Source organism: Saimiri boliviensis, chromosome 3, assembly GCF_048565385.1.
Source record: "Saimiri boliviensis isolate mSaiBol1 chromosome 3, mSaiBol1.pri, whole genome shotgun sequence".
Classification (NCBI taxonomy): domain Eukaryota; kingdom Metazoa; phylum Chordata; class Mammalia; order Primates; family Cebidae; genus Saimiri; species Saimiri boliviensis.
The window spans coordinates 119,133,469-119,205,402 of NC_133451.1; the positions used below are offsets into that span (position 1 = coordinate 119,133,469).

Sequence of the window (71,934 nt, forward strand, 5' to 3'; positions counted from 1 at the left end):
CATACAAAGAGGAGCTGGTACCATTCCTTCTGAAATTATTCCAAACAATACAAAAAGAGGGAATCCTCCCTAACTCGTTTTATAACACCAACATCATCTTGATACCAAAACCTGGCAGAGACACAACTAAAAAAGAAAATATCAGGCCAATATCCATGATGAACATCAGTGCAAAAATCTTCAATAAAATACTGGCAAACCAAACGCAACAGCACATCAAAAAGCTTATCCATCACGATCAAGTAGGCCTCACCCCGGGGATGCAAGGCTGGTTCAACATACACAAGTCTATAAATGTAATCCACCACATAAACAGAACCAAACACAAAAACCATATGATTATCTCAATAGATGCAGAGAAGGCCTTCAAAAAAATTCAACAGCCCTTTATGCTAAAAACCCTCAATAAACTAGATATTGATGGAATGTATCCCAAAATAATAAAAGCTATTTACCACAAACCCACAGCCAATATCATACTGAATGGGCAAAAACTGGAAGCATTCCCTTTGAAATCTGGCACCAGACAAGGATGCCCTCTCTCAACACTCTTATTCAATACAGTACTGGAAGTTCTAGCCAGAGCAATCGGGCAAGCAAAAGAAATAAAGGATATTCAAATAGGAAAGGAGGAAATCAAATTGTCTCTTTTTGCAGACAACATGATTGTATATTTAGAAGACCCCATCATCTCAACCCAAAAACACCTTAAGATGATAAGCAACTTCAGCAAAATCTCAGGATACAAAATCAATGTGCAAAAATCACAAGCGTTCCTATACTCCAATAGCAGACATACAGAGAGCCAAATCATGAGCAAACTCCCATTCACAATTGCTACAAAGAGAATAAAATACCTAGGAATACAACTAACAAGGAACGTAAAGGACCTCTTCAAGGAGAACTACAAGCCACTGCTCAACGAAATAAGAGAGGACACAAACAGATGGAGAAACATTCCATGTTCATGGTTAGGAAGAATCAACATCGTGAAAATGGCCATACTGCCCAAAGTAATTTACAGATTCAATGCTATCCCCATCAAGCTACCAATGACCTTCTTCATAGAACTGGAAAAAAACACCTTAAACTTCATATGGAATCAAAAAAGAGCCCACATAATCAAGACAATCCTAAGCAAAAAGAACAAAGCTGGAGGCATTACACTACTTCGGTCAATACTCCCATTCCAATAGAAATTAAATAAGTAAAATATTTTCAAGCAAAGTACTTTAACAGCCCTTCAGGCTGTAAAGGAAGCAGCTTCTTCCCGGGAGACCTTAGGAAGCTTCCAATCGTGGTGGAAGGCAAAGGGAGAGCAAGAAGGTTCACATGATGGGAGCAGAAGCAAGAGGGAGGTGGGACAACCAGATCTCCTGCGAACTCACTCACTTCCACGAGGACAGTACCAGGAAGCCAGTGCTAAACCATTTGGGAAGAATCCGCCCCTGTGGTCCAGTGGCCACGCACCAGCCCCACCTGCTGGAGATTACAGTTCAACATGAAATTCGCATTCCGCCCCAGCCCTCCCAAATCTCATGTCCTGTTCACGTTTCAAAGTACAATTATGTCTTTGTAATAATCCCGAGTCTGAACTCATTACAGCATTAACTCAAAAGTCCAGTCTCCTCTGAGACAAGACTAGTCCCTTCCACCTACGAGTTTGTAAAATCAAAAACAAGTCAGTCACTTCTAAGATACAGTGGGGGTACAGGCATTGGGTCAATACTCCTATTCTAATAGAAAGAAATCGGCCAAAAGAAAGAAGCCAGAGGCCCCACGCAAGCCTGAAACCTGATAGTCATTAACTCTCACAGCTCCAAAATAATCTCCTTGAACTCCATCCCTCACATCCAGGGCACACCAGTACTGGGGCAAACTCCCAAGGCCTTGAGCATTTAACTTCTAAAGCTCCATATCTAAAATTAAAGATGAATGAATAACGTTTTACTATATTAGTTTTTATTCTTAATGTATTTCTCTTTCTATGTTTTGTTTCATTTTGTTTTGCTTTCTGTGGTTTTGAGACAGGGTCTCGCTCTGTCGCCCTGATGGAGTGCAGTGGCATGATCTCAGCTCTCTGCAACCTCCACCTCCCAGGCTCAAGCAATCCCCCTGCCTCAGCCTTTCCCAAGTAGCAGGGACCACAGGGCACATCAGCCACACCTGGCTAATTTTTTGTATTTTTTGTAGAGACAGGGTTTCACCATGTTGCCCAGGCTGGTCTCAAATTGGAGGACTCAAGCAATCTGCCTGCTTTGGCCTCCCAAAGTGCTGAGATTAGAAGCTTGCCACCTCTCCTGGCCCTAATTTCTCTTTATAAAATCAGATTTTGTCAGAAGTATCTTATTTGCTAAAACCTTGACATCTGATGACTTAGCACAGAAATCAGGCTGGAGAAATTAATGTGTAATAGATATCTAAGTCTTTTTAAAATGTAAGAGTCAGAAACTTAAATTTTTACCTCTTTTTTTGATGGCTGTTTTTTCTAAAATAAACATTTTCCTGCCTTTTCAAGTAAAAATATTGACAATTAAAAAAAATGTCCTTTAATCATCCTGAATCGATAGAAACTAGTATCTATCTGAGTCACTCTCCATGTAATTGACTCATTGGTGTTCAGGACTGGTGGTCTCTAAGTTGAACAAGGGCAGGATGGCCCATGGCATGAGGTGGGACGAAGTGGGATGAGCCTGGTCTGACCCTCTCTACTGAGGACACCCCACGGCCTTTGCCGATGCCTGAAGCCTCCAGCAAGGCAACGTGCACACTGGCTCCGTCTTCCAGAACATTTTCTTTTTCTCTGTTCTTAGTAGTTTTGACTTGTCCACACCATTGAAGCTAAGTGTCCTTTATAACAATAAAGGTGAGAATAGCAAAAATGTCCAACTCTGTGTGATTCTTTAAATAGTATACTGTTGCTGGGTGCGGTGCTCACGCCTATAATCCCAGCACTTTGGGAGGCTGAGGTGGGCGGATCACGAGGTCAGGAGTTTGAGACCACCCTGACCAACATGGTGAAACCCCATCTCTACTAAAAATACAAAATAAGCCGGGCGTGGTGGTGCATGCTAGCTACTCAGGAGACTAAGGCAGGAGAATCGCTGGAACCTGGGAGGCGGAGGTTGCAGTGAGCGGAGATCGCTCCATTGCACTGCAGCCTGGGCAACGAGAACGAAACTCCATCTCAAAAAAAAAAAAAAAAAAAAAACTATACTGTTGTAAGCAAGGATGTCACTTTTGTCAGGTTTGGGCTTCCCTGATCTCTCACGCAACTAAGATTACATCATCCCCACAAGAAGGCTGGCCCTAAAATAGTGATGCTGAGGAGATGCTAGTTAGGTGAAAGATGATCACAAAAAAATAAGAACGAGCGTAACGTAACTTTCATTTTTAAAAATGTACCTTACATAATAGCTTGATATAAATACGTTCTATGGGAGAATAATATATATCTATGTCAAACATGTCAAATCTAGATTAAGTTAAAAACATCCCCTTGAGCAGCCAGCTGCACTTCCTTTCCCTGCAGCTCCCTTCTACCCCACCTCTCTGACGTATGTGACCACTGTTTGTTTCCCAAACGTTTTCCTAGACATCAGCACACACACACAGTTCAAATACAAAATGTTGCTTTTTCCAAAACTGTGATCATATCCTATTAAATAACCTGCCTTTTTTTCCCACTTACCTGTGAAAACGTTTTATGTCAATACATATATATATGCATTATACAGATATATATTTCTGCTGCAGTCTTTTTAATTGCTGTGGTGAATTACATATCATATGTACCATAATTGTGTGCGTGTGTGTGTGTGTGTGTGTGTGTGTGTGTGAAGGAGTTTTGCTCCTGTTGCCCAGGCTAGACTGCAGTGGCTCGATGTTGGCTCACTGCAACCTCAGCCTCCCAGGTTCAAGCGATTCTCCTGCCTCAGCCTCTCAAGTAGCTACCATTACAGGAATGCGCTACCACACCCGGCTAACTTTTTTGTATTCTTTAGTAGAGATGGAGTTTCTCCATATTGGCCAGACTGGTCTTGAACTCCTCACCTCAGGTGACCCACCCACCTCACCCCACCAAAGTGCCAAAGTCCTGGGATTACAGGTGTGAGCCACCGAGCCTGGCCTATGTGTACCGTAATTTATTTAAACATTTCTCAGACAATAATTGTTTTTCAAGATAAACTCTCACTCTGTTACCCAGGCTGCAGTGCAGTGGCACAATCTCAGCTCACTGCAGCCTCTGCCTCCCGAGTTCAAGTGATTCTCCTGCCTCAGCCTCCTGAGTAGCTGGAGTTACAGGCACCTACCACCACGCCCAGCTAATTTTTGTATTTTCAGTAGAGACAGGGTTTCACCATGTTGGCCAGGCTGGTTTCTAACTCCTGACCTCAAGTGATCCACCTGCCTTGGCCTCCCAAAGTGCCGGGGTTACAGGAGTGAGCCACCGCACCCGGTCTTCAGACAATAAATATTTTTGTTAAATCCAATTCTTCACTGTTAAAGAATACTATTTTACACTGATCTTTGCATATTCTATTCTCTTGATGAATCTGACTACTCTGGGAACTTTTTATGAATGGACTCATGCAACATGTGCCCTTTTGTGATTGGCCTGTTTCAGTTAGCATGATGTCTTCAAGGTGTATCCATTGTGTTGTGGCATGCCTGAAAATCTTCTTTCCTTTAGAGGGAGTGTGATATTCCTTTCTATGCCTATACTATATTTTGTTTATCCATGCCTCTGGCAGTGGACATGGGGGCTGCTTTCAGCTTTTGGCTATTGTGAATAATGCTATCTATGAACACAGGTGTACAAATATGTGTGTGGGTCCCTGCTTTCACTTTTTTTGGATATATACCCAGAAGTGGAATTGCTGCATCGTATGGTAATTCCTTGCTTAACTTTTTAAGGAATTGCCGCATACTTTTCTGCAGTAGCTGTACCATTTTACATTCCTACCAACAGTGCACAGGGATTCCGATGTCCACACTTCCTTGTCAACACTTGTTATTTCCTGGTTTGAATAGTAGCTATCCTAACAGATGTAGAGCAGTATCTCACTGCAGTTTTGATTTGCGCTTCCCTAATTTAGGAAAGTTGAACATCCTTTCGTGTGTTTATTGATCATGTGTGTGTCTTCACTGAAGAAGTGTTTATGTGTGTTCTTTACCTATTTTTAATTAGGCTGTTTGATATTTTTGCTGTTGAGATGTGGGAGTCCTTTGTCTATTCTAGATAGATACCTATCTCTTATTAGCCCTATGACTTACAAGGCTCAAAGAGTTTAAAGGCAAGTTCTACCTACTTTTAATTCCAATCTTGCACAAATTATTTCAAAGAATAGAGAAAAAACAGTTACCCTAACACTCATTTTATAAAGGTTGTATCCGACAGGGTTTAACCAGAGAAACAAAGTGTGTAGGAGATATACATTTAGAGTTTGATTGCAAGGAGTTGACTTACATGATTGTGGGAGCTGGCCAGGGGTGTCTGCGGTCCACAGCACAGGCCGTCAGAAAGAGGAGGGTGGGATTTTAGAGGAAAACTGAAATTGCTGTCCCTAGGCAGAATTTATGTTTTCTTTCTTTTTTTTCTTTTTTTTTTTTTTTCATTTAAGAATTTTCTTCCTAGACCAGAATTTATGTTCTCTCAGAGAAGCCTCAGTTCCACTCCTGAGGTCTTTCAGCTGATTGAATGAGGCTCACCCAGGATAATCTAGAATAATGAGACAGCAAATATTGTACAATCATCTTCTTAAGTGATGTCAGCTGATTTAACACGTTCACGGCATCACCTCATTTAGTGTTTGATGGAATAACCAGGGACCGGAGGCTGGCCTGGTGGATACGTAAAACTGATCATCACAGATGTCAAACAACGTGTACAAATGCCAGAAACGATAGTTTCAGAAACTACCAGCCAATTTTAGTCATAAATTGAGATTAGAAATACCCTTGCAAAACCACTATAACAATTACAACAAAAAAAAAATGTAACTAACCAAATCCAGCAATATGTGAAATGGAAAAAAAAAAAGTCTGAAATAGAAATATTTATCTTTGTATGAAATTTTAGAAGTAAAAGACATTTAACCCCTTATCTCTTTAAATTTTACTGCAAAGAATATATAATAAGCTGTCTTTATAGTAGAGTAATATGTTCATTATATCTATTTTGAAGATATCTTATACTCTGAATAATCCCTTGTTCCATAGTTCAAATCAGGTAACACTGAAGACAGAAAAAATTGTAACTATATCTCTTTACATTATCTCTACTTCCTTAAGGTGAGACCTGCAATTATCCAGCACTGAAATTGCTGCCGCTTCACTTTACTAAATGATACTTTGTTTTGCAATTTACTATGAATCACACAGCTTAATGTATACAATAACAATCCTGAAAAAAGAGAAACGTTTCTGGTTTATTTCTGGAATTTAAATGAAACTGGTGCTTTTCTGTTACTATTTGTGTTAATGTTTTCTAGCACTAAAGTACAAATCCAGGGCCGGGCGTGGTGGCTCTCACCTGTAATCCCAGCACTTTGGGAGGCCAAGGCGGGCGGATCACAAGGTCAGGAGTTCGAGAGCAGCCTGGCCAACATGGTGAAACCCCATCTCTACTAAAAATACACAAAATTAGCCAGGTGTGGTGGCATGTGCCTGTAATCCCAGCTACTCGGGATGCTGAGGCAGGAGAATCACTTGAATCCAGGAGATGGAGGTTGCAGTGAGCCGAGATCACACCACTGCACTCCAGCCCTGGGCAACAGAGTGAGACTCCATCTCAAAAAAAAAAAAAGTAAGAATCCATTTATCCTTTTTAATAATACTCATAAACATGAATATCTGAACTAAAACCTTCACCTATAAAATCAGAGAAATGGGGGGAAATGTGGTAAAAGCAGTAATCGTTAAAGAAATATTGAATTTGGCTGGGCACAGTGGCTCATGCCTATAATCCCAGCACTTTAGGAGGCCGAGGCAGGAGGATCACGAGATCAGGAGTTGAAGACCAGCCTGGCCAACATGGTGAAACCCCGTCTCTACTAAAAATACAAAAATCAGCTGGCCGTGGTGGTGCATTTCTGGTGCATTTCTGTAATCCCAGCTACTCAGGAGGCTGAGGCAGGAGAATTGCTTGAACGGGGACCCGGGAGGTGGAGGCTGCAGTGAGCCAAGATAGCACCACTGCACTCCAGCCTGGGCTACAGAGCAAGACTCTGTCTCAAAAAAAAAAAAAAAAAAAAAAAAGAGAGAGAGAGAGAGATTGAATTGAAATCAGATTTGTCTTTTCAATAACTAAGTTTATTATTGCCAAAGTGGTATTTTAGTTGAAGAATTAGAATAAAAATAATTCAAACTAAATTGGGCAATAATTTTCTAGAACACTGCAAGAGAAAAGTGCTTATCCAACAGATATTTATGGGATGATTTTTCTTAGTGCTGGGCTGTGTTAGGGACAACAGATGACAAATAAGATACAATTCTCTTTTTAAAGGTCTCAGGAGTCTAACGGTAACCTGAAGACCAGCGCATTAACACATAATCATATTACGATGTAATTAATGGTATAAAAATATGCACAGGGTGTTATAAAAACATGATTCTGTGGGAAGAAGATAAATCAGTAACAACTTCCTGAAGGAAATGATAGGAAATCTGTATCTTGAAGAGAACGACCCATTAACTCAGCGGGAAAAGTGGGAGACGTTCCATACAAAAGGAATGGTTTGAAAAATGAGAAAAAAAAATGAGAGAAAAGTGAACCACTGGAGAAAATTTTCCAAAAAGACTTTATCTCTGTAGAATTGGATATGTGTGGCCTTTTCCAGCCGGAGTGTTTCATCAAATAGACTTTCTAAATGTTTCTGTTATGCTAACAAGGAATGCAGTGTGCCAACTGTTCCACCATGCTACTTAGCAAGAGAGTGTTTTTCTTTATTTCTCTTGTAGAACTAGTGACGTGTTAAACACACCGTGTTCTGTACTGGACACCCAGTAAGCTGTCTCACTCCCCGGAGGACTGCACTCCCTTCCCTTCCATTCATGCGCTTCTCACGGGAGCTCCCATGCTCTTTGAAAACTCACAACCCTGGCCAGAACTGAAAGACAGCAGTGTGGGCAGCTGACTCTCGCTGAGCTCCTCACAGTGCCTCAGTCCCTGTTAACCGGACACGGGATGGGAACTTGCTTTTACAAGAAAGCCCTTCTCCAGAACTTTTAGTTTGGAACCCAAAAAAAAAAATCAGGCAAATGCCTTTCTCGTGTCTGAAGCTCTAGTTTTCCTGTGAGCACAAACACAGTTACATAGAGAGAACGAACTTACAGACACAGAAGCAGAAGAACAGAACGAAGTCTGTTCCAGGAGGACACCTCTGTAGTCTTTCTTTAAACCTCCCTTTTCTAAATGTAGTTAGTTTTATCTGTTTAGCTTTATTCATTCCGCTAGCAAACAAAACCCCTGATCACCCAGTTTCAAAGGTTTCTGCCAAATGCCCTGGCTGTTTCGCTTCTCTTTCCCTTCCCTCATTCTGTCTAGCTACAATCCCCTTGACCAACAGAGAAGAAAAGACTGATGTCACATGGGAGTAGATGTTCATTTATTACAAGCATAATCATGAAATTAATGATGATAATAACTATAACTTATATGCCTGTACTCAAGAAATGACATGAGCTAAAAAAAAAAAAATGAAATTGTCAGAATATGTCCTTCATGTACTGTTACTCTGCCTGTTCTTGGGAAACTCGAGTCACCCCGTGACTAGCCTTCTCCCTTTTGCTTGCTCAGAGAACGATACCGTAATTACAGAATTACAGATTTGCAGTATCGTTTTCTGAGCAAGCGAAGGGGAGACGGAACACATATGGTCTTCCGGAGGCATCTCAACTTCTAATCTTTTAAAAATGTTACTTCTTCATTGAGCATGTAACCCGCTTGTTTCCTAGTCTTTCGAAGTGTTAACTGTCTATCTGCCGTGAGTCAGTTAGTATAATGCACGTCACATTTAATGTGCTAACTTTGTACTCAGTATAACAGAGACAATTAAGGTTCTCCAACAGCAGGTAGACATCCTGGCAGACAGCAGCAGCCCAGTCGATGTCAGCTTTCAGGCTGACGCTGCCTGACCACCTGTGTGAAAGCGTGTCAAGAGAGGCTCACAGTGGGGCAGGTCACATCAGGTAGCCCATAAGCTTCTTTCCTACTTTGTTAAGGACTCAAATATTTATTGACTGACATATACTATATATTTATATACACACACATAAACCCTGTCTCTACTAAAAATACAAAAATTAGCTGGGCATGGTGGCGTGCGCCTGTAGTCCCAGCTACTCAGGAGGCTGAGGCAGGAGAATTGCTTGAACCCAGGAGGCGGAGGTTGCGGTGAGCCGAGATCGCCATTGCACTCCAGCCTGGGTAACAAGAGCAAAACTCCATCTCAAAAAAAAAAAAAGAAAGAGAATGTTATTGTACAAATGAACAATTTATCAAAAAGCTGTCTTGAAATCTTCAAATTATGCAAAGAAGCAAAGAAGCTGGATTGACTTTGACAGAGCCTAGAATGAATCCCACCCAGGTGATGTGTCCTACACCCAGTGAGAAATTTTTTATGATAAGCTTGTTTTGATCACTGTAATTACTGGAACCTTAATAAAAATATTCAAGTAGTATTCAACTCTTCTTACAGTGCATGATTGCGGTGTTTTAGTCGAGGCAAAAGGACTTGTTGAGAACTCTGAACACTTTCTCTGTACTAAAGGTTATATACAGTTTCTTGCATGCCATCTTCCACAATCAACATACTGGATTTACAGTTGTTTATCATCTCAAGTTGTAGTTCCTTCATTCTAAGAAGCTGGCAACAATACTTAACTATTCCGGCTAACAAAACAGTCTTCACGCTGGTCAATTCTGTCATCTCTTTTTTCCATCTTTGCTTCCTTTCTGTATTATTCAGGACTCCGTAAACAGCACAGTATAGAAATAGACATTAAACCGATTCAAGCACCAGAATGGAAATGGTTGGTTTGCAGGACTACAGAGAACACTGATGAATCTCACAAAACTGGAAGGAGCCTGCCGAACACAGAGCCTGGAAGCCAGAGTCCAGGATCACCAGGAACTTCCTTTCTTGTGTGTCCGTCTCACATCTCTGCTTGGCTTTTGTGTAGATTGACTTTTTCCAATAATAGGAAAAGTGGATCCTGGTGAACACAAATATACAGTCTCCCAGCTTAGCAACGCTAGAGAAAGATGCCCAGAAAAGCCCTGGCTGGCCGAAGCTGGCCTGAATGCCCACCCCGTAGACTGATAATTGAGGTCTGCTGAATGTAGTCATATTACTGACTAGGCTATTTTGTGGCTAGGGGCAAAATGCTCTGGGGATAAGCCTGGGGAAAGGTACATGTGGTGGCCAGGCACAGTGGCTCACGCCTGTAATCCCAGCCCTTTGAGAGGCTGAGGTGAGTGGATCACGAGGTCAGGAGTTCGAGACCAGCCTGCATATAAAAAAATCAGCCGGCCATGGTGGCATGCACTTGTAATCCCAGCTACTTGGGAGGCTGAGGCAGAAGAATCACTTGAAACCAGGAGGCGGAGGTTGCAGTGAGCAGAGATTGTGCCATTGCACTCCAGCCTGGTGACAGGGCAAGACTGTGTCTCAAAAAAAAAAAAAAAAAAAAAAGATGCATATCATACGGAGAAGTCATTAGAAGCAATACATGAGGCCAGGTGCAGTGGGGCATGCCTGCAATCCCAGCACTTTGGGAGGCCAAGGCGGGAGGATCGCCTGAGCCCAGGAGTTCAAGGCTAGTGTAGCTGGCTGTGGTGGCATGCACCTGTGGTCCCAGCTACTCAGGAGGCTGAGGTGGGAGCATCACTTGAGCTCTCGAGGTTGAGGCTGCAATGAGCCGAGATTGTGCCACTGCACTCTGGCCTGGATGACAGAGTGAAGAGTGAAACCCAGTCTCAAAAAAAAAAAAAAAAAAAGGAAAGGCTGGGCTCAGTGAGTCACGCCTGTAATCCCAGCACTTTGGGAGTCCAAGGCGGGCAGATCACGAGGTCAAGAGATCGAGACCATCCTGGCCAACATGGTGAAACCCTGTCTTTACTAAAAGTACAAAAAATTAGCCGGGCGTGGTGGTGCGTGCCTGTAGTCCCAGCTACTCGGGAGACTGAGGCAGAAGAAGTGCTTGAAACTGGAAAACGGAAGTTGCAGTGAGCCGGGATCATTCCACTGCACTCCAGCCTGGCAATAGAGCGAGACTCTGTCTCAAAAAAAAAAAAAAAAAAAAAGGCCGGGCGCGGTGGCTCAAGCCTATAATCCCAGCACTTTGGGAGGCCGAGGCAGGTGGATCACAAGGTCGATAGATCGAGACCATCCTGGTCAACATGGTGAAACCCTGTCTCTACTAAAAATACAAAAAACTAGCTGGGCGTGGTGGCGCATGCCTGTAATCCCAGCTACTTAGGAGGTTGAGGCAGGAGAATTGCCTGAGCCCAGGAGGCGGAGGTTGCAGTGAGCAGAGATTGCGCCATTGCACTCCAGCCTGGGTAACAAGAGCGAAACTCCGTCTCATTAAAAAATAAATATATAAATAAAAATTTAAAAAAATAAAAATAAAATAAAAAAATTAAATTAAATTAAAAAAGAGAAAGAAAAAAAACACACAGAAGCAATGCATGGGGTCAGTTTAAGAGCTGTCATTTTGGCCCCGTAGGCTGCTCAAAATATGGTTTTTGTGCACAGAGGTTTCATCACCGGCTTCTATGGATATATTGCCTCTAGAATATTCTTTGTTATTTTCCCCCTCAGATGGAGTCTTGCCCTGTGACCCAGGCTGGAGTGCAGTGGTGTGATCTCAGCTCACTGCAACCTCCGCCTCCCAGGTTCAAGCAATTCTCCTGCCTCAGCCTCCCGTGTAGCTGAGATTACAGGCACCTGCCGCCACGCCTGACTAATTTTTGTATTTTTTTTTTTTTTTTTTTGAGACGGAGTTTCGCCCTTGTTACCCAGGCTGGAGTGCAATGGCGCGATCTCACCGCAACCTCCGCCTCCTGGGCTCAGGCAATTCTCCTGCCTCAGCTTCCTGAGTAGCTGGGATTACAGGCACGTGCCACCATGCCCAGCTAATTTTTTGCACTTTTAGTAGAGACGGGGTTTCACCATGTTGACCAGGATGGTCTCAATCTCTCGACCTCGTGATCCACCCGCCTCGGCCTCCCAAAGTGCTGGGATTACAGGCTTGAGCCACCGCGCCCGGCTAATTTTTGTATTTTTAGTAGAGACGGGGTTTCACCATGTTGGCCAGGCTGGTCTTGAACCCCTGGCCTCATGATCCACCCTCGGCCTCCCAAGTGCTGGGATTACAGGCGTGAGCCACCATGCCCAGTCGCCTCCAACAAATTCTTAAACATTGTGTCTGCCATTGGACATAGATTACTGTGATTTTCTGTCCCATCAAAACAAATGCTGGTTTCTCTGCACCTTTCCATAGAAATAATATCACTGGAAACTTGCAGTGGTATATGAGCCATTCTACAAGCCTTTGCCACTTTCTGCCGTAAACTGGAAATGCTAAGGGGCCTCTTTTTATGCAGTACCCTGGCACATCCTGTGTAACACCAGGAGCATCCTTCCAGCAAGAGTAGCCTGACACATGCTTCCATGCTTAATGTCTTGTGGGTGATATTCAAGTTTAATGTAAAATCTCGTTTGTGGCTGTCTAATTGCTTGGTATTTTTAGTTTCTTTCCTCAGTTAATGCTGTGATTCAGAATATCTTCTTTTTACGGGGCAATCCCTCCTCTAAATTCATGAACAATTGTGCTCATTGTTTGTGCTAAGATAATATTTTTCCGTCCCAGCTGCAGACTCTGATTGTTTTGTTCTATCTCGGAAGGCCTGAGATGACCTCTTCCATGCGGAGCTCAGTCCTTGTCCCTCTGTGGGCTTGCCTGTCTTTTGTTGCCTTAGAAGAGACTTGGCCTTCAACGCCTCGTTAGCCTTATGGTCTCTACTCCACTACCTGCATCTAATCCCCAATAGCTTATCTTCGCCATTCTACGACCTGGCGGCGAACTTTCTCACTGTGGCTCCCTTAGCAGAGCTAAACTCTTGACAAACCCATAAAGCAATTGATTTTTTTGTTTGGTTTTGTTTCTTAGTGGTTCTCTGCTTGAAACGAAGACATTGAAAGGGTATTCATCTTTCTCTGTCCAAAAGCCTAGCCACTACGTTTTAACACCAGGCACAGTGGCTCATGCCTGTAATCCCAGCAATTTGAGAGACGGAGGTGGGAGAATCACTTGAGGCCAGGATTTTGAGACCAGCCTGGGTAACATAGCAAGACCCTGTCTCTAGAAAAACTGAAGAATTGGCTGGGCACAGTGGTGCACACCTGAAGTTCCAGCTGTTCTGGAGGCTGGGTTTGGGGGGATTCCTTGAACCAGGCAGTCGAGGCTATAGTGCGCTATGATTGCACCACTGCACTCTAAGCAGAGTCAGACCCTGTCTCTCAAAAAAAGAAAAAGAAAAAGAAAACAAGAATTTCATTGTAAACGCCGTTGTCACAGCGTATCAACCTGTTTTTGTAGTTTGCAGTTTTTCGCCTCCTTTGTGGCCTTCTAATAGATTTAAAAATTTCTAGCACTGTGATTCAAATTCCTTAGAGAAGAATAAATAAACCAAGAGCTATTTACTTGTAAGTCCCCATTTCCAAAGGGAGAATGAGAGGAAGCACTAAGAACTTAGAAGAAAAAGGCAATAATTATGTTTGTTTTACGTCAGCATTTAAATCCAAATGAAAATGTTGCTTTCATAAAAAATGAAAGCAATAATGTTTTAATTAACAAGGGAATACCAAGTCTTCTAAAAATAAATACTTTTCTGTAATTATTGTTAATTTTTTATCCTTAATTACTTTCTTAGAAAGGAGGACAGCTGTATGCTGGATGCTTTATGAGTACCGCTTTAAAATGTCATGATTTTTTGCAACACTGTAGCCTACCAAAAAAGCCACATAATAAATTGTATTGACAAGGTTTTCATGCTTAAACCTACAGTTTATGGTACCAGTATCCCTGAACAAATTGAGACACAATATTTCATTAGACTGGACAGAGACATATCATTGAACATACAAGAGAATATCAAAGGCCATTCAATAGTTTTAGCAAAGAGGATCAATATTAGGTTTCATTTGTGTAAAAGAATACTTTCTATATCATGGCTATATCATTTGTATTAGGTATGCTTTTCGTTTTATTTTGTTTTGAGATGGAGTCTTGCTCTGTTGCCCAGGTTGGAGTTCAGTGGTGCCGTCTCAGCTCACTGCAGCCTCTGCCTCACGGGTTCAAGCAATTCTTCTACTTCAGCCTCCCAAGTAGCTGGGATTACAGGCACGTACCACCACACCCGGCTAACTCGTGTATTTTTAATAGAGACAAGGCTTCCACATGTTGGCCGGGCTGGTCTCAAACTCCTGATCTCAAGTGGTCTGCCCACCTCAATGTCCCAAAGTGCGGGGATTACGGGCGTGAGCCACCCCACCCGGAGTTAGGTTCGTTTTTCAAACTAAAATGAATTTATTTTAAAGGGATGTATTTCAAAGATATTGTTTTTTATACGGACTTTAATATTTAGAGCCATTATATTTAGAAAAGAAGAGGTTCATACTCAGATTTACAAAGTACATCTCAGAAATGGATTCGGAGACAGTTCTGACAATAGTTCTGAAGTCGTGAATTACTTATTAAATAGATGGTGTGCAATTTAGTGACAGTAAAATATCTGGGATTGAAATTCCACCCAAACACTCCCCCATTTTCTGCCATTAAAGATATTCATTTGTCACAGAGAATCGAAAGGTTTATAGGACTTTTATAAGAGGAAAAACTGAATATTTCATGTAAATATTAATCATAACCAACTGGAGTGCCTATATTAGCATCAAAGTAGACTTCAGAATAAGTAACGTCACCAGGGATAAAAAAGGACATTACATGACAATAAAAGGGTCAATTCATCAAGAGAAGGTAGCAACCCTAAATATACATCAACTAACTATAGAGCTTCCAAATAAATAAAGCAAAAATTGATAAAAATGAAAGAAGAGGTAAGCAAATGCAGTTATTGTTGGAGGCTTCAACACTCATCTCAGTAATTGATAGAGCAGACAGAAAATCAGGAAGAATGTAGGTGTTTGAATAGCAGTGACTTGACCAACCTGACCTAAGGTGTCTGTGTAGGAGGCTCCACTCCACATCTAAACACACATGCTTTTCAGACGCACCTGGAAACGCACCGAGCTAGATGAGTACATCCTCTCGTATTTAAACTTAAACGTTCAATACTGGCATGAAAAGTATTTGTTCACTGGACAATAGCATCCGATGGTGAATATCCTCAGATTCCAGTTGTTTCTACGAATCTTGACCTTTACTCCTTTGTTTCCAAGTGGTCTTATAAGGAAAGCAAGTCTCGGACATGCTTTGTTGAGCCAACAAGAATCTAATAGCAAGTGGGCAGCAAAGCAGCCATGCTGACCACTCTCAGATGCCCGGACAAGCATATCACACAAAAGAGTCGCTCCAAGGCAGGTGCAATGATGTTTTGTTGATAGGATCAGAAAACTTCCCAAGGTTCAATAGTCGTTCAGTGAAGGGGGGATCACAGGATCGAACGGAACCTGACACCAAGGGGTTACACTTGGCTGTGGGTCCTAAGCAAGATTCTTATACCTCATTTATTCAAGAGCCTGTAAAACCTTTCTTTCCCACCACACGCCTAGAAGATTGCTAATTTCACCAATGATCTATTCCTTGTGCTAATTCACAATCCCTGTGGCTTAGATTTAGACATCAATAATGGAAGTCTTGCTGAATCCACCTCTCAAGTGTAGATTGCCGAGGCAGTTAAAATGCTTCAGCCACCTATAAGGCATAAAGTTCATTCACACTTACACATACGCTGCACTCTATGCTAATTATCAATACATTCCATCAGATTAATCAGCAGTATGTAAAGCAGTATGCTAAAATATATTACAGTAATTTAAATCAATTTACACCAAAAAAATCTCATAATAGAATTGGGCATGCATTGGGATGGGGGAAGGCTCAGAGCAGTTAAACAAATTGATGATACTAAAAGGAAGTCAGAAATGATGAGATTTTCAGCAAATCAACATTGGGGTAAAGACACTGTCTTTTAACTTTTTGTTTGTTTGTTTTTTACCATTTCTTAATAACTATAACTACCACTTTAGATTTTCTAATAACAAAGAGCAAATGGCTGTCTATATGTAACAGAACTTACCTTTTTTTCGTTTTTCTTTTTTTTTTAAATTTGAGATGCTCTCACCGAGACTGGAGTGCAGTGGGGTGACCTTGGCTCACTGTAACCTCTGCCTCTTGGGTTCAAGCAATTCTCCTGCCTCACTTTCCTGAGTAGCTGGGACTACAGCGCCCGACACCTGTTCAGCTTTTTAAATTATTTACTTTATTTTATTTATTTTAGTAGAGACAGGGTTTTCCCACGTTGCCCAGGCTGGGCTCCAGCTCCTGAGGTCAGGCAATCCTCCCACCTGGGCCTCCCAAAGCTCAGATTACAGGTGTGACCACCAACCCCAGCCAACACTTGGGTTCTAATCCGAGCTTAGACACTTACCCGTCTGTAAAGTTTCTTTGTGCCTCAGGGTTATTTTAAAATGCAAATGACATTATAATAATACTAAAAATAACCACTTGGTAAATTTGACTTCAAGATTAAATGAGACTGTGCATGTATTCAATTAATATTAGCTAAATCAAACAGAGATAAACTGAAGCTCTAATAATGAAATGTTTTACAAGTTTAAGGTTAACAAGCATTTATAGATAAGGCATGTTTTTTTTACAATATTCCATTCCCAGGACTCCTGGACTGAAGATCTAAGTTCTTCCCAGACCTACCGGGTCACAGAGCCTGGGCCTGCAGGGCCTCTCCACACTCCCCCCTCACCCCTCAGGTCCTTCCTAATTATCCTCTCTCCCGTCAGGGAGGCTCTGCCCTCCACGATGATTCCTGCAGATCAGGGAAACCTTCCCTAAATTCCAGCTCTCCTACGTGGGCTCTCAGAGCACACACCTGTCCTTCATTGTGCTAATAATAGCAGCTTTGTGACTTTTACAAGCATGGTTATTTGGCTGGTATCCTCCAACTCTGTCTTTATTCAACATGTGAATATTTTGTTCACCACAAATTTTTGCATTAATTTCGATTCATTTACATGCCATGTTAAAATATTACTAATACTGATTACTGGGGTTTTTGTTTTTTGTTTTTTGTTTGTTTGTTTTTTGTTTTTTTTGTTTTTGGCATCCCTTAAATTTGCTGCAGACCAGTGAGTTACTCACCTCAATCTAGTTCTTACCCTGCTGTTCTGACCCGGCCATTCTGCATTCCAACCCCAGGAGGCCAGTATACTTACCCACCGGGGCCCAGAACCTCCGCCCGCCCATCTAGGGCAGAAGCACAAATCTGTGTAGAGTGAATTAACGCATATTTATAGTTTTTGCATTTTAAGGGTTTTAAAGAAAATACTGATTTGTAAAACAGATAAAATTGTCAAAATACAATTTTTTTTTAAATGGCCATGATGCTTTTGGCAGAAGAATCACCATGACTAAAATTCCAGCAATCCAAGTTGTTTCTATGCACCACCCTCTTTGTGGTCAATTTCAAAAGACAACCCACTTTTGTTTCACAGTTTAATTGGTTCTCTAGCTCATTTAGGAGAAACTAAATTTCCTTTGAGCTGAGTTCATGTCACAACAGATGAGTTCATTCATTCTGGTTTACTTCTTCAGGGCCCTGGAAAGGAAAGCTGAAGGATAATGGGAGCAAAAATAATACATTAAGAGGTGCGGCGTGAAATGTAGAATTAGGTTTCTAAACCTGCTGTCTGATTCCCAAACAGAGCCACACCCCAGTGACCAGATGGAATCCGTGGTAGGGGAGGGGATCTAGGTTAAAGTATGCGCTGTGTGGTTAAGGGAGTGATCAAGGGTGGTTTCCTTAACCCAAAGAAAGGGTCCTCTGCTTCGACTGTGTGTTTCATGTAGTGAGGAAAGGGGGCTTTCGATGACATTGCAACTTATTAAGGGCTTAGAGAGGAGGCTCTGTTCAAGATTTCTCAGTTATTGAAGTATTTCTTATTGAAAACCCAAATGTTAACATTTTTATCTCCACGGGAAAAAAAAATGGCTGGTGGAAACCTGATCTGAGAATGTGCCCCTGTTGTTTCAGAGACCACAGCAAGACAACACTGAGACAGGACCGAAGTTGTCTTTGACTGGTAAGTTCGCCTTCTAAGGTAACGGACCAAGGAAGCTTTACTAAAATCTGATTTCAAACGGAGGGGCCCCACTACGCCTACTGGAGGGGATCAGGGAATAATAAATATTTCCTTCATTGAAAATTCTGTCTTATTGCCAAACCTCAGAATTGAAGCTTATTCAGAAACAGACTTAAAAAAAAAATGGAGAACTGCTCCCCGGTACATATGCAGAAAAGCTTCAAGTCAACGCTTAGGAGGTTTTTGTTGTTGTTTTGTTTTGTTGTTTTTTTGAGACGGAGTCTGGCTCTGTCACTCAGGCTGGAGTGCAGTGGCCCGATCTCGGCTCACCGCAGCCTCGGCCTCCCGGGTTCAAGCGATTCTCCCCTCTCAGCCTCCCGAATAGCTGGGATTACAGGCTCGCACCCCCACCCCCGGCTAATTGTTGTATTTTTAGAAGAGACGGGGTTTCACCACGTTGGCCAGGCTGGTCTCGAACTCCTGACCCATGTTATCCGCCCACCTCGGCCTCCCAAAGTGCTGGGATCACAGGCCTGAGCAGCCGCGTCCGGCCTAAAAGCGTAAACGTGATTCTGTTCCACGGACGTGTGTGAGAACTCACCACGTGCTAACGCCGGGCGTCCCGGCGCAGGAGGCTCCACGTGGCTAATGCGCAGCGCCCCGCGGCCGGCCGAGGAGAGAACGCGGGGGGCAGGGGGCCCTGGCCGAGGGGAGAACGCGGGGGCGGGGGGTCGGGCCTAGGGGAGAACGCGGGGGTGGGGGGCCGGGAGCCGAGGGGCGAACGCGGGGGCGGAGGATCGGGGGCCCAAGCCGAGGGGAGAACGCGGGGGCGGGGGCTCGGGGCTCGGGCCGAGGGGAGAACGCGGGGGCAGGGGATCGGGGGCCGGGCCGAGGGGGGTGCCGGGGCCCCGGGGTGAAGGTGGCGCGCTGCTCGGGTGCCGGGAGCACAAGGAGCGCGCGGGCCCGGGGGCTCCCGGGCGGCTCCCAGGGCGGGGAGGGCCACGCCCTCCGCGGGCCACGCCCTCCCCACCCCGGCGGGGCCGCGTAGGTGCGGCCGGATTAGCTCGCGTCAGGCGGAGGTGGGTCCCGGGAGGGGCGCGGGGCGCGCAAGTTCCCAGCGCGGTCTCCTTTGTCTCGGTCTGCGGAGACGTGGCGGCGCGGGAAGTGCGCTCGGCGGTCTCACGGTGAGTCTTTCCCACGGACGTTCCCGGGTGGGGAGAACCGGGTGTGTCGGTCGCCGCCGAGGCCGCGCGGGTCCGCGGGGCTGGAAGGTCACGGGGCGGGGGGCGCCGTTCGCACTCCGGGACCGGGCGGGCCGGCCTCCCCGAGGACTTCCAGGCGTGGCCTCGCGGCGGCCCGTGGCTGTCGTGGATCTGTGGCCTCAAACTTTGGAAACAGGCGGACGGGGAATTAATAACTCCAGAAAGCGATGGTCTGGTGGAGATTTCCGGAGCTGCGCTTTTTATTTTGTGTACTTGCATTAAGTTTTCAAACAAGATTAAAAGTGCAACTTAGGAAATCTAGTTGCATTTTTAAAATACATATATACATTTTAAAATATATATGTTTTTTTAAGATGGAGTCTCGCTCTTGTCACCCAGGCTGGAGTGCAGTGGCGGGATCTCGGCTCACTGCAACCCTCGCCTCCGGGTTCAAGCGATTCTCTGCCTCAGCCTCCGGAGTAGCTGGGACTACAGGCACCTGCCACCAAGCCTGCCTAATTTTTTTTTTTTTTTTTTTTTTTTTTTTTGGTACTTTTAGTAGAGACGGAGTTGCACCATCTTGGCCAGGCTGCTCTTGAACTCCTGACCTCGTGATCCAGCCGCCTCGGCCTCCCAAAGTGCTGGGATTACAGGCGCGAACCACTGCGCCTGGCTAAATATATTTATTTACAGTATATGCGTAGGTCTCTTTTATATCAACATGCTTGCATTGCGATCAAAACACCAGTCTCTTCCCGTCCTTTCCTCTCCACTTGTCTCTGTAAATGGCAATACCCTCCACCCAAATTACTCTAGCAAAAAACCTAGGAGACTCGTTTTTTTGTTGCTTTGTTTTTAAGACGGAGTCTCCTCTGTCTCCCAGGCTGGGCTGCAGTGGCGCCATCTCGGCTCACTGCAACCTCCGCCTCCCAGGTTCAAGCGATTCTCCTTCATCAGCCTCCGAATAGCTGAGATTACAGGTGTGCCCCACCGCGTCCGGCTATTTGCTGTATTTTTAGTAGAGACGGAGTTTCCCTATGTTGGTCTGGGTGGTCTCGAACTCCTGACCTCAGGTGATCCGCCCGCCTCGACCTCCCAAAGTGCTGGGGTTTCAGGCGGGAGCCACCGCGCCCGGCCCGAAACTCATTTTTGATTCCCGTTTCCCTCCCGCCCTTCCGGAGGTGGAGGTGGAGGGGGTTCTTTCTCCCGCTTTCCTGCCCTCCCTGCGTTTCCTCTCCTCTGCCGCCACCTGCTCCAAACCACTCGCAGCCCTTCCCGGGATTCCTACATCTAATGGGGTTTTTCTGTTCTTCCCAAATCCATTCATTCTCCAGGCAGCGGCCCGGCCCATCTTTTAACCTGAGAAACCGTGCTGTTTGCGGGTTGGAAAGCCTGTAATGGCTTCCCTGGGTCTTGGAATGAAATGCAAATGGTCCCGCGGGGCACAGCCAGCCCCGCCCCGGGCCTGGTCCCAGCCCCCACCTTCCCGCTCGCCGCGCCGCTGGGAACCTGGAGCGCGGCCTGCTTCCCGCAGCCTCGAACCAGCGGCTTTCGCTGGTCTCTTCCCGCGCCAGGCACTTTTCCTGCTGCCCACATGTGGCTCCGATGTCCCCCTCCTTGGGGGCCGCTTCCAGACATTCATGCTCAAGTGGCGTCCCCGCTACTTCCGCTTTCATACTCTTTTTTTCTTAGCATTTTTCTCAGTCTGAAATGTTTTGGTTTTTTTTACCTTTTACTGTCAGGCCCGCAGCAAGCTCTGCGCTAACGAGGAACTTTGTGCCTTTTCCCCTAAGTTCGTCTGGAACAGTACGTGCTGCTAAATGTCGGGTGACTGAAAAAGTCAATGATGCGCCCCGAAAGTACCTGTGCCCCAGTTAAGCCAGTGCCGCTAAGTGTTCATTCCATATAAGATTTCGTCCACACCCGCTGTTTACCCGCGTTTTCCACGTGCAGTCAGGTTCCATCTAAGGACGTTTCAGTGGGTGAGCAACCACATGCACTATGCCGGTCCCATGAGATTATAAAAGAGCTGAAAAATTCCTGTGGCCCAGTGACTTTTTTTTTTGAGACAGGGCCCCACTCTGTCACACAGGCTGGCGTGCAGTAGCCTGATCTCAACTCGCTGCAACCTCCCCCTCCAGTGTTGAAGCGATTCTCCTGCCTCAGCCTCCTAAGTAGCTGGAATTACAGGCATGCGCCACTATGCCCCGCTAATTTTTGTATTTTTAGTAGAGACGGGGTTTCACCATGTTGGACACACTGGTCTCAAACTCTTGACCTCAGATGATCTACCCGCCTCAGCCTCCCAAAGTGCTGGGATCATATCTTGATCGTGAATTTATGTAGGCGTAGGCTCATCTGTGTGTTTGTATCTAAAGTTTTTAAGGTAAAAGTTTTTAAAAGCTAAAAAAAAAAAATTAAACATAGACAAAATCTTATAGAATGATAATATAAAGAAAAAATATTTTTGTACGTTTGAAAAAATGTTTTAAGCTAAGTGTTACTACAAAAGAGGATGTTTACAAACTTTTTTTTTTTTTTTTTAAGATGGTTTTACCATGTTGGCCAGGATGGTCTCTAACTCCCGACCTCAAGTGATCCACCCACCGCAGCCTCCCAAAGTGCTAGCCTTACAGGCATGAGCCACCACGCCCAGCTACAAACTTTAAAGGTGTATAAAGTTAAAGACAGGCCGGGGGTCATGGCCCACGCCTGTAATCCCAACACTTTGGAGAGCTGAGGCAGGCGGATCGCCTAAGGTTGGAGTTCGAGATCAGCCTAGGCAACATAGAGAAACCCCGTCTCTACTAAAAATACAAAATTAGCCGGGCATGGTGGCGCATGACTGTAGTTCCAGCTGCTCGGGAGGCTGAGGTTGCTGTGAGCTGAGATCATCCCGTTGCGCGCGGCCTGGGCAACCAGAGGAAAGTCTCAAAGATAAAAATAAAAAATAAAAAGTTAAAATGTTATAGTAAGTAAAGCTAATTTATTATTCCAGAAAGACAAATTTTTAAATAAGTTTTAAAATGTGCCTGTGTGTGCAGTGCTTACAAAGCCTACAGCGCATACAGTGGTGTCCCCAGGCCTTCAGGTTCACTCAGCACTCACTCGCCTAGAGCCACTGCCAGTCCTGTGAGCTCCGTTCATGGATGTGCTCTACACAGGTGCACCGTTTTTCGTCTTTTGTACAGGAGTTTTCGTGTTTACATATGTTCATATGCACAAATACTGTTGTGTCACTGTTGCCTGCCATACTCAGTGCTGTAACATGCTGTGCACACTTACAGCCTAAAAGCGACAGGCCCTACCATGTCACCGGGTGTGCTGCCGGCTGTGCCATTTAGGTCTGCGTAGGCGCTGATGACACAGAACCTAAAGATTTATTTCTCAGAACATAATTACTGTCTTGAGTGATGCGTGACTAGTTGTTTCTGCTAACAGAAATTTGCTCACCAGATAAACAGTTTTCTTATAGTAAATTACCATGTTAATTTTATATGTCATCCTTCCAAACTTGTATATTGCTATGAGAAATAGCATAATGCTCGGAGACCTGAAAGATAAGAATTTAGCTTAGAAAGGTAAGGACCACCCCAAGCGGTGGCTCACGCCTGTAATCCCAGCACTTTGGGAGGCCGTGGCAAGCAGATCACCTGAGGTTGGGAGTTCAAGACCAGCCTGGCCAACATGGGGAAACCCCAGCTCTATTAAAGATACAAAATTAGCTGGGCGTGGTGGCTCATGCCTGTAATCCCAGCTACTAGGGAGGCTGGGGTAGGAGAATAGCTTGAACCGGGAGGCGGAGGTTGCGGTGAGCTGGGATTGCGCCATTGCACTCCAGCCTAAGCAACAAGAGCGAAACTCCGTCTCAGAAAAAAAAAGAAAAAGAAAAGTAAGGACCATATTTGAAATTCATAAAGAAGGTACCTCTCTTAGGAGGTACATTTTTTTTTTCCTTTTCTTTTTTTTTTTTTTTTTTTTTTGGAGGCGGAGTTTCGCTCTTGTTACCCAGGCTGGAGTGCAATGGCGCGATCTCGGCTCACCGCAACCTCCACCTCCTGGGTTCAGGCAATTCTCCCGCCTCAGCCTCCTGAGTATCTGGGATTACAGGCACGTGCCACCATGCCCAGCTAATTTTTTGTATTTTTAGTAGAGACGGGGTTTCACCATGTTGACCAGGATGGTCTCGATCTCTTGACCTCGTGATCCACCCGCCTCGGCCTCCCAAAGTGCTGGGATTACAGGCTTGAGCCAACGCGCCCGGCCCACCCTTTTCTTTGTTTTCTAAGACAAGCTCTCACTCTGTGACCCGGGTTGGAGTGCAGTGATGTGATGGCGACTCACTGCAGCCCTTGCCCTGCAGGTTCCACCCATCCTCCCACGGCCTCCCTTGGGAATTCAGACCTAACCATCGCTGAGCCGAAGTGTGGCTGTAGAGATAGGGTTTTGCCATTTTGCCTAGGCTGGTCTCCAACCCCTGGGCCCAAGGGATCCACCCGCCTCGGCCTCCCAAAATGCTGGGGTTACAGGCATGAGCCACCACGCCTGGCCTTAGGAATTCCTTTCTATATAACACCTTGCATTGTTAACAGCCAACTATTTTGAAACTTACACATTAAGTTACCTAAACTCTCAAATAAATTCCTAGTAAAGTAATGGTATAGGGCCGTTAAATCAGATCAACAGCACGATGACTAACGCATACTCGTGATTTCATCCCACTAGACAAATGTACTGAGCGCTGGAACCTGTATGTACAAAACAGAAGAAGACTTAGCTCCTGTAGTGCTCGCATTCCAGCAGGTAAGACAGACTTGAAGGAAAGGATACCAGAGGTCTGATCAGTGTCAGATAGGGAGCTAGGGGGACATTTAGCTTTAGAACTCAACTGAGCCTGAGAATTCAGAGAAGCCTGCCTGAGGAGGTGGTATTGGGCCTCTGAAGTATGAATGGGAGAGAAGCCTCTGCATGTTGGGGGGTGGGCAGTGTTTTAGTGAGAAAAAAAAAAGCATTTGCAATGGACCGATTCCACGATTTATTGGAAAAAGTTTATTATGGCTGAATAATGAAATGGAAGAGCTGGAGATGGCAAGAGGTGAGCTTGGAGAGAAAGCCAGGAGTCAATTAAATTGCAGTTACAGGCTTAGTATTATTTATCCAAAATGCTTGGGACCAGAAGTATTATGGATGTCAGATTTTTTTCACTGTTTGAATATTTGCAAAATACCCCATATGAGCATCCAAAGTCTAAAAATTCAAAAGCCAAAATGCTCCAATAAGCATCTTCTTTAAGTGTTATGACGGCACTCAGAAAGCTTTCAAACTTTGAGCGTTGCAGATCTTGGATTTTTCAGATTCGGCATGCACAAGCTGTGTGTTATGTGGACTAATTGGGGACAGTAGCTTTCTGTTTAATCCTAGTAATTACTCTCCAGAGGTGCTAGGATTGTGCTCCATAAATATTTTTTGAACTCCCTAGTTAATTTCACCTCTTTATTTTATTTTGTATTGCTATTTTTTTGTTTGTTTGTTTTTCAGACAGAGTCTCACTCTTACTGTCCAGGCTGGGTGCAGTGGTGCAGTCTTGGCTCACTGCAGCCTCAGCCTCCAGAGTAGCTGGGATTACAGGTGTGTGTCACCCGTTAATTTATTGTATTTTTAGTAGAGACAGAGTTTCGACATGTTGGCCAGCTGGTCTTAAACTCCTGACCTCAGGTGATCCACCAGCCTCGTGTTCTTAAAGTGCTGTCAGGCATTAGCTACCATACCCAGCCCTAATTTCACCTTTTTAAAGGACACAGCCCGGGTGCAATGGCTCATACCTGTAATCCCAGCACTTTGGGAAGCCAAGGCGGGCAGATACTTGAGGTCAAGAGTTCGAGACCAGCCTGGCCAACATGGTGAAATCCCATCTCTACTAAAAAATATAAAAATTAGCTGGGCGTGGTGGTGGGCAGCTGTCTGTAATCCCAGCTACTCAGGCGGCTGAGGCAGAATCACCTGAACCCGGGAGCTGGAGGTTGCAGTGAGCTGAGATTGCAGCACTGTACTCCAGCCTGGGCGACAAGAGCGAAACACCATCTCAAAAAAAATAAATAAATAAAACTAAGGACACAAAAAATAATAACATTGGTAGCATTTCACATATATGTAATACATATTTTTAATACATTTTAAGAAAACTTAAGCCCTTCCCTTGCAGTTGAAACACATTTCATTTTTATTATATACATTTGTTTTTTTACCAAAAGTAAATGGCACGCTTCTGTGTAGGTGTTGTTTTTTTAATGTGGCTGTTTAAAAGTATTTTCAAGCTGTTAATTTTCATCCCACAACTTCTTCCTCTTTTTTAAAAGCATATAATTTTTCTTCCTACAGAAAGACATCAGGACAATAAATAGGGAGGTCTTTTATCAGGCACACAATTATAACATTAAGCAAGAAACTTTTATAATAGAAGCAGTAACATATTCATGCTATAACTTTTATAATGTTGCTGTTAGATTTTTCTTTTTTTGAGACTGAGTCCAGCTCTGTCGCCAGGCTGGAGTGTAGTGCCAGGATCTCGGCTCACCGCAACCTCTACCTCCCAGGTTCAGGTGATTCCCTGAAGTCCTCCCGAGTAGCTGGGACTACAGGCGCATGCCACTACGCCCAGCTAACTTTTTGTATTTTAGTAGAGATGGGGTTTCACCATGTTAGCCAGGATGGCCTCAATCTCCTGACCTCGATCCGCCCGCCTCGGCCTCCCGAAGTGCTGGGATCACAGGTGCGTGCCACCGTGCCCAGCCTGCTGTTAGATTTTTAAGGAAATGATGGGAAAGTCTTCAGGGCCAAGCCACCCTGAGCCTTTATTTTGGCGTGGATTCCTAAAAGGTGGGAGCACCATGAATTTCATGTGTCTCATTCTGCGGATCCCACCTTCAGAACAATCGGTGGACACACAACGACCCGTGGGCCTGTCTCCCTGTTTTATTAGAGCACAGCCAGCCTCCTTCCTCATGTCACCTGACGCCTTCTGCGCTACAGTGGCGACGCTGAATAATTCCACCAGACACCACACGACCCAGAAAGCTAAAATCTGGCCCTTTACAGAAAACGATTACCACCCCGATCTAGAAAGAACCTGGCACATAGCAGGATCCAACATATATTATAGAATGAATAAAAAGGTAATAAAATAAGACAAGCTCGCATAGCAGTCAGCATTTGCTGTGCGCCATGATCTGTGCTAAGCACTTCACGTGCATTATTTAATTTGAATTTCATGGCAGCATTACATAAGAAAACAAGACTTGCTGCCTCACCCACCTTCAGGCTTTTAACCAACTGCCACTAACCGCCTCAGTGAAGGTTTGCCTGAGTGCCCTATTTAATGTGGCAGGCTTCTGCGTCCTACCAGCCCCTGCTAGGAAAGTGCCAGCTTACTCTCTTGCACGTAGTCACCTTGTAATGCGTGACACATATTGCTGATATGTTTCCTGTGCTCGTGAGTATGCCTGCTCCGTGGAGGCGTAGATGTTTGTACGCCTGCTTACTGACGGATCACAGACTGTGTAGCCTAAAGTAGAGCTAGCACATAGTTCCACGAGTACGTGTCAGGTGAGCAGAGTAGACGGAGAGAATTCCTGTAACGTGTGGGGACACCCAGGTAAGATCTGTTTATGACACGTCTTACTCAGGAGCTCATTCTCTGTCTTTTGGTTAGTCTATCGGAGAAGATGGAAATGTAGCCATTCGATTACTGGAAAACGTGTTCGGGGTTAGTTTTTGACAGTGGCTCTGATGCTGGAATCTATTTTAACTGAAGGTTATTATCGTAAAGCAGGTGTTTGCTGAAGACAGCTCACCCAGATCACTACTACCTGGAGGTGATTGATATAGATCCTGGTGTAAACCGTCAAGGAGGCCCCAGGCAGAAAAATATGAGCCAGCAAGTGAAGACAAGGGCCCAGGTAAGGGCCCAGAAAGGGCTGAATGGGAGAGCTGCCGATGGGCTCAAGCCGAGGCAGAGCCAGGCCAGCCAAGACCTGCAGGCAGAAACGGAGTCCGTCAGCGCGGTGTGGGCCGTGTGTGACGACGGGGTGTGCCCCGAGCCTGGCCTTCGGGCTCCTGGAGACGATGATTTCTTGGACTGTTACATAGAGTGCATCGTAAGGGGTGAGTTCGCTCAACCCAGCCTGGAAGAGGACACACTTTTTATGTCCTTGCAATACCTAAAGAAAGAATCAGAACAAGAGCTTGCTCAAAAGGTTCTCGAAGCGAGCTCCCTTCTCGATTGTTCTTTGGAAGAATATGCGAATAAAGGGGTAAAGGAAGAGCTTCCTCAGAAGGTTGTTGGAGAGGATTTGCTTGAGTATCCTGAGTACACGACCGGCAAGAAGCTTCCACCTGGAGGAATGCCTGGCATGGACCTAGCAGATCCTGAACAGCTCGCAGAACTTGCGAGCACGCAGTGCCCGGTAAATAAGGAGTGTGGCCGTCCGGGCCCCATTGCTTGTCCTCAGAGTGGATGCACCAGAAAGCTGAGGGATCTGGCTGCCCTGAGAAAGCATCGCGTCGTTCACGGGCCCCGAAACCACGTCTGTGCAGAGTGTGGGAAGGCGTTCACTGAGAGCTCAAAGCTGAAAAGGCATTTCCTGGTTCACACTGGAGAGCGGCCGTTCCAGTGCACGTTCGCAGGCTGCGGAAAGCGCTTCTCCCTGGATTTCAATTTGCGTACACACGTGCGCATCCACACCGGGGAGAAACGCTTTCTGTGTCCCTTTGAAGGCTGTAGCAAGAAGTTTACTCAGTCAAGTAACCTGAAAGCCCACATCCTCACTCATGCAGATGTGAGCAAGAATGAATGAAAAAGATGGAAAATAGTCCTTCGACAGGATAACCTTGTTAACGGAAGGGATCAGTGACAAATGTGCCTCATTGATCATGGTTTTTTTTTTGTTTGTTTTTTAATTTTTTATTTTTTTGAGATGTGGTGTGATCTCGGCTCACTGTAACCTCTGACTCCTGGGTTCAAGTGGTTCTCCTGCCTCATCCTCCCAAGTAGCTGAGCACATGCCACCACGCCCAGCTAATTTTTGTATTTCATAGAAACGAAATTTCACCATGTTGGCCAGGATGGTCTCGATCCCTTGACCTTATGATCCACCTGCCTCGGCCTCCCAAAGTGTTGGGATTACAGTTGTGAGACACCTCGCCCAGCCTAGGAAGGATTTGTTTTGTTTTGTTTTTTGAGACGGAATTTCGCTCTTGTTACCCAGGCTGGAGTGCAATGGCTCGATCTCGGCTCACCACAACCTCCGCCTCCTGGGTTCAGGCAATTCTGCCTCAGCCTCCTGAGTACCTGGGACTACAGGCCGCGCCACCATGCCCAGCTAATTTTTTGTATTTTTAATAGAGATGGTGTTTCACCATGTTGACCAGGATGGTCTCGATCTCTTGACCTCTTGATCCACCCGCCTCGGCCTCCCAAAGTGCTGGGATTACAGGCATCAGCCACCACGCCCAGCAGGAAGGAATTTTTAAATCAATATTGCAACCCCAAAAGCAGTTATAACTTGGTGTCACTAAGATGCTCCTGCACTTTGTGATACCATTTTAAGAATATTGCGTATTCCAAAAGTGTGCTTCCAACCGGAAGGTCAGTGATCAATTGACTCCAAAAGCGTAACCTTTAATATATTATCTATTGGCTTGTTGGATATAAGACTTACTTTCATGTCCTATAAATATGAAAATAACTCTGATTTTTAATTATGTAGTTTCCATTTGCTTAGCTTTTGCCTTTTAAATATATACTTCAGCCAGTCACAGCAGTTCACGCCTGTAATCCTAACACTTTGGGAGGCCAAGGTGGGGCGGGTCACAAGATCAGGAGTCTGAGACCAGCCTCACCAATATGGCGAAACCCCATAGCTACTAAAAATACAAAAAATTAGCGGGTGGGGTGGCGTCACCTGTAGTCCCAGCTACTTGGGAGGCTGAGGCAGGAGAATGGCTTGAACCCAGGAGTCAGAGGTTGCAGTGAGCCTGAATTGTGCAACTGCACTCCAGCCTGGGCAACAGAGCAAGACTCCTTCTCAAAATAGAAAAAAGCAAAACTCAACAGACTTGACGTTTAGTGTAGGTGAGGTATAATAGTTTTCTAGAGCTGCCATGGGTGGCTTAGCAGAAATGTGTTGTCTGGTTCTGGAGGCTGGAGTCCAAAACCCGGGTGTTGGCAGGGTTGGTTCCTTCTGAGGCTGGGAGGGAAGGGCTGCCCGGGCCTCACTTTTCGGCTTTTGGTGACTGTGTCATGTTCACATGGCATTCACCCTTTACCCCACATCCCTTCCCTCTGTGCCTGTGCCCAAACGTCCTCTTGCAAGGACAACAGTCATGGGATTAGCACCCATGCTGATGACCTCATGTTAACTTGACAACCTCTGTAAGGACCTACCTTCAAATAGTCACATGCTGAGAGTTATTTGCACTAATGTACAAAGGGATTGTTAAGGATGTTAACCGATTCGGATTTTTAATAGTAATGAACCCATAATTTAAATGTCCATTAAGGGGAAACAGGCTGCATAATTCATGCTACTTTTGTTCAACAGAAAATGTGCAAGTCTCCTTCAGGTAGAGGGCCGCAGCTGGAGGGGGGAGGGAAGCCACAGGATAAGAGGACATTTCCTGTTACGAATAGATGAGACGGGAGATGGTGTATTTAGTTCCTGTGGAAGACAATTCAGAGAAAGTGGTTGCCGATGGATAAGGGGAGAAACTGAAGACAGCTGATAAAAATAAAGTCCAAGATGGGGATTACTTAGTAACTTTATCATTATTAAGTAAATCCCTGATTGGAATCCTCTCATAATGACCAAAAATATGCAGCCATCAAACTTGAAATGGATCTTTCCCCCAGAATTAATGTGACAATCGGGTATAATTAAAATAACCATATTTCTTTGATTTTTAAGATTTAAGATGCACTGGAGGTCATACTAAGAGTACCATTAATTTAATGACTTTCAGGAAATAACAATACTCCACTAAGTAAATGTATCAAGATTCAACTCAATCTTTAAAATGCCAAAATCTGAAACAAATACTGTCTTTAAAACAACATTTTAACATCAATATGAACTGATTGGACTGTGGACGATGGAAATTATTTTTTTCTTATTTTTTTGAGACAGAGTCTCGCTCTGTTGCCCAGGCTGGAGTGCAGTGGCATGATCTTGGCTCACTGCAACCTCCGTCTCCTGGGTTCAAGCAATTCTCCTGCCTCTGCTTCCTGAGTAGCTGGAAGAAAGGCACCTGCCACCCCACCCAGCTAATTTGTTATATTTTTTAGTAGAGACAGGGTTTTTCCATGTTACTCAGAATGGTCTTGAACATCTGACCTCACGATCTGCCCACCTTGGCTTCCCAAAAGGCTGGGATTACAGGTGGGAGCCACCACACCTGGCTGAGATTATTTCTTAATTTGGTATAGAATGTCTAGTATCATTTTTATAGAAATGTGGGTACTGAGTCACTAATGGGAACACTGGGTACATAATCCATTTGTAATTCTGGAATTCCCTCCAAATCAAACACCTGAGTATAGAACTTAGGATGGAAATTTGGTATTTGATCAAGATGATAGAGCATATTCTCGGTTTTGGTAGATTGTGTGTGATTTGCTCTTCTTTGGATTTCTACTTCATGAATTCGGATTTCTACCTAATGAATTAGGACAGAAACCTCTGAAGAACAGGCAGAAGGCAGGGTAGGCAGAAGCCCTCAAGACCAGAGGAAGTCAGTGGTGATTACTTTTGGAAAGCAGGAAGAGATGTATGCCTGTGTTATATGTATATGCACACACAAACACGTTTTTTTCTTTTAATGAGAATATGTTAATCTGTTAAAGTTGTTCATCTTTATTTCAGAGTAATCATATTTTATACAAAAATGAGTAACACTTCTTATTGGCCATTTTGAGCTGTATTTGAATTTAACTTTGATAATTTTATTAAAGGTAATTTTTAAGGCATATTAAGCTCCATTTTTACACATTTATTCATTCCCTAACTTACTAAGTGCTTACTGTTGCCTCTGTTAGTGGCACCAAGAAAGTGATGAACTCTGCCTTAAGGTGTTCAGTTTATCAGTTCTCCTTTACACCACGTATTGCCAATCAGAAAAAGAAACCAAGAAAACAATCCCATTTAGAATAGAATCCAATGGAACAGAAGAAGTGAAAGATAAATATGTCCAAAAGTGTCAACATTGTGTCAACGGAAGACACAAGCCCGAGAGCTGAGATGCTGAGCACCAAGAGGGCTGGAGATCTTTCTTCCTGAACTGTGAACGTTTCTGAAAGGCAGACCAGGCACTACACAGCGGGAGCCAGTCTCCCCACCCCTGTTTCTGTTCAGCTCCTTTCTAGAGCTGAAGGGTCCAAAACTCAGTGTTAACGACTCTAAAGCTTAAATGTGCAAGGAACAGCAATCAGAAAATGCTTCTGTCTGGGTCCCAGGCCTCACTTAGGATATCCTGACTGAGGAACAGGATGCTACTCGGCTCGCTCCCTAGCTGTTTATTTTTTTAAAACAAGAATTCAGTGTTGATTTGTGTGAAGAAGAAAGATACTGCTCCTGCAGTTTAGCCGCTGCTGTTTGGTGGTCAGCCTCTTCCTTCAGCAGTAGTCAGCTGGATGGCCTTTGCCCAGGGCTGGGAAATCCAAGGTGTATTACCATTGCCAGTGACAGAAATGTTGGAAAGGCTCGTGGCAAAGCTGTTGTCACTGGCCCCTTCACATGCACCACACTGAAGGAACCAGGCTGTCTCCCTGTTGGTGATCATACCAGCAGTCACCACACACGGTGCCCGTGTTGAATTGGATAAAGTTGATTCTCTTGCCCGTCCCTGAATCAGTCTGCACAGTACCGTTTGCCCTGATGCAAGGGTCTGGGTGCAGATGGTCCCCGCATCATGAGTCGCCGGGTGTGGAATTCCTCCATCCCCACAGTAATCCTCACTGCCTCTTCCTCCGTGGCGGCGGTGAGTGGCTAAACGGCTCTTGGTGTCATAGACCAGGCAGAAATGCTCACCTGTCTGCTCGATGCTGATGACAATCCATAAGTCCAGAAGCGTTTGTGCTGTCCGCTCGAACCTGGCATCAGTTCTGATGAACTGTTGCATCCACATCTTCTTTACCTTGTCTCCAGTCAACGTGTGCTTGAGTCTGTTCCCTCAGCTTGTGGAGACCTGTCCATGGACGAGGGGCAGGAGTTTGTCGCGCGTCCAATGCTTCCACGCTACAGCTTCAAGTGCTTCTTGGGGCCCCTGGCTGTGGCGAAACTTGGTGACGGAAGAGTTCTAGCTGTTTTTGTTTTTAATTTTCTTCTGAAGAGGAACACTAAGAATGGAAGAGGAAGAAAGCATGTGGATGCGTTGGAAAAAAGGAAAAGGGGAAAGGTTAGCTAATGAGGGTATGTCACCTGGAATCCTGTGTTCATGGTTCAGGAAGAAAAATAGGCTCTCCACATTTGTATTTTAGATCAGAACCAACACGAGATACCTGAACACATATCCATGGAAAACTGGAAAAAAGTCTCAGTTCATCCAGCTTTTCATGTTTCCAGATACTGGCATTTGACAAACCCCAAATCCTGATAAATGAATAAATACTTTTTTCTGTTTTCAAGGTGGCATTCAGCTTTGTGGTCTATAAACAACAAACAGAATCTTACATAAATACGATCATTTAAGTTTCTTATCATGTTTGTTTAAGATGTATGTGCTGAGCCGAGTGCGATGACTCACGCATGTAATCCCAGCGCTTTGGGAGGTGAAGGCGGATCACCTGAGGTCAGGAGTTCAAGACCAGCCTGGCCAACATGGTGAAACCTGGTCTCTACTAAAAATGCAAAACTTGGCCGGGCACAGTGGCTCACGCCTGTAATCCTAGCACTCTGGGAGGCCAAGGCGGGTGGATCACCTGAGGTCGGGAGTTCAAGACTAGCCTGACCAACATAGTGAAACCCCATCTTTAAAAAAATAATAATAAAATAAAAATGCAAAACTTAGCCAGGTTTGGTGGAGCATGCTTGTAATCCCAGTTACTCAGGAGGCTGAGGCAGGAGAATCACTTGAACCTTGCAGTGAGCCAAGATCACGCCACTGCACTCCATCCTGGGTGACAAAAAAAAAATTTTTTTTTTTAAAGGATGGATGTGCTGTTTTGATATCCATGTAGTTATATGATAGCTGTCAAGAAAACCCATCATCCTTTCTCAATTATCTTTTGTGTATGTAGTAAAAGCAACTAAAATCTACTCGGCAAATTTTGAGTCATGAATACTACAATATTAACTGTTACCTTCATGCTGTGCCTTACGTTTCTTGGCCATGCTATCTAACCGCACGTTTATACCCTTTGCTTATTTCTTCCTCTACCACTGCATTTCGGGTCACTACCATTTCTGCTCTGTTTCTGTGTATTTGCCTTTTTTTTTTAAGTTTCCACATATCAGTGAGATTATGTAGTATTCTTCTTTCTGCATTTGGTTTATTTCTCCAAGTTTGCCCATGTTGTAGCAAAGGCAGTAACCCTTTTTAAAGTCTGAATAATATTCTGTGTGCATATGTGCACCATGATTGCCTTATTCATGTGTTCATGGACATGTGGATTACTTCATTTCTTGACCATTGTGAATAACGCTGCAGTGAAGATGGAAGCGCAGGCATTTTCATGCGGTGGTGACTTCATTTCCTCTGCATATATGCCCAGAAGGGGAATTCTGGGTCACATGATAGTCCTGCTTTTAGTGTTTGGAGAAATTTCCATACTGTTTCCCACCAGTAGTGTGCAAGAATTCACTTCCCTCCACGTCTTTGTCAACACTGGTTATTCTTTGTCTCTTTGATAGTGCCATTCCGACAGGTGTGAGGTAGGATTTCATTGTGGTTTTGATTTGCATTTCTCTGATTAGTGCTGCTGAACACCTTTTCATATACCTGTATGTCTTTCAAGCTATGTCTGTTCAAGTCTGCTGCTGTTTTTTTCTTTTTTAAGAGACGGTCTCACTATGTTGTTCAGGCTAGTCTTGAACTCCTGACCTCAAGCAATCCTCCTCAGCCTCCCAAAGTACTGGGATTGCAGGTGTGAGGCACTGTGCCTGACCCCTTGCCCATTTTTTAAATCAAGGTTTTTTTTGTGGTGAGTGGTGTGGGTTCCTTGTATTTTTTGACTAACCTCTATCAGATATTTGGTCTGCAAATACTTTCTCCCAATCCATAGGCTGCCTTTTCATTTTGTTAATGTTTTGTTTGCTTGCAGAAGCTTTCTAGTTTGATGTAGCCCCACTTGTTAATTTTTGCTTCGAGTTGATTTTTGTGTGTCTGGTATACGTAATAGTTCAGTTTCATTTTGCATGTGAATGTGCCGTTTTCCCAATACCATTTATTGAAGAGAGTAACTTTCCCCCCTTGCGTCTTTTCGTTGGCCTTGTTGAGAATTCTTATATATGCTTGGATTAATTTCTGGGTTCTCTATTCTGTTCCTTTGGTCTGTGTGTTTGTTTTTATGCTAGTACTGTAATATTTTGATTACTATAGTTTCGTAATATAATTTGAAATAAGGAAATGTGATACCAACTTTATTTTTCTTTCTAAAAATGTTTTTGGCTCTTTGGGGTCTTTAGTGGTCCTAAGCAAATCATAGAATTGTATCTTCTGTCCAAGCATGGTAGCTACCACCTGTAATCCCAGTACTTTGAGAGGCTGAACCAGGAGGATTGCTTGAGCCCGGGACTTCGAGGTTACAATGAGCTGTGATTCTGCCGCTGCTCTCCGGCCCGGGCAATAGGGTGAGACCCCTTCTCTTAAGGAAAAAAAAAAAAGAGAGAGAGAAAAGAGAAAAAATAAATTAAAAGATTAGTATTTTGATAGGAATTGTATGGAATCTGTAGATTGCTTTAGGTGATATGGACATTTTAACAATATTCTTCCAGTCCATGAACATGGGATATCATGACATTTATTTACATCTTCAGTTTCTTCAGCAATGTTGACACTTTTTGACATATGTATCTTTCCCTTCCTCTGCTCCATTTATTTTTAAGTATTTTATTCTTTTGGATTCTATTCTAAATGGGATTGTTTTCTTGGTTTCTTTTTCTGATAGACAATAATTGGCGTAAAGAAAGAACTGATTTTTTATTGCATTTTAGGTTTTGGGGTACATGTGAAGAACATGCAAGTTAGTTGCATAGGTACACATATGGCAGTGTGATTTGCTGCCTTTCCCCCCTTCACCTATATCTGGCATTTCTCCCCATGCTATCTCTCCCCACCTCCCCACCCCCCACTGTCCCTCCCCCATTTTCCCCCAACAGACCCCAAATAATTTTTTTTTAAAAAGACTTCTATAAAGTTGTAAAAATCATGTCATTTAAAAATAAACTGCATGCCGGGCGCGGTGGCTCAAGCCTGTAATCCCAGCACTTTGGGAGGCCGAGGCGGGTGGATCACGAGGTCGAGAGATCGAGACCATCCTGGTCAACATGGTGAAACCCTGTCTCTACTAAAAATACAAAAAATTAGCTGGGCATGGTGGCGTGTGCCTGTAATCCCAGCTACTCAGGAGGCTGAGGCAGGAGAATTGCCTGAACCCAGGAGGCGGAGGTTGCGGTGAGCCGAGATCGCGCCATTGCACTCCAGCCTGGGTAACAAGAGCGAAACTCCATCTCAAAAATAAATAAATAAATAAATAAAAATAAATAAATTGCACATTTTTTTGTCACACACAAAAAAGAAAGAACTGATGAACAAACTGAACATCTTAAGGCAGAGTACATCACTTTCTTGGTGTCACTAACAGAGGCCACAGTAAGCACTTAGTAAATTAGAGAATGAATAAAGGTGTAAAAATTGAGCTTAATATGCCTTAAAAATTACTTTTAACAAAATTATCGGCCTGGTATGGTGGCTCATGCCTGTAATACCAGCACTTGGGGAGGCCGAGGTGGGTGGATCATGAGGTCAGAAGTTCAAGACTAGCCTGGCCAGGATGATGAAACCCTGTCTCTACTAAAAATACAAAAAAATACCCAGGCACAGTGGCAGGTGCCTGTAATCCCAGGTACTCGGGAGGCTGAAGCAGGAGAATCACTTGAACCTGGCGGCAGAGGTTGCAGTGAGCCGAGATTGCACCGCTGCACTCCAGCCTGGGCGACAGAATGAGACTCCATCTCAAAAAAAAAAAAAAAAATTATCAAAATTAAATTCAAAATACAGCTCAAAATGGCCAATAAGTGGTACTCATTTTTGTATAAAATATGATTACTCTGAAATAAATGTGAACAACTTCAATAGATTAATATATTCTCATTAAAAGAAAAAAATGTGTTTTTGTGTGCATATACGTATAACAGGCACATATCTATTCCTGCTTTCCAAAAGTAATCACAACTAGTAGTTCTTAAATTATTTTGTTTGGTTATCCTTATTATGTAAGTGAAAATATCTTATATCTCATTATGGTTCTTTACCTTTCTTCTCTGTAAGAGACAGGAGACTGAGGTTTGTTCATCTTCCAGCATCTTGAATAATGAAGAACTCACCACTATGGAGAATGATAATTATCTACCAAGACTGTATTAGATAGGGATACCACCTACATTCCTACTTCAAATCAGTTTTATTTTATACCCTGTGATATGTGCACAGCTCTCACAGCGATATCTGTCTTCTGGATTTTGTCATAGCTACAATACACATTTGTGGACATGGGATTTACAGAATTGTATCCAAAAGCAAATTTCTCAGATTCTTATATTCTTGACAAATATTTCTCAAATCTTTTTTGCTGGGAATGCGCATGTGCAGGAATCTGTGTGTGCTGTGTTTTAATCACCTAATGCACTGGCTGACTGAATACATTGCCCGATTACATCCCATATTGGACACAGAACACTGCAAGTCATATTAAAAAGCCATTATATTTGCAACTCTGAACAAGAGACTATAATTAAAAGGCAGTTGGATGAAATTAGCTTTGAGAGTACAAGAGTTTAAGCAAGATTTGGTAAATGAACATTAATGGTTAACATGTGGTTTTTATTAGGTCTTTTGCCTCTTGTCTCCATGACCCTGGAGTTGAATTTCTTAGATGTTAGTGGACCAGACTTGTGAGGACACCTGTACAGAGCTATACGTTACCATGTGGCTGAAGTTATATTCGTAAAACAAGGCGCCATAACTTTTGTGACTTTAGTAAATCAAAGGTGGTAGACTGGAATGATCCCCTGGGCATTAATAAACTACTCTTTATGCTCCTAAGATTCTATGTCATTAAAAGCATATCGTGTGCTCCATGCAACTTAAAATGTTTGTTATAAAATACACACATATGAGTCAAAGAGTAATAAAACTTGAGGAAATGTTAAGTCTTATCACCATTAAATATTTAAAAAGTTACACTTGTACATGGTATGTGTATCTTGTCTGCAGACTACTGAAGACTCGGCATGGTCGTGATATTTTTATAGAGGGGAAAGCTTTATGTTTATGGAGTATGAGTATGTGCTTAACAGATCTTACACTTAGGCAGATTAAAGATGGCTGCACATTCTTTGCTACTCCTCTTAGGAGAGTAGGGGTCTCCCAGTGAGAGTAAGGGGTCTCCCAGTGAAAGTAAGGGTCTCCCGGAGAGAGTGGGGGTCTCCCGGTGAGAGTAGGGTTCTCTCAGTGAGAGTAAGTTCTCCCAGTGTGAGAGTAGGGGTCTCCCGGTCAGACTAGGGGTCTATTTCCTTCCCCTTGAGTTTGGGCTGTCTGTCACTGCTTCACTCAGTAGAGTACAGTATGATGTAAATGGTGCCATAATCGTTATCCTAATTCAGGCTTAGTTTGTAAGAGGCCTGGCGGCTGGGGCCTTGCTGTCTTGGAAACCAGCTGCCATTCAGGAAGCATAAGTACCCTAAGACCACCTTCCTGGGCATAATCCAAGCCAGCCGCAGGCAGAGGCCCCCATCAGGTAAGAAATCACGGGGAGCGAGGCTGAGGGCAACGGGGTGCGGGCCTTGTGAGTGAAGAAGGCGACTGGAGAAGCCTCCAGCCCTGATCACCCCAGGTGACGCCCCTGGAATTGAGCCGTTTCTAACCCCCAAAATGACACAAACGATTGTCTTAAGCCACTTAATTTAGAGTTAGTTATGCAGCAATAGACAGCATAAACCCTGCTTCAGGCTTGTTTTTGAAAGTTATAGTCTGCTTTATATGTGTGTGCATACGAGCACAGATATAGAGAGAGGTAAGATTTTGTTATATATATACATATAGAAAATAGGTAAGATGTTGTCGTATAACTAGTTCATGCCTAAATTCAGAAGGAAGTCTTTTTTTTTTGAGATGGAGTTGTTACCCAGGCTGGAGTCCAGTGGCATGATCTGGGCTCACCGCAACCTCCACCTCCTGGGTGCAGGCAATTCTCCTGCCTCAGCCTCCTGAGTAGCTGAGATTATAGGCACGTGCCACCATGCTCAGCTAATTTTTGTATTTTTAGTAGAGACGGGTTTCACCACATTGACCAGGATGGTCTCGATCTCTTGACCTCGTGATCCACCCGCCTCGGCCTCCCAAAGTGCTGGGATTACAGGCTTGAGCCACCGTGCCTGGCCCAGAAGGAAGTCTTTAATTAAATTTCTTTTTTCTTCCCCCACAGTCTCGCTCTGTTGCCCCAGGCCGGAGAGCAGTCACACCATCATGGCTCAACGCAGCCTCAGCCTCCAGAGTAGCTGGGACCACCACGCCCGGCTAATTTTTGTGTTTTTAGTAGAGACAAGGTTTCACCATATTGGTCAGGCTAGCCGCGGACTCCTGACCTCGTGATCCACCCGCCTCTGCCTCCCAAAGTGCTGGGATTAGAGGCGAGAACCATTGTGCACCCGGCCCTTTAATTATATTTCTCAGTTTATACACTAGATTTATTTTCAGCCCAGTGACAGTGAAGTGGCGCGTTCCCTCTTCCTGGAACAGCAGACACTGATTCTATTTGGTGGGGCAGCTTACGAAAACCTGGCCTCTCAAATTGGTGGAGGGAGAATCTCCACTGGGGAAGAACAATGTGTCTTCACAGAACCGGTTCTGAGGCTGGGCCTGGTGGCTTACGCCTGTAATCCCAGCTCTTTGGAAGGCCAAGGTGGGAGGATTCCTGGAGGCCAAGAGTTTGAGACCGGACTGCGCAAAATAGCAAGACCCTGTCTCTACCAAAAAAATTAAAAGTTAGCCAGGCATCGTCCCAGCTGCTCAGGAGGCTGAGGCGGGAGGATCGTGGGAGCTCAGAAGTTGCAGGCAGCATTGAGCTGTGAGCACACCACTGCACGCCAGCCCGGGTGACAGAGCCGGACACTGTGTCAAGAACCGGTTCCGCCACCTGGGTGGCTCCCCTTCTTGGAGGGAAACCGTTAATTCCGGCTGTTAGCACCACCCATGCTGCGCTTCACACTGACCCCAGCCTGAGCACCTGCTCGCTCTTTATTTCTTGGTAAAACTGAGATGAAGTTGGAACATTTAAAGGCCCTATTAACGGTGAAAAAAAAGTAAGAAAACCACTTGGTTTTACAGGTCACAAGCTTAAGAGAGGTCTGCCTGTTTCAGGACCTAGAGTTAAGAGAAGAGGCTCCAATGGTTCATTTCTCTTGAGACTTGGCTGAGGTTTCTGGCTGGGATCTGCCTTACCCGGTAAGCTACTTTACCTGCCATGTTTCATTGATCTCTTCATGGAAATTTCTATCCACACATCATGTGACTTCACATTTCACTTAACACTCTAACAATGGAAATGGCTCAACAGCCCCAAAACATAGATTAAGAAATGAACACGTGATTCTCCTGCTTCAGCCTCCTTAGTAGCTGGTATTACAGGCATGCACCACCATGCCCGGCTAATTTTGTATTTTTAGTAAAGATGGGGTTTCTCCATGTTGGTCAGGCTGGTCTCAAACTCCCGACGTCAGGTGATCTGCCTGCCTCAGCCTCCCAAAGTGCTGGGATTACAGGTGTGAGCCATTGTGCCTGGCCCCAAAAACACGTTCTTTATGAACGTTTCCTGTAATTCCGCTGTCAGGATTAAAGTATTAGATAGAGTATTCAACTAGAAGACCCCTCTAAAGTGAACCAAGATGGGAATAAAGAATGGATGAGAGAACACTGACCCTGGCAAGGGGCGGTTTTGAAGGTTTTGTAACCCATCTTAAAGGGTTAGAACTTTGCCTTGTAGTTAATAAAGGAAACATAGAAGGGATTAAACAAGGGCCATGATCAAATTCACTTTTTAGAAAATTCATTTAGGGTGCAGGGTTAAAGACGGATTTGGAGAAGGAAAACATGAAGCAGTTGCCATAATCCAGAGGTGAGGTGATGTGTCTTACTGGATTTAAGGCTTACAGCGCAGGCACCGAGCACCGTAGGTGATGATAGACGTTCAAGTATCTGCTTGACTAGACAGAACTAGAAGGATCTCCAGGCAGTAGTAAACACAGAAAAGGAACAGATGCACTACATTTAAAGTCAGTGACGCAAGACAATCAAAAGATAAATGCGGGCCGGGCGCGGTGGCTCAAGCCTGTAATCCCAGCACTTTGGGAGGCCGAGACGGGTGGATCACGAGGTCAAGAGATCGAGACCATCCTGGTCAACATGGTGAAACCCCATCTCTACTAAAAATACAAAAAAATCAGCTGGGCATGGTGGCACGTGCCTGTAATCCCAGCTACTCAGGAGACTGAGGCAGGAGAATTGCTTGAACCCAGGCGGAGTTTGCGGTGAGCCGAGATCGCGCCATTGCACTCCAGCCTGGGTAACAAGAGCGAAACTCCGTCTCAAAAAAAAAAAAAAAAAAAAAAAAGATAAATGCGCCTATTTAAAATGGGCATAGGGGCCGGGTGCCGTGGCTCACCCCTGTAATCCCAGCATTTTGGGAGACTGAGGGAGACGGATCACCAGGTCTGGAGGACTAACATGGTGAAACCCCGTCTCTGCTAAAAATACGAAAAATTATCTGGGTATGGTGGTGGGTGCCTGTAGTCCCAGCTACTCAGGAGGCTGAGGCAGGAGAATCGCTTGAACCCAGGAGGCAGAGGTTGCAGTAAGCTGAGATCGCACCACTACACTCCAGCCTGGGTGACAGAGCAAGACTCCATCCCTCCCAGCCTCCCCAGCCCCCCCCCAAAAAAAACCACCATCAGATATCACTTTGCACTCTGAATGATGACCGTAGTGAAAACAAGAAGTATTAGCCAGATGTGGAGAAATTTGAGCCTTCACTCACTGGTGATGAGAATGTGAACCGGTTTAATAATTCCTTAGAGTATTAAGCATAGTTGCATACATAAACCAGCAATTTCACTCCCAGGTACGTACTAAAGAGAAATGAAAAAATCTGTCCACATAAAAACTTACATATGAATGCTCATAACAGCATAATAGATAGTAGCCAAAAGAAAAAACCCAAGTGCTCGCCAACTAATGAAGAGATAAAGCGTAGTATGTCCATATAAGAAGTATTTCAGCCATAAGAAGGGGGTACTAATGTGTGATAAGACGGAGAAGCCTCGAAGACATGCTAAGTGAAAGAAGCCAGACCCAAAAGCAACCATATTACAAAGTAGCATTTATGTAATATTGTTCGGAATAGACAAACCCAAAGGAACTGGAAGAGGTTAGCAGTTGTGGGGCCAGGGCGTGAGGTGACAGGGACTGACTACTGATGGTTTTTTGGTGGTGTGTTAAAAATGTGCTGAAATTGGATCGTGTCAATGGCTGCAGAACTCTGTACTAAAAACCACTGAATTGTATACTTTAAAAGGGACAATTTTATGGTATGTCAATTGCATCTCAATTAAGCTGTATTTTTTTTTAATTATGTTTTTTTTCTTGAGATGGAGTTTCGCTTTTGTTGCTCAGGCTGGAGTGCAATGGCACGATCTCAGCTAACCTCAACCTCTGCCTCCCGGGTTCAAGCAATTCTCCTGCCTCAGCCATCCGAGTAGCTGGTATTACAGGCAAGCACCACCATGCCCGGCTAATTTTGTATTCTTAGTAGAGACCAGGTTTCTCCATGTTGGTCAGACTGGTCTCAAACTCCTGACTCAGGTGATCCGCCTGCCTCGGCCTTCCAAAGTGCTGGAATTACAGGCATAAGCCACCGTGCCTGGCCAAAGAATGAGTACTAATACATGTGATATTTTTTGTTTGGTTGGTTGATTTTTGTTTTTTCTGTTTGTTTGTTTGTTTGTTTTTGAGATGGAGTATCACTCTGTTGCCCAGGCTGGAGTGCATTGGCGCAATCTCGGCTCACTGCAACCTCCACCTCCCAGGTTCAAGGGATTCTCGTGCATCAGCCTCCTGAGTAGCTGGGATTACAGGTGTGCACCACCACGCCTGGGTAATTTTTGTACTTTCAGTAGAGACTGGGTTTCACCATGTTGCTCAGGCTGGTCTCGAACTCCTGACCTCAGGCGATCCACCTGCCTTGACCTCCCAAAGTGCTGGGATTATATGTGTGAGCCACCGCACTCCACTCAAAGCTGTTATTTTTGAAAATCATTTCTGCAAACTTTTATAGACTTCTTAACTATTTTACAGTCACCTTCATCAAAAGTAATAACGTGAAAATTCAACACCCAGGAGGTTATACATTCCATGTTAAGAACGTAGACTTGGGCCGGGCGCGGTGGCTCAAGCCTGTAATCCCAGCACTTTGGGAGGCCGAGGTGGGTGGATCACGAGGTCGAGAGATCGAGACCATCCTGGTCAACATGGTGAAACCCCGTCTCTACTAAAAATACAAAAAATTAGCTGGGCATGGTGGCACGTGCCTGTAATCCCAGCTACTCAGGAGGCTGAGGCAGGAGAATTGCCTGAACCCAGGAGGCGGAGGTTGCAGTGAGCCGAGATCGCGCCATTGCACTCCAGCCTGGGTAACAAGAGCGAAACTCCGTCTCAAAAAAAAAAAAAAAAGAAAAAAAAAAAAAAAGAACGTAGACTTGGAAATCAAGCAGACTGAGTAGAAACCCAGTTCCATCACATGGAAACTGCGTGACTTTGGACAAATCACATGACTTCTCTGAACTTTCTAATCATCTCTGAAATGTAAATAATACCTATCACACACGTTATAAAGGTTAAATGAGACAACAGATAAAAAAGTCCTAAGCTAGCCGGGTGCAGTGGCTCAAGCCTGTAATCCCAGCACTTTGGGAGGCCGAGGCGGGTGGATCACGAGGTCAAGAGATCGAGACCATCCTGGTCAACATGGTGAAACCCCGTCTCTACTAAAAATATAAAAAATTAGCTGGGCATGGTGGCACGTGCCTGTAATCCCAGCTACTCAGGAGGCTGAGGCAGGAGAATTGCCTGCACCCAGGAGGCGGAGGTTGCGGTGAGCCGAGATCGCCATTGCACTCCAGCCTGGGTAACAAGCAGGAAACTCCGTCTCAAAAAAAAAAAAAAAAAAAAAAAAAAGTCCTAAGCTAAAGTAGGGACAACATGAATTGTTATTCATGATATTATTATTTTTTGTAGTGGGGTGTAGTTGCCAAGACAATGACCCAGCCGCTTGAAGGTGTCACAATTTTATAGCACATTCTAGGTGGCTGACATAAATTGCCATGTTTATGTTTTCTTAGTGAGCACATATACTTTCTAAAAGTATGTCTAGGCCAAGCACAGTGGCTCAAACCTGTAATCCCAACACTTTGGGAGGTGGAGGTGGGAGCATGGCTTGATGCCAAGAGTTCAAGTCCAGCCTGGGCAGTATAGCAACACCCTGGTTCTACAAAGAATAAAAAAGTTAGCCTGATATGGCAGCACACACCTGTAGTCCCAGCTACTTTGGAGGCTGAGGCAGGAGGATCATTTTAGCCCAGGAATGTGTGGCTGTAGTGAGCTTTCATCGTGCCACTCCCTCCCAGCCTGTGCAACAGAGCAAGTCCTAGCTCAAAATAAATAAATAAATAAATAAAGAGGCCAGGCACGGTGGCTCATGCCTGTAATACCAGCACTTTGGGAGGCTGAGGCAAGTGGATCACCTGAGGTCAGGAGTTTGAGACCAGCCTGGCCAACATGGTGAAACCCCTTCTCTACTAAAAATAAATTAGCTGGGCATGCTGGTGCACGCCTGTAGTCCCAGCTACTCTGCAGGCTGAGGCAGGAGAATTGCTTGAACCCGGGAGGCGGAGATTGCAGGAAGCAGAGATCACCTCACTGCACTCCAGCCTGGGCGACAGATCCAGATCCCTGTCTCAAAAAATAATAATCATAAAAATAAAAAATCAAGAAACAAAAGTGTGCTGAAGATAAAAATATTTAAAGTTGTCAGTGTGTTGTAGTTTTGTTTGCTAAAATTAAAATGCGCACTCACACACATTCTGTGACTTACACATTTGAAGATTTTCCAGATTGTCCAAGGACATCTTTTTTTTTTTCTTTTGAGACGGAGTCTGTGTCGCCCAGGCTGGAGTGCCGTGGGGCAATCTCGGCTCACTGCAACCTCTGCTACCGAGGTTCCACAAATTCTCCTGCCTGTGTCCCAGGTAGCTGGGATTACAGGCGCCTGCCACTCTGACCGGCTAATTTTTTTTTTTTTTTTTTTTGCAGTTTTAGTAGAGACAGGGTTTCAGGATCTTGGCCAGGCCGAACTCCTGACCTTGTGATCCACCCGCCTCAGCCTCCCAAAGTGCTGGGATTACAGACATGAGCCACTGCACCCGTCCTCAGGACATCTTTAATGGATAGGTCTGATATTTACAAAGCCCACTCTACCTCCTGTCCATTACACCGCCAGCCTCCATGGTCACTCTGTTCTCAGATGAAGGAAGCAGCCAAGTCCCGAACACTCCTCTAGCAGCGCCGTCCCCTCCCCTGTGATTCCCGCCCGCGGTGCCCTAGGATTCAGTGGTCCGAAGGAAGCAATGGCATCCCTCTAGACTTGCGCCAGATAAAGTTTCCCCTACAGATATTAGCAGTCTTCTATTGCCAAATATTTCTGGATAAAGTAAAAGTAACATGCAAAGTATACTCATACATGGTGAGAATTTTTCCAGTGTCCCGATTTGGGGTTTGTTTCCGAGGAGGTCAGTGAAGGTGGGACTGCCTGAATGCCCTCTCGCCCTGACCTGCACTGTGACTTCACAGTGGCCCTTCCGGTCCAAGAAGAGGTGTCTTCTAGTGTTAGGAACATGTTCAGTCCCTTTGAGGACTGAATCGTATGGTGGTCAGATTTTTTTAGGAACTCCATACCGTTCTCCACAGTGGCTGAGTTAATTCACATTCCTACCAGCAGTGAACGGAGCCCCCTTTTCTCCCCATCCTTACCAACACGACACGTGTTACCTCTTGCCTTTTTGATAACAGCCATTCTATTTGGTGTGAGATAATAGCCCATATGGTTTTAATTCGCATTTCTCTGTTGATTAGCGATGCCAGGATGTTTTCACCTACCTGCAGGCTATTTGTATGTCTTCTTTAGAGAAATGTCTCTCTAGGTCCTTTGTCTGTTTTTTAATGGAGTTTTTGTTTTCTTACTATTGAGTCATTTGGGTTCCTTATCTATTTTGGGTATTAACTCCTTATCAGATGAAGGGTCAGCAAATCTACAACCAGTGACACCGGTCAGAGGAAATCGTAGGAGCCAGAGCATGGAGACAGGGAAGACATTAACTAGGCAGGGATAAAGTGCTGGGCCAGAGCTGCAAAAGCAGAGTGCAGATGCCGGCCTGGCGGTGGCTCCCACCTGAAACCCCAGCACTCTGGGAGGCCGAGGTGGGCGGATCACGAGGCCGAGAGATCGAGACCATCCTGGCCAACATGGTGAAACAAGCGTCTCTACTAAAAATACAAAAAAAAAAAAAAAAAAAAAAAAAAATAGGCGGGTGGTGGCACAGGCCTGTAGTCCCAGCTACTCGGGAGGCTGAGGCAGGAGGATTGCTTGAACCCGGGAGGCGGAGGTTTCAGTGAGCTGAGATCAAACCACTGAACTCCAGCCTGGGCGATGGAGCAGAAAAGGAAAGGAGAGAGGGGATGGGAGGGGGAAGGGGAGGGGACGAGGGGGAGTGGAGGGGGAAGGGGAGGGGACGGGAGGGGGGAAAGGGGAGGGGATGGGAGTGGGGGAAGGGGAGGGGATGGGAGGGGGAAGGGGAGGGAAGGTGGGAAGGAGAGGGGACGGGAGGGGGATGGGGAGGGGATGGGAGGGGGTAGGGGAGCGGATGGGAGGGGGAAAGGGAGGGGAGGGAAGGGGAGGGGGAAAGGGAGGGGAGGGGAGGGGAGGGGGAAGGGAGGGGAGGGGAGGGGGAAGGGGAGAGGATGGTGGGGGAGAAGGGGGGAGGGGAGGGAGAAAAGGAGAGGGGAGGGAGAGAAGGGGAGGGGAGGGGAGAAGGGGGAGGGGATGAGAAGAAGGGGGAGGGGAGAAGGGGAGGGGAGAAGGGGAGGGGAGGGGCATCTAATCAGAGAAGCGGTAAGTTGAGGTTCTCATGCTGCACCCCACACTACGGTGCGGCCCATGGGTCTAAGCAGACGGGAAGGAGAAAGGGGAGAAGACGGAGAATCGTCAGCTCGGACGTGAGCACTGTGGGGAACCTGGGACGGGAGGGGAGGGTCGGGGACCGGGGCCAGGCGGGAGGAGGGTGCCGAGGTGCTCGGCCTGGGGGTGAAGGGGCTGAGATGGGAAGCCAGAAGGGGGCTGCGTGATGCTCGGGTGAGCGTGAGAAGCGTGATGCTTGGGTGAGCGTGAGAACGATGGCGACGCGGCCGCTGCGCTGCTGGGAGGTGAATGGCCGTGGGAACGGGCCCGAGCAGGTGTGACGGGGAGGCTGAGGGCGCGCAGAGTTCTCACTCCAAAATGTGTTGCAGATCAGTGACAGAAACAGAGAGGAGGTTACATGCACAATGATTTCATCGCATTTCAGCTCCCCAAACTCGCTGGTTACCTCCATGACAAAGTCAAAACCTGCAGGCAGAGCAAAGCTGCGTTCTCTCCGTCGGCCAAGTATTTACTTGCACAGAGGATCGATACCATCAAGAATGTTCAGCCAAACTTTCAAATAATGAGGGATCCAGAGGCCTCCTGTCTGGAAATTTCTCTAGCCGATAGTTGTATAACAATAGTTATAAAATAGCTGGTAAAGCATTCATTAAAACAGCAGTCGACAGTTGACTAATGTTTCTCCTTGTTTCAAGGTTACCTTATCAATCAACTTAGAGGGGCAAAAACCTTGTCGGATACCTGTAGGAGGATGGGCAGAACGATTTAAACTATTAAAAAAAAGTCCTAAAGTGCACATCTCACAGAAAGAATGAGCTTTAAAAGGATGATAATTAACAGAAATTAACACAGCTGGCATCCAGCAAGTTTCAGTTGCAAAGATCATAGGAATTGATTTATAGTGTTCCCATGTGACTAATGAAAGTAGATTGGTGACCGTATTGTTCTAAATGATTGCATTAGAAAACGTTATTACTTTAGAGAAGCCACATTAGTAATAAAATCGTTATAAACAAAGAAAACACAAAATAATTGTCAGGATCAACATTTGAGATTTTAACATTCATATTTATATCCTTAGAAGTGATTAAAAGAAAACTATTTTAAAAAATCAGTTCTGCTCCTCATTTTATTTTTCCCTTGGAAGAAAAGGGAAGGTTAAAAACCTTCCTGATGTCAGCACTTAGAAAGGTTAATTATTCATACAGAACAATGAAGAGGAAGTAGTAGATTTAATTGGACACATGCTTCTCACATTTAAAGATAGAGGAGGAGATAATGATGTCCCTTTGTGTCCTTCCCAAAGAAATACGGGGAGCTGATAATGCCTCACATAAGTCTTCAAGGAAGAAAATGTCGAGCATGCACTTTCTCAAATCACTCACTAACAAGCTCAGAAGAAATGTGGTCTGAATGAAATGCTTCCTTTCTTGGAGCTTAAATATGGTCAAATCTAAATATCTAAGACATCAGTAAGTTTGACATCTTTAAACACTAAAGATTAAGAGGAAATTTTTACATGTAAAGTCTTATCTGGGTATAGAAACTTCCTGATCAAGGAAATATTTAAAAGGAATAAACAAAAACCACTGGGTCACAGAACAATTGTGGTCCAGATTTGTATAGAAGTGGTGACACTAGTATTATTTTTGCTCAAAGCAAATACACTGCATTAAAAACTACATAAAGAGAGAGAAGCTGTACCTTTTTGCCTACTTCTGTTTTCCCAATGCCTAGTGTAGTTGCTTAGCACATAGTAGGTAGACAGAAAATAACTATATATGTGGAATGAATGTAGGTGGAAAAGATCCATCCTGAAACTTGTATAAACAAGTAACAGACATTCTTAAAATAGTATAGAACTCATTTGGGCCGGGCGTGGTGGCTCACACCTGTAATCCAAGCACTTTGGAGGCCAAGGTGGGTGGATCACCTGAGGTCAGGAGTTCAAGACCAGCTTGACCAACATGGTGAAACCCCGTCTTTAAAAAAAAAAACAAAAGAACGCATTCATTCATTCATCAAATTCGTTTTAAAATAAATTCTTTATTGAAGTATTAGAGAGAAAAATATATCATAAATTATATATATATATATATATATATATATATTTTTTTTTTTTTTTGAGATGCAGTTTTACTCTCGTTGCCCAGGCTGGAGTGCAGTGGTGAGATCTTGGCTCAATATAACCTCTGCCTCCCAGTTTCAAGCGATTTTTCTGCCTCAGCCTCCTGAGTAACTGGAATTACAGGCACCCGCCACCATGCCCGGCTAATTTCTTGTATTTTTACTAGCGACGCTATTGGCCAGGCTGGTCTCAAATTCCTCACCTCAGGTGATCCACCCTCCTTGGCCTCCCAAAGTGCAGGGATTACAGGCATGAGCCACCATGACCCTCCAGTTTGTTTTTTTATTTTTTTATTTTTATTTTTTTATGGAGTCTTGCTCTGTGGCCCAGGCTGGAGTGCTGTAGCGTGATCTCTGCTCACTGCAACCTCTGCTTCCTGGATTCAAGCGATTCTCCAGCCTCAGCCTCGTGAGTAGCTGGGATTACAGGTGCCCACCACCACCACGGCACTGGCTAATTTTTATAGTTTTGGTAGAAGTGGGTTTCACCATCTTGGCCAGGCTTGTCTTGAACTCCTGACCTTGTGATCCACCTGCCTCAGCCTCCCAAAGTGCTAGGATTACAGGCGTGAGCCACCGCGCCCGACCCCATAAATGTTCTTGTATTTCCCTTAACTGCTTCCAGACTTTCCCTACCCCAAAAGATCATCTTTCTACTAACCTCTAAGGCCATTTTCACTGTTGATGGCATCTGAGAAGTCTCCAGTTTTCAGCTATTACTAATAGTGCTGTGATAACTAGTTTCTTGTTTTATTATTTTTTATTTTAGAGAAAGGATCACACTCTGCATCTTAGTCGCTCAGACTTGGATGCAGCAACATGATTAGAGCTCACTGAAGCCTGGACTCCTGGGCCCTTCCACTTCAACCTCCCACCACACCCAGCTTATCTTTAATGTTTTTTTAGACAGGGTGGGGGGTGGGGGGTGGGGGGGGTCTCACCATGTTGCCCAGGCTGGTCTTGAACTCCTAAGCTCAAATGATCCTCCTGCCTCAGCCTGGAAAAATGCTGTGATTCTAGCTGTGGGTCGTCATTCTCAGCCTCTTCTGAATATAACTAGAATTGCCTATTCTTTGGATATACATATGATCAGCTTTAAAAACATTTTTGAACAGTTTTCCAAAGTGAGAGAGAGAATCCCTCTAAGCATTTTCTTAAGTGATGAATAGGGGTTTTCTAATGCGTTCTTTGACTTTTCACAGTGTCTACATTGATATACGTGGGTGCAAAAGCAAGGATAAACCAGTTGGTGCCTTAGAACGAATCAAGGCAGTGGCACCAAACTGTTTTAGCATTCATAATAATGGACTAGTAGTCACTTACATACGTCAAAGCAAATCACCCAGGCTGGAGTGCAGCAGCACGATCTTGGCTCACAGCAACCTCCGCCTCCCGGGTTCAAGTGATTCTCCTGCCTCAGCCTCCCGAGTAGGTGGGACTACAGGTGTGTGCCACCATGCCCGGCTAATTTTTATATGTTTTAGTAGAAACGGGGTTTCACCATATTGAACAGGCTGGTCTCAAACTCCTGACCTCGTGATCTGCCTGCCTCGACCTCCCAAAGTGCTGGGATTATAGGTGTGAGCCACCACTCCTGGCCCATACTGACCTTTTTATGGATAAAATTATGATGTCTGAAATTTACATACTAATGTTATCGTAGATAAAATTACGATGTCTGGAATTTGCTTTTGAAAAAATCCAGCAGGGGTCAGGCACGGTGGCCCAGGCCTGTATTGCCAGCACTTTGGGAGGCTGAAATGGGCAGATTAGTAATCTGGCCTCAAGTTGAGGCCAGCAGTTCGTGACCAGGCTGGCCAACATGGTGAAACCCTGTCTCTACTAAAAATGCAAAAATTAGCCAGGCATGGTGGCCAACACCTGTAATCCCAGCTACGTCGGGGGCTGAGGCAGGAGAATCACTTGAACCTGGGAGGCAGAGGTTGCAGTGAGCTGAGATTGTGCCATTGCACTCTAGCCTGGGTGACAAGACAGAAACTCCATCTCAAAAAAAAAAAAAAGAAAGAAAGAAAAAGGAAGGAAGGAAAGAAGGAAGGGAGGGAGGGAAGGGAGGGGAAGGGAAGGAAGGAGAAAAAAATCCAGCAGGCGTCTGGGTAAAGGAGTGAAAGGGCAAGGATCAAACCTGATTTGTCATCTGTGATCATTGCTGCTGCTGGGTGCCGGATACATTAGGAATGTTACGCTATTTTTTTCTACTTTTGTGTATATTTTAGATTTCTCATAGAAAAGCCATGTTAAAACAAAAAAAATTAGGACTCAAGATGAAACAGAAATCCCATTCATGTGGTTGACATGTGTAAGTCTTCGGTAGTATTGATGGTTGATAGAAAACTTAAATGACATGAAATTGCAATACTCTCATTGTATGGAACTCAAAGATGTCTGAAACATGTTCTCAGCCAGTACGATGCTTCCGAACTCAGAGGGCAGAACACTAAGCAATGACAGGCATCGCAGGTCTTGTGATAGGATGACTGAGGGGAGCAGGGCATCACTCACAGGTTGTAACAGTGATAAGCTTGGGCACCGTGACAGGCACCCTTTACCGAGGAATTTTAATAGCTTGATTCTGAGGGAAAAGTGAAGGAAATCTTCAGTACGAGCCGTGGGCCCGGGGCGGTGGAGCAGTATGTGAGGCGGAGACCTGAGCCACATCGTCCGTCCTTCCTGAGGCTGTGCCAGCACACCTGTTTCCCTTTCACTCAAAAGTTTTTTTTATAAAAATCGTCTCCCAGTAGCTGACCTGACCCAAACAAGTTTAAATCCTAAGAACTGGATCAAGCCAGAACACCCTGACACTTTTATAATGAAAAAAATAATGTATAATGAACTGTATCTGATCTGCAATTAGAAGTGATGGTTCTGAATCTATATATGCAAGTTATATTAACTTCCATTCAAATTAAAATTTTTGACATTTATTTCATATGCAAATGTACCTAAATTAGACTCATAAAGAAAGACATTTGAAGCTGTCCGAATTATTTTATTGTGGCTCTGTGGTCAATAGTCTAAAATACAGCTGCCAACAATTCTTCTCAGCTCTGGGAAGCCACTCCAAGCTCAGATTCCACTTTCTTTCTACTGGAGTATGGGCTGTGCTGTGACTTGCCTCAACTAATAGAATGCTGTGAAAGAGACAGCCTAGGACTCCTGAGCTCAGGCATTAAGAAAATGAGGGCCGCCGGGCGCGGTGGCTCAAGCCTGTAATCCCAGCACTTTGGGAGGCCGAGGCGGGTGGATCACGAGGTCAAGAGATCGAGACCATCCTGGTCAACATGGTGAAACCCCGTCTCTACTAAAAATACAAAAAATTAGCTGGGCATGGTGGCGCGTGCCTGTAATCCCAGCTACTCAGGAGGCTGAGGCAGGAGAATTGCCTGAACCCAGGAGGCGGAGGTTGCGGTGAGCCGAGATCGCGCCATTGCACTCCAGCCTGGGTAACAAGAGCAAAACTCCATCTCAAGAAAAAAAAAAAAAAGAAAAAAAAGAAAAGAAAATGAGGGCCGGGCGCGGTGGCTCACTCCTGTAATCCCAGCACTTTGGGAGTCCGAGGCGGGTGGATCACGAGGTCAAGAGATCGAGACCATCCTGGTCAACATGGTGAAACCCCGTCTCTACTAAAAATACAAAAAATTAGCTGGGCATGGTGGCGCACGCCTGTAGTCCCAGCTACTCAGGAGGCTGAGGCAGGAGAATTGCCTGAACCCAGGAGGCGGAGGTTGTGGTGAGCCGAGATCGTGCCATTGCACTCCAGCCTGGGTAACAAGAGCGGAACTCCGTCTCAAAAAAAAAAAAAAGAAAAGAAAAGAAAATGAGCAACTACTTCTCCCTCTAGGAGCCACCTGCTATCTGTAAAGAAGCTCAGGCTGAACGACTGACGAAAGGTGTCTTGGGGAAAGAACGCCCAGCGTGTATGTCCCAGACTGGCTGAGGTTCCAGCTAATGCAGCGGAATGAGGACCCTCAGCATATGCATTGTGAAGCAGAAGAGTTGCCCAGCTGAACTTAGTCCACCCTCAAGATCATAGAAAAAACATTTGTTTCCATTTTAGACCGCTAAGATGAAATGTATTAATTACACAGCAACTGATAGAGGTTCTAACGGTCTCAGGGTAACTGATGAGTCATTTGCCATTCAGCCATTATATTGGCGTAACATCAAATTGCATAAAGTTTGTGTTAGTGGGGGGCATTTTTTAGGTGATGCTCTATTTTGATATAATTTTTAACTCAGGAAATTTGCACGAATAGATGGAAGCACTCCCATATGACTCTCACATTTGCCGTCTTCGTACACAGGCGTCCTCTCTGCCTCTGTGACTTTTTGCCTTGCCACTTGAGAATAAGCTAAAAATATATCCATTTACTCCAAAATATTTCAATGTGCTTTTCCTAAGAACAAAGATATTTACTTACATAAAATACAACATGGTTGTCAAATTTAATTTTGATTTTTAAAAATCCTATTGTCTGGTCCATAATCTGCATTTTAAATTCTGCCCATTTTCTGGTAATGTCCTTTATACAACCACTTCCCCCGCTACCCCAGGTTGAGGATCTAATTTAGGATCATGTGTTATATCATGTAACAATTGTCATGTCTTTCTAGTATCTTTTAATGTTGAAAGTTTCTTGGCCTCAATTGGGCGTGGCGGCTCACGCCTGTAATCCCAGCACTTTGGGGGGGCCTAGGCGGGCAGATCACCTGAGGTTGGGAGTTTGAACCAACCTGACCAACACGGAGAAATTCCATCTCCACTAAAAATACAGAATTAGCTGGGCATGGTGGCGCGTGCCTGTAATCCCAGCTACTCTGGAGGCTGAGGCAGGAGAATTGCCTGAACCCAGGAGGTGGAGGTTGCAGTGAGCTAAGATGGCACCATTGCACTCCAGCCTGGGTAACAAGAGCCAAACTCTGTCAAAAGAAAAAAGAAAAGAAAGAAGAAAGAAAAGAAAGAGGAAGAGAGAGAGAGAGGGAGGAAGAAGGAAGGAAGGAGGGAGGGAGGGAGGGAAGGAAAAAGGAAGGAAGGAGGAAGGAAGGGAAGGAAGGAGGGAAGGAGGGAAGGAAGGAGGGAAGGAAGGAAAGGAGGAAGGAGGAAGGAAGGAAGGAGGAAGGAAGGAGGAAGGAAGGAGGGAGGGAAGGAAGGAAGGAGGAAGAAAGGAAGGAAGGAAGGAGGGAGGGAGGGAAGGAAGGAAGGAGGAAGGAAGGAGGGAGGGAAGGAAGGAAGGAAGGAGGGAGGGAGGGAAGGAAGGAAGGAGGGAGGGAGGGAGGGAAGGAAGGAGGGAGGGAGGGAGGGAAGGAAGGAAGAAGGAAGGAGGGAGGGAAGGAAGGAAGGAAGAAGGAAGGAGGGAGGGAAGGAAAGAAGGAGGGAGGGAGGGAAGGAAAGAAGGAGGGAGGGAGGGAGGGAGGGAGGGAGGGAGGGAGGGAGGAGGGAGGGAGGGAGGGAAGGAAGGAAGGAGGGAGGGAGGGAGGGAAGGAAGGAAGAAGGGAGGGAGGGAGGGAGGGAACGAGTAGTTCCTTGGCGTTTCTTTGTGTTTCTTGACCTTGAAATTTTTTAGGCGTTCAGATTGGTCATTTTGTAGACTCAGTTTGGGGTTTGTGCGATGTTTCCGTGGGATTAGATTGAGATTGCGCATTCTTGGCAGAAATATAACTACAGTGAATGTTACCACCTTCACCATGCATCCATCAGAGGCACGTGCTGGCGATTTCTTCCAGGGTGATGTTCTCTTTGAGCACTTTGTTAAGGTGGGGTCTGCTTCATTTCTCAACTGGCAAGTTACTGTTTTTCCTTTGTTATTGGTAAGTAATTTGTGGGGAGATACTTGGAGACTATGCATATATCCTGTTTCACCTGCTAGTACCTACTGATGACAGGCACGTATTATATATACATGTATAGTCATGAACTCTCATGACTTCTTAAAGCAGGTTGTTAATTGTATCCTAAGTATAAATAAATCAGAAATGAATGGCTTCAATTTTCTGTAAAATATGTTTACTTAGAAACTGGTAAAAAATGTGCTTTACAAAATGAGTTCTAGGGTTTTATTGAACAAAATGTGTTTGCAAAAAACTGCGGGGTGCAAAGAGTCTGACCCGTTCCTCCCCATCATAACGCTCATGGCTGGGATTCCTGTAATAAAAGACAGGTGAACAAGAGAAAAGCAGAATATACTTATGTGATCAGAGTTTTTTTTACATGACAAAGGCCTTTCAGAGATGAGGCCCCAGGGACACCTGGGAAACTGTCTATTTTTATTCTTAGTCTGGGTGACTAGTGGACAGAAGGGTGAGCTCTGACACTGCTATACTGAATGCAGACCCCCGGCATGGCCTGTCTGTCCGGATTCTTCTCAGCCTCTCTGTGCAGCGTCCCTTCCTCCTGGGCATGGGCAGGGCCCTTCTGGAATGAGGGTTTGTGATCCACGTGCAGGCAAAATAGACCAGATAATTTCTTTATGGCCAACTCTTACGCAGAGAGGCAGCGGAAGGCTGGAGTAATCTTGTTACGTTTTAAGGCTGGCTTTGGAAGAGAAATGTTCTGGTCTCTGTGACCTGCTTTGGGAAAGAGGGATTCTAATTTCCTTGTTTGTTTATTTGCCTTTTATCTGAGATGGGAGTCTCACTCTGCTGCCCAGGCTGGAGTGCGGTGGAGCGATCTCAGCTCCTGCCTCAGCCTCCCGAGTAGTTGGGATTACAGGTGTGTGCCACCACGCCCGGCTGATTTTTGTTTGTTTTGTGAAGACAGGGTTTCACCATGTTGGGCAGGCTGGTCTCAAACTCCTGATCTCAGCTGGTCCTCCTGCCTCGGCCTCCCATCGTGCTGGGATTACAGGCGTGGGCCACCGTGCCCAGCCCTGGTTTCCTAGTTTCTATAATCGGCCTGGGGGAGAAAGGATAGCGGAGAAAGAAGGCGAGGAGGAGGTCAGAAAGAAACTTTATTTCCAAGGCCTTCTAAGGCCCTTGGCTCTGGGTCCTCAGCAGGACAGAGGAGAGCACACTCGTCGTCCAAGCCCCGCTACAGTTTAGGGTACTCAAAATTTAGAAGAGCAAGCAGGAACCCAACCACACTAAAAGGGTATTTGTGTTTTTAGCGTATTTTCAATCCATTTAACAAATAAACAAAAAGAACTGGCATGTGCAGAGTGAAAGGAGTGTCAGTGTGTATAGTGTCTGTGGACAGAAGGTCGTCTGAGCTGAATCGACAGCAAACTGCAAAGCTGTGATCCTGTGACTCCGAGAGCGTGCAGGTTGCATATTCCAGTCTCGTTTATTGAACTCTACAGGGCAATTGTATCACGCTTTTCTTCCACTCAAGAGATCCTTTCAGAGGTTCATTTACTTAACAAATCAGGACTGCCACGTGCCAGGTGCATTATTAAGCACTGGGAGCAAGATGGAGATGGTTCCTCTCACAATGGAAGCGAGACAGACAGGTCCACAGCCCCGTTACAGCACGGTGCCCAGCAGTGAGCAGACAGTAGAACGGAGGTCTACACGGTGGGCTACGAGACACACCCAAACTACACGTGCGGACTCGGGGGAGCCTCTGCTGATGGATCTTCTCGTTAGGCTGGGAAATGAAGGGTGACAGGGAGCTGGGGAAGTGGGAGACGGTGGTGGAGGGAGGACCCAAATATTCCAGGCAGAGGGAATGTTGTCTAAAAAAAAAAAATACACCAAACCAAAACAAACAAAAAAACCCTCCTCAGACTGGCTCACCATTTTCTCTGCTTTTTCTTTTCTTTTTTTTTTTTTTAGATGGAGTTTTGCTCTCGTTGCCAGGCTGGAGTGCAATGGCGCGATCTCGGCTCACCGCCACCTCTGCCTCCTGGGTTCAAATTCAAAAAGGAGCTTTGAGAGTCAGCCGGGTGGCTAGTGACGGGCCAGCAGAGGCAGACGGGGGAGTGGAGGGACATCGCAGGGAGGGCTGTGCCTTTCCTGCCACAGCTGAACATCACTCAGAGATTGGGCTAATAACCTCAGGAAGGTCTTGACATAGTTTACATTGATTTTAGTTTGTTCTTTTCAGGATCAAAAGGGTGGCAGGTGCTTTCAGGATCGTAGGAATCATTAAAATGCTGAAACACTTTTAGCAATGTACTCTAGTCCGGGTCGGAAGTCACTAACCTACTGGAACATCAAATACCATGGTAATTTAGTCTGAGAATAAATAATAATTGTGTTAATACAGACAGGGATGAGATAATGAGAAACACCTTCTTAGGAGGCATATCAAGTGGTTTGTGAATCAAAAAGAAGCAAGGAAATTGCGTTAAAAGAAAAACTGACCCTCCCGTCGCTCTTTTAGGTGTTCTTAATATTCTGTAAACTCTACGTTCAGACCAATGAAACAAAAGCTCCATGTTACAAAGAGTGAAATTGTTTTGTAATTCTGACACAGAACTGAGTATGCTAACTTTTGACTGAAGCAAAGCCTGTTGATCATTCTCATCTCCTGCCACAAAACACGTTGCACACTTTGCCAACCTTATGGAGCACTTACTATGTGCAGTTACTAAAGTCTAAATTTTTTTTTTTTTTTTTTTTTTTTTTTTGAGACAGAGCCTTGCTCTGTCACCAGGCGCCAGGCTGGAGTTCAGTGGCCACTCTCAGCTCACTGCAACCTCTGCCCCTTGGGTTCAAGCAATTCTCCTGCCTCAGCCTCCCGAGTAGCTGGGATTACAGGCGCGCGCCACCACACCCGGTTAAGTTTTGTATTTTAGTAGAGACGGGATTTCACCATGTTGGCCTGGATGGTCTCGATTTCTTGACCTCGTGATCTGTCCACCTTGGCCTCTCAAAGTGCTGGAATTACAGCCTTGAGCCATGCGCCTGACCTTTTCTTTTCTTTTTCTTTCTTTCTTTTCTTTTTTTTTTTTTTTTTTTTTTTTTGAGATGGAGTTTCGTTCTTGTTGCCTAGGCTGGAGTGCAATGGTGCAATCTTGACTCACCAAAACCTCCACCTCCTGGGTTCAAGCCTCAGCCTCCCGAGTAGCTGGGATTACAGGCATGTACCATCATGCCTGGCTAATTTTTTATTTTTAGTTTTTAGTAGAGGTGGGGTTTCTCCATGTTGCTCAGGCTGGTCTCAAACTCCTGATCTCAGGTGATCTGCCTGCCTCGGCCTCCCAAAGTGCTGGGATTACAGGTGGGAGTCACCACGCCCAGCCTAAGTCGAACTGTTCACATCCAAGCATATACTAACTTAAACAGCTTTACCATGCAAGGATGTAGATATCACTTGTATAGAATGGGAAACTGAGGCACAAGGTGGTTTAAAAATTTGCCAGAGGAAACAAAGCTGGCAGGCTGATGGGGCTTCAGACTAAAACTTCTCCGACCTCATTTGGTAGAGAACGCATGCAAAGCTTTCTACAATGTTTATATACCCCATTAAGTTTGAACACTTACACGTTTTCCTGCAGAAATGTGTATAATTATAAAATACTGCGCCACATCCCTCTTAGAACTGACAGATGGTGTACGTATTGTCTTCTGTCTCTGAAAACCGCTCTGAATTCTAAACATTTGACCTCAAGGCTTTTGGAAAAGGCATTTTGGTCCTGTTTAATTTATACACCAATAAATAATGAATTAATATAGTAACATAATAATTTATTTAGTAAACCCTTTAAAATACTTGCATTTTCCCGGTATCAATGTAAAGAAATTGGCGAAACTCAAATACGATTCAGCTGGCATGTTTTAGACAGTTACGTTGCTCCTGTGAGCCGCGACCTGAAATCTAGGGGCAGTGTCTCTGGAATGTAAAACAACGAACAAAGCAAGGACATAATGAGGGATCCGGTTTGAATATTTCGTCTGCAATTCAGTGAACTGTGTGATCCCGAGCAGATTACCAGGTGACTCTGTAACACTGTGATAACAGTTTATGTGTCCAGGTTATTGTGAGTATTGAATCGGATGGCGTGGGTCTTTACACCTGGCCTCTTCATGGGCATGTAGTAAACTGTAGCAATTATTAAGCTGGATAATTATACATAAGGATAGCACTTTTCTATCAAAGCAAATAATGTGCACTCGCTAAATGTTCCCATGAAAGCTAAGTGTGATAAAATACAGGGGAAGCATCTCCAACATGAAAGTACCTTTAGTGCTTTAAGAGACCACAGTTCCTACAATCATAGAGCTTACCTTTGGGAAAGGCGGGAGTTGGAAAACGACTTTTTGTCATGTAGCTTTGAAATATTTCAAACATAATTTGCTACATGAGTGACTTAGGTTTTCCTGTGATAAGAACATGGTGAGTAATCTCCCTCCCCACGAGATGTGTCACACCTTTTCAGGCCACATGTGTGTTGCTGGCCTCAACCTCTGGATCCCAGAATATATAAAATGTAAGATTTTGACGGGAACACTGAGAGTTCAGGCTGTGGCAAGGCTACTGTCTGCCAACCTTCAGGCAAGTCTCTGCAGCCACACCCACCAACACTGGAACCACTGGCTGGTGTCAGGGACCTCGTGTCATGGTGAATCTACGGGCTCCACTGCTGAAACCTGCTCTCCAAAGAACCTCTCCTAGAAAGAGACATCTCCTAGAAAGAGACACCTCACACTTAGATTCAACTTTACGGCTATAGAGGCCCACTTCCATCCTAACTGGCCAACTAGACTTTAATAAAATTAGAATTCACTTATTATGTGGTTAATGGAACTTCCCCCTGCACTGAGCAGATTCCCTGAGAGAGCTGTTCTCATTCTTCTCCCCACTTTGAGCATTGAAATAATCAGCAACAAAAGCTACAAAAAAAGCTCTTTATAAGGCGATAAACTGTGAATCATGAAATTATACTTTGTTCATCTCATTGTAATCGTTAAAAAAAAAAAATCTTCTAAACACAAGTTCAGCCAGGTGCAGTGGCTCACACCTGTAATCCCAGCACTTTGGGAGGCCGAGGCAGGTGGATCACCTGAGGTCAAGAGATCGAGACCAGCCTGGCCAACAAGGTGAAACCCCGTCTCTACTAAAAATACAAAAAAGTAGCCGGGCATGGTGGCACGTGCCTGTGGTCCCAGCTACTCGGGAGGCTGAGGCGAAAGAATCGCTTGAACCCAGGAGGCAGAGGTTGTAGTGAGCCGAGATTGCGCCACTGCACTCCAGCCTGGTGATAGAGCAAGACTCCGTCTCGAAAAAAAAAAAAAAGAAAAAGAAATAGGTGTGGAGGAGTGGGCAGCATGAGGGACAAAGTAACAGGTGGCAAATATCAGCCTCATTACAGAAGTGAAGTTTGATCTGAGACTGGAAGGAAGTGAGTGCCTAGCCCTTGTGGATATCCGCAGAAAGTATTCCAGGCAAGAAATGTCCAGGGCAAAGGCCCTAAGGCAAGAATTGCCTGTTGCATTGAATCCCCACTCAAAGCACACCTGGATCCCTGAGCAGGGTGGGAGAAATGGGGGAGATAGTAGAGGAGATTTGAGACCTGTGAGTGTGGCAATGCAGAGGACCACAGAAGACACTACGGGCACTTCTGGCAGTTTCTTTCTGATGTACCTGTGCTTCTATTTGGAATTCTCTGGCCCAGGGCTCTGCAAACGTTTGCTATAAAGGGCCAGATCCTGGGTGTTTTTAAACATTATGGTCCATATGATTTCTGTTGCACTACTGAACTCAGCCACTACAGTGTGAAAGCCATAGGCAATTATGCAAGTGAATGAGTACAATTCTGTTTCAAATAAAACTTTATTTGCAAAATAGGCAGGAGGCCATGTTTTACCTGCTGGCCATAGTTTACCAACCTCTGCTTTGGCCAACTTATAAACACAAGGATCTTTTTCTTTCTCTTTTCTTCTAGAAATTTTATTATTTTATTTTATTTTATTTATTTTTGAGACGGAGTCTTGCTCTGTTACCCAGGCTAGACTGCAGTGGCGCAATCTCGGCTCACTGCAACTTCTGCCTCCTGGGTTCAAGTGATTCTCCTGCCTCAGCCTCCTGAGTAGCTGGAATTTACAGGTGCGCCTGCCACCACGCCTGGCTAATTTTTGTGTTTTTAGTAGAGATGGGGTTTCACCATCTTGGCCACGCTGGTCTCGAACTCCTGATCTCATGATCCACCCACCTCAGCCTCCTCAAGTATTGGGATTACAGGCATGAGCCACTGTGCCCAGCCTATAATTTTATTTTTACTTTTCTTTTTTTTTTTTTTTTTTTTTTGAGACGGAGTTTCGCTCTTGTTACCCAGGCTGGAGTGCAATGGCGCGATCTCGGCTCACCGCAACCTCCGCCTCCTGGCTTCAGGCAATTCTCCTGCCTCAGCCTCCTGAGTAGCTGGGATTACAGGCACGCACCATGCCCAGCTAATGTTTTGTATTTTTAGTAGAGACGGGGTTTCACCATGTTGACCAGGATGGTCTCGATCTCTCGACCTCGTGATCCGCCCGCCTCAGCCTCCCAAAGTGCTGGGATTACAGGCTTGAGCCACCGTGCCCGGCTATTTTCACTTTTCTTAAAATCTATATGAAGAGATTTATTTTGAGCCAAACATGAGTGATCAAGTGCCCATGACACAGCCCTCAGGAGATCCTGAGAACATGTGCTCTGCCCCTGTTTTTCATTCGGGTTTGTGATTCATTTTGAGGTTATTTGTGTGTGTGTTAGCTAATACTTGAGTTTCCATGAAAAATAGGTATTATTTATATTTAACATATTTCTAGCCTATGGATATCTAATTGTTCAGCACTGTTTATTGAAATGATTATATTTTTCCTTTACCTTGACACTTCTGTCAAAAATCAATTGAGCAGGATGTGGTGGCTCATGCCTGTAATCCCAGCACTTTGGGAAGCCAAGGCAGGCGGATCCTTGAGGTCAGGAGTTTGAGACCAGCCTGGTCAACATGGTGTAACCCTGTCTCTACTAGAAATACAAAAACTAGCCAAGTGTGGTGGTGCGTGCCTATAGTCCTAGCTGCTCAGGAGGCTGAGGCAGGAGAATCACTAGAACCTGGGAAGCAGAGGTAGCAGGGAGGTTGCAGGTTGCACTCCAGCATGGTTGACAGAGTCTCAGAAAAAAAAAAAAAAAAAAAATCAATTGAATGTGTGTTCCTGTGTGTGTGTGCATTTGTCTGTCTCTATTTTGGACTCTGTTTTGCTCTGTTTTTATGTTGATTCTTACATGAGACAACATGGTCTTTTTTTTTTTTTTTTGAGACGGAGATTCGCTCTTGTTACCCAGGCTGGAGTGCATTGGCTCAATCTTGGCTCACCGCAACCTCCGCCTCCTGGGTTCAGGCAATTCTCCTGCCTCAGCCTCTTGAGTAGCTGGGATTACAGGCATGCGCCACCATGCCCAGCTAATTTTTTGTATTTTTAGTAGAGACGGGGTTTCACCATGTTGACCAGGATGGTCTCGATCTCTTGACCTCATGATCCACCCTCCTCGGCCTCCCAAAGTGCTAGGATTACAGGCTTGAGCCAACGCGCCTGGCTTGATTACTGTATCTTCATGGTAAATCTAGACATCAGGTATTTAAGTCTTTTAATTTTGTTCTTACTTAAAATTGTTTTGTCTATTCTATATCCTTTCATTAACATATATATTTTAGGGCCAGCTTGCCAATTTCTACAAAAAAAAAAAAGCCTGTTGGGATATTGATCTGGATTATAGTGAATCTACCAATCAATTTGAGAAGAGTTTAGTTCTTAACAAGGATTTCTTAGATGGGATAACAAATGTGCAGACCATAAAAGAAAAGAAATGATGAATTTATGTCACCAAATTAAAAAGGCAGAAATCCAAAAAGGCAAACCGTAATCTGGAAGAAAACACATACAAAACATAAATCTAGTAAAGGATTTGTATCCAAAATACATAAAGCCCTTTTTTTTTTTTCAAGATGGAGTCTTGCTCTGTCTCTCAAGCTGGAGTGCAGTGGTGCAATCTTGGCTCACTGCAACCTCTGCCTCCCGGGTTTGAGCAATCCTCCTGCCTCAGCCTCTTGAGTAGCTGGGACTGCAGGTGTGTGCCACCACACCTGGCTAATTTTTTGTATTTTTATTAGAGATGGGGTTTCACTGTGTTAGCCAGGCTGGTCTCGATCTCCGGACCTTGTGATCCGCCATCTGGGTCTCCCAAAGTGCTGGGATCACAGGTGTGAGCCACCGTGCCCACCCCATAAAGCACTTTTACAACTCAACAATAAAATAACAATCAACCTAATTAAAAACTGGGCAAAGGATTTTCAGAAACAATTCAGGATTGAATATATATGAACGGCAAAGAAGTACACATGAAAACATGCTCTACATCATTAGTTATTGGGAAAATGCAAACTAAAATTACAATGAGATACCACTACATAGCCGCTACAATGACTAAAATTTTAAAACTGAATACCAGGCTGGGCGCAGTGGCTCATGCCTGCAATCCTAGCACTTTGAGAGGCCGAGATGGGTGGATCACGAGGTCAAGAGATTGAGACCAGTGTGGCCAACATGGTGAAATACAAAATACAAAAATTAGCCAGACGTGGTGGTGTGCGCCTATAATTCCAGCTACTTGGGAGGCTGAGGCAGTAGAATCACTTGAACCTGGGAGGCAGAGGTTGCAGTGAGCCAAGATCTCATCATTGCACTCCATCCTGGGCGACATAGCAAGACTCATCTCAAAAAAACACACACCAAAAACTGACAATACGAGCTTTGTCAAGGGTATGAGGAAACTGGAACTCTCACAAATTGCTGGTGGGAACACAAAATGAAAAGTGTGCAGTTTCTTAAAAAGTTTAGCATCCCCTCCTGTAAGATCCAGCAAACCTGCCCCTAGGTACTCAACCAACTGAAATGAAAACATGTGCACACAAAGACATACCCTGAGATGTTCATTGCAGCTTTATTCCAAATTGCCAAGAACTGGAAGCAACTGGAATATCCATCAACTGGTGAATGGATAAACACATTGCTGTACATACATACAATACAATACCCTGACCCATCAAAAGGAGTAATTCACTGTTACACACAATAATCTAAACAAATCTCACATGCATTTGCTAAGTGAATGAAGCCATACACGAAAGGACACATACTATGTGATTTCATTTAAATAAAAGTGGATTCCAGAAAATGCGCGTCTACAGTTATAGAAAGCAGATCAGGCCAGGTGTGCGGTGGCTCACACCTGTAATCCCAGCACTTTGGGAGGCTGAGGTGGGTGAACCACAAGGTCAGGAGTTTGAGACCAGCCTGGGCAACATGGTAAAGCCCCATCTCTACTAAAACACAAAAAACTAGCAGGGCATGGTGGCATGCACCTGTATTCCCAGCTACTCGGGAGGCTGAGGCAGGAGACTTGCTTGAACCCAGGAGGCGGAGGTAAGCCGAGATTACGCCACTGCACTCCAGCCTGGTGAAAAAGCGAGATGCCGTCTGAAGAAAAAAAAAAAAAAAAAAAAGCAGCAGCAGATCAGTGGCAGCCAGAGACTGTGAAAGTGGTGGTCGTGTCTAGGAAGGGCATGAGGGAGTTGGAAAGATGGAAGACGGACCTGTTCCACACTGTGACTCTGTTAAATGACGCTTACCTGTGTGGAAGCTGCTGGATCACAATAAGCAGGCTTTGATGGAGGCTTGAACCAGGGCGATAGTGAAAGGAACTCAGAATGAGTCATAGACACAAATGTTAAAATAAAACTAGAAAACATCTAGAAGGAAACAGAAAGAAAAGGCCGGATGGAGTGGCTCACACCTGTAATCCCAGCACTTTGGGAGGCTGAGGCAGGTGGATCACCTGAGGTCAGGTGTTTGAGACAAGCCTGGCCAACATGGAGAAACCCCATCTCTACTAAAAATAATAAAAGTAGCTGGGCATGGTGGTGGGTGCCTGTGATCCCAGCTACGCAGGAGGCTGAGCCAGGAGAAACACTTGAACCCTGGAGGCGGAGGTTGCAGTGAGCTGAGATCAGGTCGCTACACTCCAGCCTGGGCAACAAGAGTGAGACTGTCTTACAAAAAAAAAAAAAAGAAAGAAAGAAAGAAAAAAAAAGAAAGAAAGAAAGGAAAGGAAAATAAAATAAAAGAAAACAGAAAACAAACTTTGTGTTTATAAATTAGGCCAAAGCAGGGGTTGGCAAACTACCTCCAGCAGGTGAAACGTGGCCTCCTCCCAAAAACTCTCGTTTTCTGGACTCCATTTTTATTTAAATAGAATCACATAGTATGTGCCTTTTCGTCTATGACTTCGTTCACTTAGCAAATGCATGTGAGATTTGTTTAGATTATGATATGTAGCAGTGAATTACTCCTTTTGATGGGTCAGGGTATTGCATTGTATGTATGTACAGCAATGTGTTTATCCATTCACCACATTGTTTGTTGTAAATAAAGTTTTACTGAAACACTGGCCATGCTTACTCACCTACATAATGCCTGTGGCTGTCTTGCCACAGCAGGTGAAAAGTGCCCAGATTCTCTGTTTGGAAGGTAGAGTCCCAGGAGCCGATGGCTTGGGTGTGGAATGTATGTTTTGGGGGTGGTGTGCCAGTCTCCCCACGTTCTGTGGAAAGGAGAGGCTGAGGCTGGCCCCAGTTGGTGTAGACCTTGCTTGCTCGCGTCCTCAGGTTTCTGCAGGTAACATCCTTTTCCACACTGCGCTCTGGGGAAGGAAGTCAGTCCGTGCAGCACTTACTTAAGGAATGGGGGGTTCGCACCTGCTCTATCCCCAGTGTTTGTAAAACTGAAGATCGTAAACATTTGAAAACAACTAAAAATCGTTTCATTACCTAATTTTATTTGTATTGCTTCCTCTTGAAGTTAGATGATGTCATAAATTCATGATCCCAGCCCAGAATTTCTGATTCAGCCTAACCGGGGTGAAGCGCACGGATTAACAGACGCCCCATGGGATTCAGATGCAAATAGCCCATCGCCCACTTCGAAACGCTTCGCTCTAATCACTTGCTAATGACAATCACTCTGCACTAGGACCTCTTTACTGGTGCTGAAGCTATTTTTCTCTTGGTTGAGGCTTTTGTCATGAGTTTCCTGTCAGAGCAAGGGACACCTCTCTGCCCACCTCTGCCCGCCCAGCTTTCACAAAAGTTGAATTACTTTGGCAACCACTGTTACTATTCCTTGCCCATGAGGAGACTGAAATGCAGCACACAGTTCTGTTGCTGCTCCACCCCGCAAACAGCCCCAAATTATACAAATAACTGTATAAACTACTAAAAATGCACTTTAAACGAGTTGCACATCTCCAAGGCACAGCCAAACCAAGGCCATTGTCAAGGATCCTTCTAAAAATGTGCCTTAGAAAGAAACGAAAGGAAATGACAGGAGGCATTCAGCTAGGACCGTGGTCTCCTTTGAAGAGGAGAATGGAAGGCTGGCACTGGACGAGCTGGGCTCTGGACCACCCTTTCCACTAGCTCGCTGCGCCATCCTGAGAAATGCGGTCGTTTTGTTTTGTTTTGTTTTGTTTGAGACGGAGTCTCGCTCTGTCGCCCAGGCTGGAGTGCAATGGTAGGATGTCAGGCCAACCTCCACCTCCCGGGTTCAAGCAATTCTCCTGCCTCAGCCTCCCGAGTAGCTGAATCACTGGCATGTGCCCCCACGCCCGGCTCATTTTGTATTTCTAGTAGAGACCAGGTTTCTCCATGACGGTTAGGGTGACCTCAAACTCCCAACCTCAGGTGATCTGCCCACCTCGGCCTCCCAGAGTGCTGGGATTACAGGCGTGAGCCACCGTGCCCAGCCTGCACTAGGTTATTGCGCTTCAACATCTGATCCTTAAAAGACTAATAATAGCACCTACCTGATTTTAATTTGCTTCAGTTTCGGATAAAGTGGGACCCTGTGAGGATCTGAGAAATAAAGTTGTCACACAGATATGAAGTTGTTTGTTTTTTTCTAAAACAGTCACGTTTCCATAAAACTTTATTTGCAACAAGGGATTTTCTTAATTTCTTTACAAATATGCTCACGGGGTCAAAAATTCAATCTTTAGTTTTAATATCATCGTGATTCTATGTTCAGATCTAGGTTAAAGAAACAAAGTTGGAAAAACAAATTACTTCTGCTGTCCCAGCAGATAATGAAGTAGATCAAGATATGCAGCATACAAAACTATACACAAAACCCGTAGGCTCCCGGAGTGTTCTTACTAAGATCTGTTTAGCTGCTTAATTACTTTAGCATTCTAAAAATCTATAAACAATCTGGCATTTCTGAAGATCTAACACTGGCCTTTTCAAAGTGAAGTTTGATGGCCGTTTCCCTCGAGAAGGTCTCGGTCCCAGGGCCTCTGGTCTTCAGTCCTGGCTCTGCCACTCACTGGCTGGTGATTGTAAGTTTCTGTGCTGTTTGGTTTTCTCATCAGTAAAATAAAGATAAGAACAGTACCGACACTGTGGGTGATCTGTGAGCAATTAGTGTCAGCATGTGCCAAAGCCTTAGAACAGTGCTCTGTGTGTTTAATATTGTTATTTTTATCACTGTCAGTTTTAAGGGCAGCTATTGAAACCGGTGAGACTACACTTTGATATATATACACACACACAAACACAAAACCTGGAAAAATGTGCTCACATCGATTGTTACTATTTTTATATAACAACTGAAAATTGTTTGGATTTAATAAAAATGGCAAATTTGAAGTAAAAACACCTATCTATACCTACTCTCTCAAGCCTCTTAGGTAGAAAATGATATTTGATAGAAAGGAAATTAATTGGATTACCAAAGGACCCCAGGTGACCCAATTACTTTTGTTTATTAATTATAAAAAAAAGTCTGAGCCATAAATTAGAAAGTTTTTTGTTTGGTTGTTTTTTATTTTTTGTTTTTGAGACAGAATTTTGCTCTGTGGCCAGGCACCAGGCTGGAGTACAGTGGTGTGATCTCGGCTCACTGCAACCTCCGCCTCCCCAGTTCAAGCAACTCTCTTGCCTCAGCCTCCCAAGTAGCTGGAACTACAGGCACCCGCCACCACGCCCAGCTAATTTTTGTATTTTAGAAGAGACGGGTTTCATCATGTTGAGGCCAGGATGATCTCCATCTCTTGACCTCATGATCTGCCCGCCTCGGCCTCCTAAAGCACTGGGATTATAGGCGTGAGCTGTAGAGTCCAGCCGAAAGATCTTCTTATAATGAAAAATGTAGAGAAGCAGTTAAACAATTTTACATTTTATTTTATTTTATTTATTTTGTCTTTTGAGACAGGGTCTCACTCTGTAGCCCAGACTGGAGTGCAGTGGGGTCATCTCAACTCACTGCAGCCTCCAACTCTTGGAGTTCAAGCGATTCTCTTGCCTCAGCCTCCCAAGTAGCTGAGACTACAGGCACCTGCCACCATGCCCCACTGATTTTTTTTGTTGTTTGTATTTTTAGTAAAGGTGGGGTTTCAACATGTTGGCCAGGCTGGTCTCAAGCTCCTGACCTCTGGTGATCTGCCCACCTCACTCTCCCTAAGTGCTGGGATTACAGGCGGGAGCCATGGTTCCCAGCACAATTTTTTTTTTTTTTTTTTGAGACTGAGTCTCTGTCACCCAGGCTGGAGTGCAGTGGCATGATCTCCGCTCACTGCAGCCTCCACCTCCTGGGTTCAAGCAATTCTCCCGCCTCAGCCTCCCGAGTAGCTGGGATTACAGGTGCAAGCCACCACGCTGCTATTGCGTGGAACGTGTGGGAGGTCTTCATGGGCACCCCATGAAAAGACGTCTGCGTGTGCCACAGGCAGTCCTCCTGGTGGGATGTGTGCACAACACAATGGAAACGCCAGCCCTGGAAAGATCAATATGGCAGAGGAAAGAAGTGTGTATTTTCTTTTTTTTTTTTTCCCCCACTCTGGTAAGCTTGGCATATAAATACCAGGGACTCCCGTCTTCCTGGCAACCACTCTCTCCGTTGGAACTCTGTCAGTCCAGGGATGTTCCCTGGCACGTTAACAAAGCTGCCTGAACAACCCTGAAAGGGAAGCATTCCACTCTTCAGGCTGATTGCCCATGCGCATTCTCTCCCACCCCTCACCTCACCATCACAAATTCAGAAACACCCAGCAGCTCCTCACAAGAGATTGTTATTAACCTGACAGGCCACAAGTAAGAACAAGTAAATCGACAGGCTCCTGACTTTAAACATCACACTGCTTTAGGTGTCTAGATAATCAGTTACTCCTGTCCTGTTGTGCATCCATGTCCGGGTTTCTTCACCTGAGTTTATCAGCTTAAATGAGATTTATTTGAATTGAAAAGGAGAAGACTGTCCCCCCTCCACCACGCCCCACCTCCCCCGCACTCTCACAATGGCTAGTTAAAACTGGTTAAAATTCATTATGCGTCTTTAGAAATTAAAGTGATGAGTTGGAGACCTAACTAGCTCTGAAAGCTAATAAGCCACAGCAGAGAGGGTGGAATCCGAGAGCTACAGAGGAAGAGTGGGTACAGTGAGAGTCAGTAAACACGTGTGGAGTTCACCCCACCCTGGCTGTGACTTACCAATGAACTGTATGCAAAAGGCTAGTACTTTTTTCTGAACTTGTCTGAATCTACTTTTATTTAAATATAAGTCCAAAATACTTCTTAGGCTATGATTGTCAAGGTCAATCTACAATTTAGAAATAAACCTCTAACAAATAATGTTTGAATTATTAGCTATAGAAAATATTTAATGGCTGGGCACAGTGGCTCACGCCTGTAGTCCTGGTACTTTGGGAAGCCGAGGTGGGCAGATCAAGAGGTCAGGAATTGGAGACCAGCCTGACAACATGGTGAAACCTGTCTTTACTGAAAACACAAAAATTATCCAGGCGTGGTGGCTCACGCCTCTAATCCCAGCTACTCTGGAGGCTGACGCAGGAGAATCCCTTGGACTCAGGAGGTAGAGGTTGCAGTGAACCGAGATGGTGCCACTGCACTCCAGCCTGGGCGACAGTGAGACTCCATTTCCAAAAAAAAAAAAAAAAAAAAAAAAAACAGAAAAGAAAATATTTCATGCCTATCAATCAGAGAAAATACAATAATTATTCAAGCCCACATGAAGTCTTAAAATAATGTTCATGTTTTAGGAAAAAGAAACTTAATATATTCTGAAGATCAATGTCATACAGATTGTGGTCTGCTGATAATACCGTAAATTTGAAATCATTAGCAGATGATTGATTTAAAATGTTATGCCCGGGAAATTTACAGCACACTATTAAAAACTTCTGAGCAAGCTTTTACCAGTATCTGCAGTCTTTCGTGGTCATACACCCTAGCTGAGGCACACAAGACCGAATGAACGCAAGGATTCATTAACTCTGAATTTGTTAAATGCTAACAGTCAATCATTAGAAATGGTTCAATGATATGAGTCACACTGCTTCAATTTTTTCTTTGTTGTAGTTTTAAAGTAGTCAATTTTTAGCTACTTGACGGGTTAGAAGCAAAATAATCATGCCATATTTAGTCTTGGAGTTCAAGTCTACATGTTTATGTGAAAAATCATTGCAATAAACTTCTAACATGAGAAGGCAACCTTAAGCTATATTTTAGCCAAATGAAACAAAACCTGAAATTATATTAGAACATTTCCTTGTAAGCCACCTTAAGCTCTATTTTTTTTTTTTTTTTTTTGAGATGGAGTTTCACTCTTGTTACCCAGGCTGGAGTGCAATGGCGCGATCTCGGCTCACCGCAACCTCCGCCTCCTGGGTTCAGGCAATTCTCCTGCCTCAGCCTCCTGAGTAGCTGGGATTACAGGCACGTGCCACCATGCCCAGCTAATTTTTTGTATTTTTAGTAGAGACGGGGTTTCACCATGTTGGCCAGGATGGTCTCGATCTCTCGACCTCGTGATCCACCCGCCTCGGCCTCCCAAAGTGCTGGGATTACAGGCTTGAGCCACCGCGCCCGGCAATTTTTGTATTTTCAGTAAAGACGAAGTTTCGTCATGTTGGTCAGGCTGGGCTCAAACTCCTGATCTCAAGAGATCTGCCCACTTTGGCCTCCAAAAGTGCTGTGACCACAGGCATGAGCCACCATGCCCAGCCTGTCTGGATATTCTTTTTTTTTTTTTTTTTTTTTTTTTTTTCTTGAGACGGAGTCTTGCTCTGTCACCAGACTGGAGTGCAGTGGCACTATCTTGGCTCACTGCAACCTCCACCTCCCGGGTTTAAGTGATTCTCCTGCCTCAGCCTCTGGAGAAGCTGGAACTACAGGTGTGCGGTGCCATCGCACCCAGCTAATTTTGCATTTTTAGTAGAGACAGGGTTTCACTACACTGGCCAGGACGGTCTCGATCTCTTGACTTCATGATTCCCCTGCCTCGGCCTCCCAAGGGGTATTTTTTTTTTTTTTTTTTTTTTTTTTGAGATGGAGTTTCGCTCTTGTTACCCAGGCTGGAGTGCAATGGCGCAATCTCGGCTCACCGCAACCTCCGCCTCCTGGGTTCAGGCAATTCTCCTGCCTCAGCCTCCTGAGTAGCTGGGATTACAGGCACGTGCCACCACGCCCAGCTAATTTTTTATATTTTTAGTAGAGACGGGGTTTCACCATGTTGACCAGGATGGTCTCGATTTCTTGACCTCGTGATCCACCCGCCTCGGCCTCCCAAAGTGCTGGGATTACAGGCTTGAGCCACCGCGCCCGGCCCAAGGGGTATTTTTATAGTCATCTTTTTAGCATATTATTTTTTCATTAATTACATATCAGCAATTATTTTATATCTTGAATCAAGGTGATTTTGTATAATTACAGGTGCCAAGCATCTGTACAATAAA

At 44.8% G+C, this 71,934-nt stretch overlaps 1 protein-coding gene and 1 long non-coding RNA gene across 3 annotated transcripts; one reads left to right on the forward strand and one right to left on the reverse strand.

Annotated features, from left to right (window-relative positions):
• Positions 1–17,263: 17,263 nt before the first annotated feature.
• LOC141583926 (uncharacterized) lies at positions 17,264–19,068 on the reverse strand. Its single transcript, XR_012516761.1, has 2 exons — positions 18,952–19,068; positions 17,264–17,533 (listed from the first exon to the last, which is right to left on the reverse strand). It is a non-coding gene; the product is annotated as an uncharacterized LOC141583926 (long non-coding RNA).
• Positions 19,069–19,430: 362 nt separating this feature from the next.
• ZFP42 (ZFP42 zinc finger protein) lies at positions 19,431–35,976 on the forward strand. Of its 2 annotated transcripts, none has more exons than XM_039468478.2 (3): positions 19,431–19,534; positions 24,278–24,355; positions 27,378–35,976. In XM_039468478.2, exon 3 carries the CDS (start codon positions 27,478–27,480, stop codon positions 28,402–28,404), a length of 927 nt encoding a protein of 308 aa, XP_039324412.1. In that variant the 5' UTR covers positions 19,431–19,534; positions 24,278–24,355; positions 27,378–27,477; the 3' UTR covers positions 28,405–35,976. The 2 variants fall into 2 exon arrangements, with proteins under 2 accessions (XP_039324412.1, XP_039324413.1); XM_039468479.2 differs by having other exon boundaries at positions 27,381–35,976.
• Positions 35,977–71,934: the final 35,958 nt, after the last annotated feature.

Excerpts from the sequence above, each read along its gene's own strand:
- ZFP42 (XM_039468478.2), top strand. The coding sequence starts at position 27,478 with ATGAGCCAGCAAGTGAAGACAAGGGCCCAGGTAAGGGCCCAGAAAGGG.